The following is a 72,089-nucleotide window of genomic DNA, read 5'->3' as shown; positions in this document are numbered from 1 at the left end:
AGGTGAGTACATTGGAGTGTGATTAATTATTTGCATGATTGAGTAGGTGTGTGAGTATGTATATGGATGATTGGCGGTGTCTGAGTGTCTAAATAGGTGTATAAATGCATATGATAGTCCTGTACTGAGTGACTGTAAGTATGAGTGACTCTACAGGTGAGTGAGTGGAGGTGTGTGTAGACCTAACAGTCAATGAGTGGGTAGTTTTGGCAAGACTCAGCTAATATCTAGCCCTACCCATACTGCGGGTCATACCCTTGATGGCATTTTCACCAACAATAGCCATATTAATGTTACCTCGATCCAAGCAGTCCCCTGGTCCGACCACAGTGCCATCTTTTTTAACCTGCCTCAGAATAACCTGCTTAATCACCGAAGAGGCCTCTCACTTCCTGAAAAAACACGTCCCTGGAAAAAACTTGAACCTATCAGTCTGGCTGACTCACTTACAAAAAACCCTCCTACACTTGGATCAGGCAACACTAACAGGGGAGCGTTTAAATTTCAAAATTGGATCAGTCAGGCAGTCAATCAACTGGTGCCTGTTGAAATAAAAAAAGCTAGAAGGCGATCTGTAACTGCGCTGTGGTATTCCGCAGAGGTGAAGCACATAAAAATGAAATGTCGACGACTTGAGCGGTTGTGGCGTTCGGATTATAGTGCCCTAAACAAATCAGTATACGCAAAAGCCCTACGGAAGTACAAGTCAGCAATAGTTCAGGCCAAATCAGTATATTTCACAAATAAAATTCAGGCAGCCTCTAATACCACCAGAGAGTTATTCAAAACTGTCACTCATTTGACTAAGAGCCCCCGTGATACTGTTTTTAGCCCTGATCAGAACCTCGTGACCAATATTGCAACCTTTTTTCAGCGAAAGGTTCAGAATGTGTGCGACGATCTGAGCTCATCTGCACTAATTTTGCCCAATAACAACTATGACACTGCCCCCCTGACTGGGACTAGCTATCCCTGTTTCCCGCTATTAGAGGAGACACAGGTGGCAGACCTAATTGTACAGATGAAGTCAGGGTCCCCATTAGATCCCTGTCCGCCACGCATTCTACACTTGATTCCACAGACGGTAGCGGCTGTTTTGAACCCTCTGCTAAATAATATCATCTCGTCTGGTGACTTTCCTAGCTGCTGGAAAAAAGCTTGCATTCGACCGATCCTCAAGAAGGACTCATTAGATCCAACGGTACTCAAGCACTATCGACCCATATCCTGCCTACCCCTGCCAGCTAAAATTCTCGAAAAAGCCATAAACCAAGAAATGATGAGGTATGTTGACCAAAACAAACTCCTGGACCCCTCTCAACATGGTTTTCGCCCCTTTCATTCAACAGAGTCCACCCTGATCATGGCCACTGAAAACATTCGAAGGCAAATGGACGAGGGTGGTAGAACGGCCCTGATCTTATTAGATCTTACAGCGGCGTTCGATACCGTGAACCATTCGATCCTATTAAACAGTTTAAAAACTCTAGGCTTTACTGGTACAGCACTTACTTTGTTAACATCCTTTTTGGAGTCTCGAATCCAACAAGTACACTGGGAAGGTCTTCAATCTGACGAATTTTCCCTCCCAGGCGGGGTCTCTCAGGGCTCGGCATTGTCGCCGACCCTCTTTAACTTATATGTAACCCCCTTAGCTGCCTTAATTCAATCTCATGGCCTACAATTAGTGTCTTATGCCGACGACACTCAAATTATAGTGTCAGTATCCCAGACCATTGAAGCCACGGCAGAACGTTTCAAAAACTGCCTTCTGGATGTAAAAAACTGGATGAGTTGTAACTTCTTAAAACTAAATGCGGACAAAACCGAGATAATCGAATTTGGTCAGAAACCGTCTGTCTGGAGCAACCTTTGGTGGCCTCCGGAGGTAGGCGCCTGTCCCAGCCCTGTTGACAAGGTCAGAAATCTTGGCTTCCTGGTGGATAAAGATCTCTCCTGTAAAGCGCAGATTAACCAGGTCACTTCCACCTGTTTTTACACCATCAAGGTTCTTAGAAAAATCCTACCCTATATCCCTCCAACTTTAAAAAAAAACTGTAATGGGCGCCCTGATAATGTCCCGAGTGGACTATTGCAACTCACTCTACTTGGGCACAGGTGAAAAACAAATTAACAAACTTCAGGCAATTCAAAATGCCGCAGCTAGGGTTCTGCTTAATCTACCCTACCGTCACCCAACGTCCAAAGCCATCAAGGAACTTCACTGGCTCCCAGTTAGAGCCAGAATACAGTGTATGGCCCTCTGCCTGGTCCATAAATCCTTGTATGGCACGGGACCAGATGATTTGTCTAAACTTCTCCCTCGCTATGTGCCATCGCGTACATTAAGGTCAGCCAATGATGATCTGATATGCCACCCAAGAATAAGAAGAATGCGGTGGGGCGGCAGGTCCTTTTCATACCAAGCCTCTAGATTATGGAATTCTCTGCCCTCTCATTTACGCTCACAAAAATCCAAACAATGTTTTAGAAAGGCATTAAAGACCTGGCTTTTCTCCTCACACTAATATCTACTTCCACCGCTCCCAGTGTCACTTTAGCGCCAAGACGCCTCGGCATTCGAGCGCTTTACAAATATTTCAGTATTCAGCATTCAGTATGTAGTTATTGGTATTGGAGTATCTATGGTTTTGAGAATGGCCGTCTCAAATTTTGAGTCGGTGTATCAAAGGTTATATTAGTGTGTGAGAAGATGCACTAATTTATTACATGGATGACGTCATCAGTGATGTCATCAGTGATGTCATTTGAGATGTCATCAGTGATGTCATCAGTGATGTCATCAGGGATGTCACTGACCATGTCATGAGTGATGTGATGTAATATGTGACGTCATCAGCAGTTCAGCTAACTATAACACCCCTGTATATATATATATATATATATATATATTCACTTAAAAACCATAGGTTTCACTCATGTTATAGTTAGGTGGATATTTCACTCGTAAATAACCAATGTAATTCCCCCGTTATAGTTAGTTCAGATAACTATAACTCGCGAGCTCGCAATGCACTGCTCATGACGTCACATATTACATCACTCATGACATGGTCAGTGACATCACTCATGACATCACTGATGACATCATCCTTGTGATAGAGTGGCGGTCGCATGAGTTATAGTTATCTGAACTAACTATAACGGGGGAATTACATTGGTTATTTACGAATGAAATATCCACCTAACTATAACATGTGTGAAACCTATGGTTTTTTAAGTGAATTTGCAAGGTTTTTTAAATGCTAATTCCTAACTATAACGTGTATGAAACCTATGTTTTTTTCAGTGAATTTGTACGTTTTTTTAAATGCTAAGTTATGTATGTATTATTATTTTTTTTATATATTTATTTTACAATAAACTACGTATTAAAATTTTTTATTTTTTTTTGGTTTTACACCGTACGCGCACGGTGCGCGCAACCCCATGATTTAAAAAAAAAAAAAAAAAAAAAAAAAATGTCTGCCTTCGGGGTTCTTCAGGGACCCCCTAACAAAGGCTAGGGGGTCAGGAACTCTCTACCCTACCCCTTTTCACGTTCGCCACCTTCCTTTTTCACTCATGCACTGAAAACAAACAAAATGGCGGCCGACACTTCCTGATTTCGACCGATTCGAACGTTGACTAACATGTAACCACCAATCAGAATTACGCTTCCGCACGTTAGGGTGCTCGCACGGTGCTCGCACGGTGCACGCACGGTGCGCGCACGGTACGCGCTTATAGATATATATATGCTTTTAAATGCTATTTTCCCAGGAACTACTGAACAGATTGACACCAGACCTGCCAAAGGCACTTCCCTGACTACCTCTCTGCCAAATTTCAAGTAATTCTGTTCAGCCGTTCGGGCTGTACCTTCGTCTAAAGGTCCTATGGGAAAATACTTGGGGAAAACGCGTTTTGGGACCCCCCTTTTTTCTCGGCCCCCACTTGACGAATCGCCCCGAGACTTTCAGGGTAGGAGCTGAGCGGAGCGCCCCATTAGTTTTAAAAATTTCGCGAGGATTCGTCAACCGGTGCCAAAGTTATTCAAAATAGAATTTTCAGATTTCCTATAGAAACACGGTCCTAACTATAACTATCTACTGGCGACCGCCAGTAGATAATATATATATATATATATATATATATATATATATGTATATATATATATATATATATATATATATATATAATATATATAAATATTACTTCCTGGCAGAAAAGCGCTTATTGATTTGCCAATATCTTTGGTGCCGTTTGACAAATCTTTGCGAAATATTCCACACTAATGGGGCGCTGTGGTCAGCTCCGGTCTTGAAAGTTTCGGGGTGATTTGTCAAGCGGGGCCTGAGAAAACGGGGAGTCCGAAAACACATTTTCCCCATGTTAATTTCCATAGGAACTTTTGTTGCAGCTACAGCCGAACTGCTGAACGGAATTACTTCAAATTTGGCAGAGAGGTAGCTATTGTTCCAGAGTTCACTCTTTGCTTTAAATGGTGTAAATCCGTTGGGTAGTTACTGAGAAATTAAAAAATAAAAAATATTGAGATCTGAGCACCGAGGAAGATTTGCGAATCCTCCCTAGCACAAGCTTTATTCTGATTGGCTGCCAACACTCCCAACCAGAAAGTGTTGGCAGCCATCTTGTGACTCGGTAAAATGAAGTCACAAGACAGTTAAAAAAAAGATAAAAAAACAAGAAAAGTGGTCAGGGTAGAAACAGCCTGAACCATTAGTTCTGGGTGTGTGAATCCGGCTGATAAAAAAAAAAAAAAAGAAGTGCAGGCTGCCGCGCTTCGTTTTCTATAAGCCCACGGGTGGACCAGGTCCCGGGGGCAATGTACAATAAATTAGCAGGGGCCAGCAGGGGCCCCCACACCCCTGTGGACAGCCACCTCCTCGGAGCTTATTTATTAAAAAAAATGCAAATGCAGGAGAGGGGCTTCTCCCCCCATGCTGCCCCAGGGACCACCACCTCCCCAGCTTTCATTTAATAGGGGTGGGAAGGCCTCGCGGGCCCCCCAAGCCCCAGGGACTGCCACCTCCCCGGGGCTCCAAAGATATTAAAGAAGTGTGGGGGTGCTCATGCTCCTCCACACATTGCCCCATTGACCACCACCTCCCCGGGGTGCGAATTATTTCAATATGGGGGTCCGTTGCGGACCCTTGGGGACCACCACCTCCCAGGGACTTAAATCATTTGGGAGGGGGGCTGTGCAGCCCCCCTCCTGGAGCCCTCAATGGGTCTGGGGACCGCCACCCCCAGGGCTGACTCCTGCAATGGCCCGGGGTGCCAACCCCCGGGAGATTGCTGTTTGCTATGGCAGGGGAGGAGCATGACTCCTGCCCTGCCATAACAAACACTGCTTTGCTTCTTGGAAGCAAGAGCAGGAAACCTGCTTTCACTTCCAAGAACCAAAGCAGAATTGGTTGCATGTTACCAGCTACCCTTGCCCAAAGGCAATGCCGGCAGCCGCAGGAGGCCGGGAAGCCGGCAGGGACCGTGGGGGCAGTGGGGCTCCCCTAACAGTCCCCAATGCTGAGGCCAGGCCCTGAGGTATGGGGGTCCCCTGGGCCAAAAGTGGCCCAGGGTAGAGGGGCCACGCGGCCTCCCTCCCCTACTAAAAAAATAAAAAATAAATAAAAAAGAGGCCTGGCCCCTGGGGATGGGCTCCCCGGGGCCAATAGTGGCCCAGGGGAGGGGGCCATACTGCCCCCACCCCGGGAAAAGTATATATATATATATATGTTTTTTTTAATGTGGATCGGCCCCAGGCTATAGGGTCCCCGGGGCCAATAGTGGCATAGCGAAGGGAGGCCACGCACCCCCTTCCCTTTTTCTTTTCTTTTTTAAATAAAAAGAAAATAAATATTCAGGCCCTGGTAAATGGGGTCCCCCATGGCCCAAAAAATACTAAAAGAAGGAGGCCATACAGCATCCATTTTAAAAATATATTAAAAAAGGAAAAGCCTCCCTGCACCACTCTGCAAACACGCCTCCTGGCACGTTCTAAGTTGGGGGATTAAGTCCCCTTAAATCCTGAGGGTCCTGGGGGCCAACTAGCCCACCAGGTACACCCAGTAAGCCCCACACCATGGGATTCCTGAGAGGTGGTCAATGGCCATGTCCCTTTTTACATATCTCTGCAAATGCGCCTCTTGGCACACTGCTGGTGGGGCGATGAGGTCATCTTGTGTCCTGAGGACCTCAGGACTAAAGTGGACTTCATGGAAGCCCCACATCTCAGCAATCCAGCTGTGTGGGGCTTACTGAAGATAACAGGAGGGCTAGTTAGCCTCCAGGGACCCCCAAGTGTGCACAAGGAAGCACTTTTGCAGGGTGGTGGAGAAAGGGAGCGTGGCCTATGTCCACCTCTCAGTAATCCCACTATCTGGGGCTTACTGGAAGTATCAGGTAGGCTAGTTCGCCCCAAGGACCTCCAGCAGAAAAGGGAACTTTAATCCTCATTGAAGAGCGTGCCAGGAAGCACATATGCCTGGTGGTTAAAGGGGGTGCGGCCTGCTATAGGTACCTCACCAATAATGCTGTGTGGGAGTTACTGGAGGTAGTAGGAGGGGTAGTTGGCCCCCAAGGTAGTCCTTGGGGGCCAACTTCCCTTCCTGTTACCTCCAGTAAGTCCCACATAATGGGATTGCTAAGAGGTCTTCAGAGGCCACGCCCTTCCTTTCTCCACCACTCTGCAAATGCACCTCCTGACACACTACTGGTTGAAGTATGAAGTCCACTTTACTCCTGAGTGACTTTGGGGGCCAAGAAGCCCTCCTGTAAGTCCTATGCAGTGGAATTCCTAAACGCTTGTGCACCGATCGCGGCTCCCAGGCTCTGAATGTAATTGGCGACATTGATATCAGGGGCTATAGAGGGAATATCAGGACAGCTCAGATGGGTACAGTCTTCATTATTTAGCACTATGCCAGCAGGGGTTGGGTGGGTATCAAGTTCTATTGTCTTCTTATCCCTTTTATCATTATTACCTTCAGGCAAACAAAGGGAGTTGCTCAGTGTTTTGGCTAAATCTGGTGAATCCGTGGTAGTTCCTCCACCAGATTGTGGCATACATACTGTCTTTAAATTTGCCAGGCTGGTCTCTTGACATAGTTTTAACGTAGGTGATTGGGGGTTAGTGGATCTAGGGAGGGGGCCTCCGGGGTCTCTAACAGAAGGGTCTTGGTGCTTACGGCAGGTGGTTGTCCCTTGGCGCACAGAAACATTTTAGCAAGTGGTGGCTGAGCACCAGCTGAGTCTCTAGATACCCCTGCCCCCCCCAGTCGCCCCAGCATTTTTCTGTTACCACTAACCTCAAGTCTGGGCCTGGAAGTGTTCTCAGAGGCCGTGTCTTTAAAGTCATTATTGATGGCAGCCTTCGGTTTGGTTCCCTTCTTGGGCCCCCTGTTACTCATTGTCAAGGAGCTTCGGTAGAGCTGTCGCTGCCGCCGGCGATTTTCCTCGTGTCCAGATCAGTGCACAAGCACCTTGGACTCCGGAAACTGGGCCCGGGAACTTTTACTCGGTTTCCGACGGCACAGAAACTACCTCTGATGAAAAAGGGACTGACTCTAGTGAAGATGGCAGCGAGGAGTCAATCAAGGACACCGGCACGGTCCAACGACCCAAGAGAACTAAAAACAAAGGGAAGAGACGCAGTCAACTCAAATGGGATTACTCTAACTCACAGATGTCTTATCCTTTGGATGAAGATGACTCCCAACCAGCAATTTGGGAAAAGACAAAGAACTTACCAATGGTCGCTACAGAGCCCTCACTAGCGTCAATCCTAGCCTCAATTAAAGAATTCCAGGAAGAGGTTCAGGCAGACAACCGAGCAGCCAAAGGGGCCGCTAAAAAATTACAAGGAGGTCTGAGGCGACTGAATAAGACATGCACCCACATAAGCGACCGCGTCTCCATGGTCGAGGGACGCACTGAGTACCTAGAATCAGAGGCCACTGTTACTAAAAAACAAAGTGAGAGCAATGCCGCCTGTCTAATAGATATCATGGCAAAAATGGAGGAGCAGGAAAATCGCCAACGCAGAAACAACCTACGCTTACTAGGCATTCCGGAAGGGAAAGAAGGTGAAGACCCTAGGCGGTTCATTGTAAAACTCCTTCAAGAATCCTTCCCGAACATCCAGGCTGGGACTGGGACCATGAGGTGCAGAGGGCACATCGCTACCCCTTTAACATAAGAAGACAGCGCGGTGGTAACAGGGCAGCAGATGAACAACCAAGAGTATTCCTGGTATACTTTGGGAATTTCCTGCTGAGGGAACTGGTTTATGACCAGGCTCGCCCAAACTCCAAGAAGGGGGCCAACGGAATAACTTTCTTCGCAAAACCCGACTTTTGCCATCAGACCGTGGAGCGCAGATGGCGCTTAAGACAATTAATTTCCCCATTTCAGCAGCTAGGAGCAGAAGTCTATCTCATGAACCCCGCTAGGCTTAAAGTGATTTTTAATGGGGGATTTAAAATATTTCTGTCTGAAATAAAGGCTGGGGTATACTTAGAGGAAATTAAGTCCAAGAAGGGTCCAAGATAGAGAGATAGAGATAACACCATCAGTACAAGCATAGACACATGCACATACACGGATAATGGTTAACGCAACGGGAGGATGGGTGGGTTAAATAATTTCTTAATTTCTTAATTTCTTAGAGCTAGCTTAGCTGCAAGCGAAGCACAAATTCTATTAATATAGTAATGCTCTATACTAAACCTTCAAGAGCAGACTAGTCGAGCACACAATTAAATTCGTACGGCGTGATCAGCGGTGGAGCCTCACTAATGACCACCATCATTCAGGTTCTTCCTGATCGCTCCAAAGGAGGGGGGGTGGGGGGGGTAGGGTAAGGGTCACTTTTAGATTAGCACAATGGAATCAAGGACACCGTTTCTCACACAATTTTTTACTCACTTATTTACTAAACACAACTAAAGAACCTACAAAGGAAGAACATCTAATTCATCAAGAAACCTCTGGTCTAGTTTATCTCAAACACCCAAATGGCTAAAATAAGTACTCTCAGGCTTATTTCCACAAATATCTGTGGGCTAAACGACGCCGTAAAAAGACAGAAAGTTACGCAAGGCATACGTTCTTTAGGGGGTGATATCATCTGTCTCCAGGAGACACATATAGAGGGATCGCAAAAACACCTATTAAATTCACTAGGGCTTAAAATTATAGGGGCTACTACACAAGGAGCTAGAATAAAGGGGGTGGGAATTATGGCTGACAGGAGACTTCCTTTAAAAAACCCACGTGTCAAATCTGATCCACTAGGTAGATGGGTAATCACCGAGTGCCATCTCTTCTCTAATCCCCCTTTTACTCTATGCTCTATCTATGGTGTAACTCTGATGACCCAGGGGTCATCAACTGGATCTCTGGAGAATTAGTTCACTGGCCCACTCCAATAATTATTTGTGGTGACCTCAACATTAATTTGCCCTGCGACTGTAAAACCGACACTAGGTGGAAATATAAAGGCATAAAACCGCTAGTGTATCAAGCAATCATTAGCCTAGCCCAAACCCATGGGCTAAGCGATGTTTGGTCTAAACTTAATTCCAACCAACCTGGATATACCTATTTTTCTGCACCCCACCGGTCATTTGCTAGACTAGACTATTTATTTATTTCTTCATCCCTACTAGGCAAATATACCATAGTCACAGCGCCGCGTTTTATGTCAGACCACAACTCACTTATTTTGGACATCAAAGGGCTAGAGAACTGGAAAGAAACCCCAAGATGGAGCTTTGAGAAAGCCCTCTTACAAGACACAGGCTATAGAACTCACATGCAAACCTGGATTCAGGAATTTCTGGAGATAAACACTGGAACGGCCTCAACCATGGTAGTCTGGGATACATTAAAAGCGGGTATTCGGGGAGAAACCTTAAGGTTCTCGATCAGGAAAAATAAGAAAGATAAATTGAAAATACTCAATCTCTAGGAAAAGCTCAAAGAATCAGAAATTAAACTAGTCCAAATGGTCCACACTGGTCAGGATGTCGAGAACCTACAAAATGAAGTTATATTAATCAACGCCGAAATAGGGGCAGTATTTGTTGAAAAAACCGCAGCTAAATGGGTAGCGATGCGAGAAACAAATTACGAATGTAGCGATTGCATTGGTCATCACCTTGCTGTCAAAACTAGACAACAGACCACAGAAAGCGAAATACTCTTGATTCAAGTATCAGCAGGAGTTGAAACTACCGATCCTAGTGAAATACAAAAAGGCCTTCAAGATTTTTACTCCAAGCTTTATTCAGAGGAGAATAACACGCCATTCGATTTAGAAGATCCTGAAACTACCAAATATTTAAAAGAGATAGAGTTAAAACAGCTTAGCCAGGAGTATCGTGAACAACTGGAAATTGTCCCGAACTGGGATGATATCTTGGAAGCTCTAACCAGCCTTCCAGACGGGAAAGCCACGGGAATGGATGGCATTCCCGTGGAGTTCTATAAAATATTTGCATCCCAAATTAAGCCTATCTTTCTTGCTGTGATAACCACCATATTTAAAGGGGCATCTCCTCCGGCCTCCTGGTCAAATGCCAAAATTTCTATTTTTCTTAAAAAAGACAAATCACCTCTAGAAATGGGCTCTTACAGGCAAATTACACTTATAAACTGCGATTCTAAGGAATATTCCAAAATACTTGCTACAAGAATATCTACTGTAGTTGAATCCCTGGTGTCAGAATGGCAACACGGATTCATCCCCAAGAAAGGCACCACTGAACACATGAGACGGGCCATTCGACGCAGCGCAGGTGACAGGAGACCCGATGTCTCTGATTTTACTAGATGCTGAAAAAGCATTTGATCGGGTCTCCTGGCGGTTCCTGTGGTGTGTCATGAAGAGGATGGGATTCGGGCCAAAACTCACGTAGGCTGTACAAGCTCTATACCAAAACCCGACGGCCTGTGCGTTGGTAAATGGGAGATTGACCGAGCAATTAAACATCTCTCGGGGAACCAGGCAAGGCTGCCCCTGCTCCCCCCTACTCTTTGCCCTTTATATAGACCCCCTAATCAAGAGGATTGAAAAGAACCCAACAATTCTGGCAATAAGTATGCAGGGCATCGACACTAAAATCATGGCTTATGCTGATGACTTGGCCATAACCACTTCTGAACCTAAGAGTGCTATTTTGGCATTGGAATTGGAGGCACGAAAATTCGGGAACATTTCGGGATATGCGCTGAACAAAAATAAAACCCAGATAATTATAAACAGGAAAATCAATTGGATTGATTCCCGGATCGTGACACAGGACAAATATTTGGGGGTCATTATCACGGCCAACATAGATGAAATTGTAACTGAGAATATATCCCCCTTGATTACCGAAACCAGAAAAGCCCTGAAAAAAATAGACAATTTACACCTGACTCTTGTAGCAGATGTAATGTAATCAAAATGACCAATTTCCCGAAATTGGAATTTAGCAAGGCCAAGCTCCAAAAACTTCAACAAATTTTTACGCAATTTATTTGGGCTTACTCACAACCCAGACGAGCACTAAAACAATTGTCTCTTCCCAGGGAACGAGGTGGCTGGGCATTTCCTAATATAGCACTTTACTATTGGGCCTCAGTTCTACAATACAGTACTGAATTGTTGAAGGAACATTCCATCCCTCTCCCAACCGGCCTTTCACCATTTCGGCTTCTATTGGGAGAAGAGACTCGCGGCTGTTTATTTAGACAAATATCCTTTGGATACTATAACCGCGTTAAGTTCAAGACATTCATGAACTCTTTTAAGGTCTTTCGCAATATCCGCAAAACCTATGGGCTAGGAACATTTAACTATTACACTCCTATTACAGAGAACCCCAATCTTCCTGCCATTTTTGGCAGGTCTTTCCTACTGAATTGGTATACAGCTGGCATCACTAAGTTAGGAGACCTAATTTCCAACAAAGGAGTTAAGCCATTTTCAGAGCTACAAAGCAAACAGGGACTGAAAAATCATGACACCTTCAAATACCTTGCTATTCACGACTTTCTTGCCCGAAAAGTTGGGGGACCTGCAGGATTTTTGGAGAATGAGCTCATTAATACACTGCGGGCCCCAACGACCCCTCGAATAGGTCTCATTTACTCTGCTCTAAACAGCCAAACCCCAGATGACTTGCTTAAAATAGCAGACAAGTGGCTCATTATACTCGAGGCCCCGCACAGCATGTTTTACAACTCACTGGCACTCTCCCAAAGCGACTTATTGTCAGCAAAACTACAGGCTCAACACTTCAAGACCATTTTTTTCTATATATTACACCCAGTAAAATTGCAAAATGGGGAACAGGCAGGGGGACAATGTGCTCCCGGTGCTTGGAGTTTGGTGCCGATGCAGTACATATGTTTGCCGTCTGCCCCAAACTTACTCCAGTTCTTCTCAGAATTCAGGATTTTCTGGGAAGGGTCATTACACAGGCTATAGCTTTGACTCCTATAACCATACTACTGGGAACCCAGGAAGAGATCAATAGGGAAAAAGGTGGGGCGCTCATCTACGTTGCTATGACAATATGGAGGATCTGTGTGGCATCAGCATGGATTGAGACTGACCCACCTTCTTTCCCCCAATGGCTAGCTAGGCTAGTTGCAACTTACCACCTTGAAAAGGCCATATACACTAAAAAAGGGCGCAAAGGGCAAAAAAAGGGACTAGACATCTGGGGACCTCTCACCACCTGGTTGGAACAATCAGATCAGTCAGGTTCACAAGTTTAATCGGACTGCATTTTCTTCCCTTTTTATATTTCTCTTTTTGTTTCTTCTTTCCATTTTGCTCAAAGTTTCCTTGACGATTTTTGAACTTATTATTCTTAAGTTGTACATCTTTTCTTTGTGTCCTTGAAACTTGTCATTTGACAGTAAGAGGGGGTGGGTGGTGGAGGGGGTGGGAGTTGGTATAATTCAAATCTATGTATCATCTGCATTGAAAAATTAAAAAGAAATAAAAAAAAAAAAAAGGAATTCCTAAACGCTTGTTGGAGGCTCAGCCCCCTTTCTCAACCAATCTGCAAACATGATTACCAGTTGAAGCAGCATTTGCAATGTAATAGGTTTCACATTTGCGAGAGTTAGAGCTGTTGGCCTTGTAAATGTAAAAGTGTTTTATTAATGTTTCTAGGAGTGGATGTAGATTGTGTATAGTGGATTTATGTGGTATGTTGTGCAGTGAAATTATGTGGATAGAAAGTATGTGGTATTAAGTGTGTAGGAATTATATAGGTTGGGATTATGTGTTATGGAGAGTAATTGTGTGGTAAAATAGTTTGTGTTGCAGAGTTATAACCTCAGGTTTAGTCTTCCTCGTTTCCATAGAAGCTAAACAATAAACTCAATGAGACAAAAAAAAAGAAGGAGCCACTGAGGAGCACTTCTGGACCAGGTCAGAGGTATGAGCAGGGCCACTAGAATTATGTGACTGTTTGGCTGCACTGACTTTTGCACAATTATACATTTTCCGTATTTGCCACATAATCCATCATCTGCTGTATAATCTGAAAAAATCGAAAAAAAACTTTTTCTAGCTCAAACTTTACCAAAAATGCAGAGACAAGTGTTACAGCTTGGTGGATGGCCCTTTGCAAATCTAGAATAGTCACCTGCTAAATATTGCTAAATGTGGGTAATAAATTGGTACTAATGGTATGTAAACCACTCTTGCTTCTTACTGCGCCTCTCTTGCCTCTTTCTGTTGCTTCACTTTTGCACCTTTCTTTCTTTTTCTGTAATTCCTTTGCCTCATTCTGCTCATCTCTTGCACTTTGTCTACCTCTCTTGCCTCTCGTTGCAACTCAGTTACCTTTTTCTGTACCTCACTTGCTTCTCTATGTACCCCTCTTGCCTCTTTCTGTACCCTTCTTCCCTCTTCCTGCACCTCTTTTGCCCTCTGTACCCGTTCCCTCTTTCTGCACCTCTCCTGCCTGTTTCTGCACCTCTCTTGCCTCTTTCTGCACTTCTATTGCCTCTTTCTGCACCTCTATTACTTCTTTCTGCACTTCTGTTGCCTCTTTCTGCACCTTTCTTGCAAATTTCTGCACCCCTCTTGCCTTTTTCTGTACAGTTCTTCCCACTTTCTGCACCTCTCTTGCCTATGTCTGGACCCTTGTTCCCCCTTTCTGCACCTCTTTTCCCTGTTTCTGCAATTTTCTTGCCTCTTTCTGCAGTTCTCTTGCCTCCTTCTACACCTCTGTTGCTTCTTTCTGCACTTCTTTTGCCCATTTCTGCACCTCCCTTTCTTCTTTCTGGACCCCTGTTGTCTCTTTCTGCAGTCCTCTTACCTCATTCTGCAACTCTCTTGCTTTTTTCTGCATCCTTCTTCCCTTTCTTGCATCCCTCTTGCCTCTTTCTGCAGTTCTCTTGTCATTTTCTGCACCTCTCTTGCCTCTTTCTGCATCTCAAGTGCCTCTTTCTGTACTTCTCTTGCTTCTTTTTACACCTATTTCTTCTTTCAGCAATTCTCATGCCTCTTTCTGTACCCTTCTTCCCTCTTCCTGCACCTTCTTTGCCCTCTGTACCCGTTCCCCCTTTCTGCACCTCTCCTGCCTGTTTCTACACCTCTATTGCCTCTTTCTGCACTTCTCTTGCCTCTTTCTGCACCTCTGTTGCTTATTTCTGCACTTCTCTTGCCTCTTTCTGCACCTTTCTTGCATATTTCTGCACCCCTCTTGCCTTTTTCTGTACCGTTGTTCCCACTCTCTGCACCTCTCTTGCCTATGTCTGCACCCTTGTTCCCCCTTTATGCACCTCTTTTCCCTGTTTCTGTAATTTTCTTGCCTCTTGCTGCAGTTTTCTTGCCTCCTTCTACACCTCTGTTGCTTCTTTCTGCACTTCGTTTGCCTATTTCTGCACCTCTCTTTCTTCTTTTTGGACCCCTGTTGGCTCTTTCTGCAGGCTTCTTACCTCTTTCTGCACCTCTCTTGCCTCTTTCTGCATCTCATTTGCCTCTTTATGCACTTCTCTTGCTTCTTTTTACACCTCTGTTTCTTCTTTTGGCAATTATCATGCCTCTTTCTGCACTTCTCTTGCTTGTTTCTGTACCTCTCTTGCGTCTTTCTGTGCCCCTGTTGCCTCTTTCTGCACCTAACTTGCTTCTTTCTGCATGCCTCTTGCCTCCTTCTACACCCCTCTTTCCTTTTCCTGCACCTCTCTTGCCTCTTTCTTTACCTCTGTTGATTCTTTCTGCACTTCTCTTGCCTCTTTCTGTACCCTTCGCACCGCTTTCAGCATCTCTATTGCTTCTTTCTGCACTTCTCTTCCTTTTTTCTGCACTTCTCCTGCCTCTTTCTGTATCCCTCTTGCCTCTTTGTGTACCTCTCCTACCTCTTTCTGCACCCCTCTTGCCTCTTGTTACACCTCTGGTGGTTCGTTCTGCACTGCTCTTGCTTCCTTCTGTACCTCTTTTGCAATGTTTCTGCATCCTCTTGCCTTTTTCTGCACCCCTCTTCCCTATTTCTCCACCTCTCTTGTGTCTTTCTGCACTTCTTTTGCTTCTTCTGCACTGCTCTTGCTTCTTTCTGCACCTCTCTTGCAAATGTATGTATCCTTCCTATGTCTTTATGCACCCCTGTTTCCTCTTTCTGCACCTTTCTTGCCTGTTTCTGCACCTCTCTTGCCTCTTGCGGCACCTCTGTTGCGTCTTTCTACACTTCTCTTGCCTCTTTCTGCACCCCTCTTACCTCTTTCAGAACTTCTGTTGCTTCTTTCTGCACTCCTCTTGCCTCTTTCTGTACCCCTTTTGGTTCTTTGTGCACCTCTCCTGCATCTTTCTGCACCTCACTTGCCTTTTTCTACACCTCTTTTGCTTCATTCTGCATTTTTCTTGCTTCTATCTGCTACTCTCTTGCACATTTCTTCACCCCTCTTGTGTCTTTCTGCACCTCTGTTGGTTATTTCATTACCTCTCTTACCTCTGTGTGCACCCCTGTTCCCACTTTTGCTTGTTTCTGCAACTCTCTTGCCTCTTTCTGTATCGCTCTTCCCTCTTTCTGCACCTCTGTTGCTTCTTTCTGTACTTCTCTTGCTTCTTTCTGCAGCTCTCTTGCTTCTTTCTGCACCTCTCATGCCTCTTTCTGCACCCTTCTTCCTTCTTTCCGTACCTCTCTTGCCTCTCTCTGCACCTCTCATGCCTATTTATGCACACACAGGGCTACTTGTAAACTGACATCAGGCTCAGCAGTGCACACATGCAAGTGCAGAAAAGGGCTGATGGACTCTAAACTGCCATGCCCTCTTATATGCTAGTGACTTAGAGGTAGTTAATTCCCCTCCCCTATTATGTACTAAGGCCTTACAGGTGAGGTCCTGACAATAGCGCAGGAGTACCCAACCCATAGTGTACCCTATTGCATGTAGGTGTTTTCACTGTATTCTAAGTGTCTCTTAGCATATCACTGGCTCTGGGCCTGGTTAGGCAGAACCCAGGGTCAGTCAGAGTCAGTTACTACCAGTATCAGACAGCAAAAAGTTGGGGCATGCCCAGGGCACTGGATGGCTTTGCAACAAGGCCTCTTTCTGTACCTCTGTTGGTTCTTTCTGCATATCTCTTGCTTCTTTCTGCACCTTTCTTCCCCTTTCTGCACATGCCCTACCTCGGTAGGCATAGTTAGAAATTAACATTTAAAAAACCTTTGTAATTCACTGAAAAAACCATAGGTTTCAGGGATGTTATAGTTAGAATCACTGATGACATCATCCACGTGATAATCTGATGCACCTCCTCACACCCTGACATAACCTTTGATTCACCCTAAAATACAGACTACCATCCTCGAAACAATAGACACACCAATACCAGTTACTACATACCCACTCACTGATTCCTAGACCTACACGCTCATCCACTCATTCATCCCATTCATTCACTCATACATGATGTCCCTCATCTATACAGCACTATCATATGCACTCATACACCTATTCAGACACTCACACATTTCACATATGCAGTTACTCACACATGTACCACTGAGACATCAATTCACTCACCAACACACCCATACACACACTCACCCACACATACAGCCTTTCACAGATGCACTCTTGATCCCATACACCCAGCGAATCACCTACTCACACACCTATGCACAGAGTCACACACACCCCACACACCCATACAGACACTCAGGCACCCATACAGATACTCAGACAACCAATCAATAACCCATATGCACATTATGTAGCTACTCACAACCCATGCAGCCACTTACACACCAACTGACAGACTAGTACAGACATTCACACAGTTTAGTCACTAACCCATGCATTCAGTAAGACACGATTAATCACTCACTTATACAGTCAGTCATACACCTACTAAATCATCCATTCAGATACTTATACACCCACATATATAAAACATATTTAAACTTTACAGAAACACACAGTCACTGGATGATGTCATCAGGGATGTCATTTGAGATGTCATTAGTGATGTCATCAGTGATGTCACTGACCATGTCATGAATGATGTAATATGGGATGTCATCAGCAGTGCATTGCGGGGGCACGAGTTATAGTTAGCTTAACTAACTATAACGGCCGAATTTCTCTGGTTTTCTACGAGTAAAATGTGCAACTAACTATAACGCTTCTGAAACCTATGGTTTTTCAGTGAATTTCTAAGGTTTTCTAAATGCTTATTTTTAACTATATTGACACTAAAACCTATGGTTTTTTCAGTGAATTTCTAAGGTGTTTTAAATGCTAATTTCTAACTATAAAGTACCTAAAACCTATTGTCTTTTTTTGTGAACTTCTAAGATTTTTTAAATGCTCATTTCTAACTATAACATAGCAGTCGTGTTTGCAGAGTGGTGGAGAAAGGTGAGCCTGTGCTTCGAACACCACTTAACAATTCGAAAGTGTGGGATTTACTGGAGGTAACAGGAGGGGTAGTTAGCCCCCAACATCAACCTTGGGGCCAACAACCCCTCCTATTTCCTCTAGTAAGTTCCCCACAGCAGGATTGCTAACTTCTCATACAAGACAACGCCCCCTTTTTCCATCACTCTGCAGGCGCACCTCCTGGTGCCTTCTGGGTTGGGGGATTAAGTCCCCTTGAATCCTGAATGTCCCTGGGGGCCAACTAGCCCATGAGGTACCTCCAGTAAGTGCTACAGAGCTGGATTGCAGAGAGGTGATCAGAGGCCACGCCCCTTTTTACACCACTCTGCAAACACGCCTCTTGGCGCACTGCTGCTCAGAGGATGAGGTCCACTTGTGTCCTGAGGTCCGCAGGACATAAGAGGACCTCATCGCCCCACCTGGAATGCGCCACGAGGTGCGTTTGCAGAGTGGTGTAAAAGGGGGCATGGCCTCCGACCACCTCTCTGCAATCAAGCTTTGTGGTGCTTACTGGAGGTACCTGGTGGGCTAGTTGCCCCCAGGGACCCTCAGTATTCAAGGGGACTTAATTCCCCAACGTATAACGCACTAGAGGGCGCGTTTGCATTGTCATGCAGGGATGGGGCGGGGCCTCCGGCGAGTTGCCGGTTACTGTTTTCATTTTCAATTATTTTATGGGAGGAGGACAGCCTGGCCCCGCTTCCCAGTGACACTTTTGGCCCCGGGGTCCCCATCCCCCGGGGCCTGGCAGCTTTGTTTATTTAAATAAATTTTTTGGGAGGGGTGCCTAGTGGCCCCCCTCCAGAGGCCAATTATGGCCCCAGGAACCTATCCCCTGGGACCTGGCAGCCCTATGTTTTTTGGGGGGAGGGGGCCACATGGCCCCCCTCCTCAGGCCAATTATGACCCGGGGACTCCATCCCCTGGGCCGGCCTTTCAGTTTTAAATGTTTTTTCTTAATTACAGGGGAGGGGGATCGTGTAGCCCCCCTCCCAGGCCACTTCTGGCCCCAGGGACCCCATCCTCCGTGACCTGGCCTCACAGTTGGGTACCATGGGGGGAGCCCCTATGCCCCCACGGTCCAAGCCGGATCCCCATCTCCTTCGGGAGCCGGGATTGCCTTTGCACAAGGGAAGCTGCTGACATGCAACTCCCCTTGTGCAAAAGCAATCTGCTTTGGTTTTTGGATGCGAGGAGCAGATTTCCTGCTCTCGTATCCAGAAACCAAAGCAGTGTTTGCTATGGCAGGGCAGGAGCCGAGCTCCCGCCCTGCCATAGCAAACAGCAATGTCCCGGGGATGGGCACCCCGGGACATTGCAGGAGCCAGCCCTGGGGCCACAGAGGGCTCCAGGAGGGGGACTGCGAGGCCCCCTTCCGTCATTTGTAAAGCCCCGGGGAGGTGGAGGTCCTTGGGGCTTGGGGTGGGTAACGGACCCTTACATTTGAATATTTAGTGCCCCGGGGAGGTGGTGGTCCCCAGGGCAGCATGGGGGGCTCGAGCTCCCCCACACTAACTATTAGTTATTGCACAGGGGAGGTGGCAGTCCCCGGGGCTTGGGGGTCCACGAGGGCCACCACCCAATTTTGTCAAAGCCCAGGGGAGGTGACGGTCCCCAGGGCTTGGCGGGCGGCCCGTGAGCCCTCCGCCCCTATTTAATTAAAACCCCGGGGAGGTGGTGGTCCCCAGGGCTGTGGGGAGGCCGCGTGCCCCCCACGCATAAATTATGAACCCCGGGGAGGTGGCGGTCCCCAGGACTGTGGGGTCCCTAATTTAGAATTGCCCCGGAACCTGGCCCAACCGGGGGATTTTTAACAAACGAAGCACAGTAGCTCGCACTGTAATTTCAGCCGGATTCGCGCCTTCCTACACATAAACAAACAATGGCATTTTGCGTTTTCGTTGTGTGCTGCACATGGCAGCACACATGGAAAGAGCAAAAACCAGGAGAAGTAATGCATTTCTCCTTGTTTCGCCATCTTAAGACTGTTTTTTTCCTGGTCTTAATTTTGGCCCTGCCTCCTATGTATGCCACACTTGCACATAGGGTGTTGAGAAGGACAAGGAAACCCTAGAGTTCAGACGGGACCAAGAGTAGAGATATTTTATAACAACAATGGTCCCATACTAGAGAAATAGATATGTTATCGCAATTTTTACAGTCAAAAACTGGAATTATCTAGAAAATAAGGTAGATGGATAAATACAATTTTAATAATAATGAGAAAAGGCAAAAAAGTAATATACACGAAGGTAAGTGAGCAAACCGTGAGTGGGTAAGAAGGAAATCAGCCGATTTCCTTACCACAGGCAAGTGACTTAAAAAGGTGACTTTACAATGTAGGCAAGAGATGACATTATATAAAGTCACCGTAGGTTACAAGTCTCATACTCAATTTACAGGATACAGAGTATAAATATTAAAGTTTAGAGACAGAGGTCGACGACTTTTTCAATCCCCATTGGAATAGTAGGATCTCTTCAGGACAAGACGATGAAGCGAATGTCTGGGAGGGTTGTTGGGAGCCGGGCCGGGGGAGTGGCGCCAACAGCCAAGGCAGCGAAGTATTAAGCCCAGTCAAGGAGTGCAGGGCGAGTCGTGGGGGCACGTTCAATGCACAGATAGCTCACCGGTGGGCCATTGCCATGGAGCCGGTGGCGAGCACTGCTGAAAAGATGCGCGGTAGCGTAGGGCGGTCCACGGGAAGAACGAGGTGATGGGTCCCGACCAGGATAAAGGGAAGGTTTGCGTCCTCTGGAAGTCATGTCCTGAATTGAAGGAGGCAACGGTACAACTGGAGACGCTGGATCGCGGTATAGAAATGCAGCCGTCTGTCCAAGCGCAATTTCAATTAGCACATAGGGGACAGTGTCAAAATGAATGTGTTTTGTGGTCGAACGCCCACCGCAACACCCACTGCCCACCCCTTTCACGGTAACCATAGCATGAAAGGGGGGCTTCTGTACAAGGCAGCGTTAAGCCACTTTAAGGGGCTTAAAGCTTGCACATAAGGCGCAGCCCCTATCACCACCACAACGTCAATATAGGTGACGTTGTGGTGACGATAAGGGATTGTATATATGCCCCATTGTTTTTTTTGCTTTTTTTAATAATTATGTTTCATTTATTTGGTAATTTATTTAATCTTTTGTAATTGATTTGCTAATATTTTTTAAGTTTGAATCACATATATATTTGTATATATTTATAGATAGATAGATAGATAGATAGATAGATAGATAGATAGATAGATAGATAGATAGATAGATAGATAGATAGATAGATAGATAGACAGACAGACAGACAGACAGACAGACAGACAGACAGACAGACAGACAGACAGACAGACAGACAGACAGACAGACAGACAGACAGACAGACAGACAGACAGACAGACAGACAGACAGACAGACAGACAGACAGACAGACAGACAGACAGATAGATAGATAGATAGATAGATAGATAGATAGATAGATAGATAGATAGATAGATAGATAGATAGATAGATAGATAGATAGATAGATAGATAGATAGATAGATAGATAGATAGATAGATAGATAGATAGATAGATATTTGTATATATTTATAGATAGATGGATGGTAGATAGATAGATAGATAGATAGATAGATAGATAGATAGATAGATAGATAGATAGATAGATAATTAGGTAGATAATTAGGTAGATGGATAGATAGATATGTTTGCAAATATTTTCATATATTAATATATAAGCTTTTCATAGTAGTAAAAGTAAAAAATGTAAAGCAAATCATGGAAATTATTTTTTTTTATAATTGTGACACTAATGTTCCATTTACGATACGGCCAATGAAAAGCTACGACCTTCCATTGGAGCCTTTAGGGCTGCATCATAATGGGCCTGTCAGTTTACTTTCCGAACACTTAATGGGCCAGTCGGAATGTAAACAGGGCTGTCATTCCGGCTGGCTTCCGACTGGCTCGAAGAGCCCGTCCGCCAGTCAGGAACCGATCTGTAATCTCATGGGCACCATTAAGGGGCTTATTGTGATGTCAGGCAGAATCACTTCCGCCTAACACCAGCTTGGTCATGGGACACATCGACGCTCTGCCGGTGGTCCTTACTGCCTTATTAGGATGCAACAAATCTATTTGGTTGCATTCCTATATTTCTCATTGGCCGCATGCTTTACGGCCATAACCCGTCTGTAAATGCATGCAACCATAGTGAAAAGGGAGGTGTGGTTAATCCCTGCACCCTGTGGCAGCCACCTCAAGATGCGTGCTACAAGGTACAAGGATCAAAAGGGGGGCACCATAGGTACCCCCTCAGCCTCTAATCGGAGGCCGTGCACCAAAGGACATACACTTTCTGACATGGTGTCCATATCGGACAGACCAGCATGGAAACGATGTCAGAAACTGTCATCGTACACCCAAGGGCAGAAAGACCCACCCTTGAGATTGCAGGCTGGATTCCAACTGGCAGACGGCCTCTCCATGCCCGTTAGGAGCCAGCTGGAAGGACTGGACAATTTACTTTCTGACTGCCTATATCTTAATTAGGCGGTTGGGAAGTGACATGCAGACTGAAACATGCACTTTTAATACCAGCAGCAGACTTCCATGGAGAGCAGTAGCTTTACTACAGTGATCTAATGAGCAACTAGAGTGCTAACATTCAGAATTTATGGCAAATGTGTGACATATTTGAATACCTTCTTGATGGAATCAAAGTACAAAACTGAAAGCATTTCCTACTGAGGAGACTGCAGTAAATGAGGAAATTATGAAACTTCATAACAAATAAATCTCCCAATATGGCCACCAGATACAAAAGAGCCCAAATGCACAACAAATATCACCCAGATGTAGCCCACATGTAGCCCAATGACAGAAGTGTGCACAACACTTATTTTTTGTGTATTTGCAGTTTTATATAGTGCAGACTTGTCAGGTATTGGAGTGCTTTACATGAGCATTGGTTACATCACACAAGATCAAATTCATTTTGGTTGTAGACATGGGTAGATTTAGTGACTTGACCAGAATCACAGAATGTTGAGCTGAAGCAGAAACTCCAACCTGGTTCCCCAGTTGCAAAGTCTGGAGCTCTTGAAGTAACACCACATCCTCTCCCCTAGGTGCAACCTTTAATCAAGTGGTCAACTGGATGAAAAAACATAAAGATTACAAATAATTTAAAAGTTCTTTGTCGCTACTTGAAAACTCAGAAAATATGTCCTCATTTTAGTTTTTTAGAGCACCAACCATAATTTTGATGCAAATAAGACCCTCTCATATATGTAATTTCTAAAGGAAATGCTCTAGGTATTATAGTTTTGATTAAATCTAGATGACGACAGGCGTTCCACACTTTTGTAATAAATATAGAATGTTAGCAATCTAGTTGTTCATTGGGATACTGTTGAGAGGCAGAGGCCAGGGGCACAGACTCTGAAAATTAAAGGCAGGTAGGAGAGTGCAGAGGCAACAATTTGACCACACTGGGCACGCAGGAAGGGCAGTGGCAGCACAACAGACTATGGAGGGCAGTGGAAAGGGGGGCAGGGGCAACAAACCAACAATACAGGACTGGCAAGAGAGGCTGTGGCAATATAATAGACCATTGTGGGCAGAAGGAAGAGGCAGTGTTAGTACAACCATACATGTCAACAGACCCGTTTCAGCCAGGAAACGTCCAATGTTTTGAAGCTCAAATGGGCTTTATTTGATCTGTCTCCTGTCTACAATCTCCTCTTTTTCAATGTAACTCAAAGGGGGAAATCAATACCCCAGTTTTTTTTTCAAAATCTCCCTCTTACCAAGTTCAAAATGTTCGCAAGTATGGTACATTGGATCATGGTAGGCAGGAGGAATTGGGGTAGGGACATGGACTCGGATAACAGAGGACAGGAGGGACATGGAGAAGTGCATTAAACTGACCCTACAGGGCAGGTATCAGGGTTTGCAGCAGCACAATGCACCACAAAGGGCATGCGGGACAGGAGTGCAGCACAACAATCGATAGAAAGCAATAGGGAGGGGACAGGACCATGCACATGGACAACAGAGAACAGAGGGGAAAGAGGCAATGGTAGCTAGCTGACCATAATGGACAGACAGGAGAGAAAGCTGCAGCATATCAGACCATAAAGGGCAGGAGGGACGGATCAGGAGAATTACAATGGAACAGACAAGCCAGGAGGGAGGGAATAGGGGTCTGAACATGGAAACAGAGGGCTGGGGGCAAGGGGGCAGGGCAGGAGCAGCAAGATGACCATGGAGGTCAGGAAGGATGGGCACTAGAAACAAGACACACCATGGAGAGCAACAATGAGACTATGATGGCATACACACATACCATGAAGGGAAGGTGGGAGGGGGTCAGGGGCAGCTAGCTGACCACACAGGGAAAGTGGGAGGGGCCATGGCAGCACAGAAGAACATGCATGGCAAGTGGGAGGGTTAGTGGCAGCACAATGGCTATGATGGGCAAGAAGGAGGGTGCAGGGGCATGCACAAAGGACCATGGAGGATAGAAGGGAGGGTCAGGACCTGGGCACAGACAAGAGAGTTCAGGGGAAGGGGCCTCACAACAGACCGCACGGGGCAGGCAGGAGGAGCAGTTGCAGCACAACAGACCAGGGAGGGCAGAAGGGTGAGGCAGTAAAATGGACCATGGAGGACAGGAGGAAAGGGATAGGGGCATTGCATGTGGACAGGCAGGGTGGAGGTGGCAGGGACAGGTTACAGTCATCTGACAATGCTAGGCAGGTGGGAGGGGAGTGGCAGCTTAACAGAACACTCAGAGTAGATAGGAGTGGCAGGTCCATGGAACATGGTGGGCAAAAAGGATGGAGCAGGGGCATGCACAAAGACATCGCAGGGCAGGGGAAAGGAGAATAGGGGCAGCAAGCTAAGCATAGAGGCTTATCAGGAGGTCAATGATGGGCCATAGAATTGGGGCAATGGAGGGCAGGAGGAGTGGACTGGTACATCATGCTAAATGGAGGACAGTGGCAGCACATCAGACCATGCATGGCAGGAGGGAGGAGGCTAGTCCATTGATTCAGACAACAGAGGATAGGGAGGAGGTGGATGGGGCAGCAAGCTAACTGTTCAGAGAAGGTGGGTTAGGAACTTTATTGTTTTTAAAATGTGTGTCTGTGCGAACTACTTGAAATATGAACAAGTATGCAGCATAATCTCACTTTTATTCAGGAAGAAGAGGACTTTTGTGACTGTGACTCCGGGCTCACTTGGCAGAAACACCCCCTGACCCTCCACCCCCATCGCAAAATGTAATGCCCATGAAAAGGGTAGGTGGATGCAGTGTTATATAGAACATAGTCCTGAGAGCACGATTGAAAATGAAAACTAGATATAGTATATGGTATAAACTATGCACCAAAAAGTGTGATATAAGATTAACTGGGGCGTGAAATATAATATGTAATACATTGTGCACAATGACAGATTCATTGGAGAGCGCGAGATAGCACAGGCACTAGCGCGTGCTATGCAATATGCGCCTTGGAGTGTAATATGCACAGGGCAGTGTTGTGTAACCTAACTAGTCTCTAAAGTTATAATATAAAATACGTGCTGGGGAGTGTAACGTTGCATATGCACTATGACAAAGATATGGATCCCAGATTGTAATATGTATGGCATAGTGCTGTGCATTATAACATAGGCATCGAGGAAGGCACGTTAGATGGGGCAATATAACCTGTGCGAAGGCAAGTGTGGCATGACATATTCACGGGGTGGTGTTACAGTGCACATGGGCTAGAGAGTGTCATAGCATACGCACTTGCTGGTGGAATACAACACAGAGGTGTGTGGCACTCGGCGGGTACTGGTAGGTGTATCACAGCATTGGGCTAAGCCAGAAGCACACTGTGACTCTCAAGTGAGGTTTGTCTCCTTTCCAGAGAGTAAAATAAAAAGTATTACACATCCGGCGGTGGATGTGTGTTTTATTAACCGTGAGGGGGGTTTCTTGCATAGTTTGGTCGAATTTTTGTCGAATCCCCTTTGAATGGCTTGGTGTGCGTGTGTATTAATTGTGCCTGTCAATAGCTACCCATGTTTGTATAAATAAACGACAAGGGTGTCTACTTGGAGAGTACCCACCGGCGGGGGCGCCGGGATCAGGCACGGTAGGGCGTCAGACACGTCAGAGCTTCACTAGCGGTGTAAATACATTCCACTTGGATTCATTGTATGTATAGTCGCCTTTTAATGAATATCACGCAAATCGTCATGGTGATAGGTACATACGGTTTGTCCAGCATGTCCTAGGTGTTTCTATAAATATATTAAAAAAAAAAAGAACAAAGGCCGGCTCCGGGGGATGGGGTCCCTGGGGCCATAATTGGCCTGAGGAGGGGGGCAACGCAGCCCCCCTCCTAAAGACTTTTTTTTTAAAAAAGCCGATTAAGGCCTTGGGAGGGCCAAATTTATTTATTTCAACAAAATAAATTAGGGTGCAGGCCCTGGGGTATGGGGTCCCCAGGGCCTATAAATTAGAAAAAGAAGGGGGGCCACACAGCCCTCCTTCTTAAAAAATAAAAGACCGGCATCGTGCCGGAGGCCACGCCCCCTCCTTGCAGCACTCTGCAAACGCGCCCCCTGGCCAGTTGTAAGTTGGGGAATTAATTCCCCTTCAATAATGGAGGGCAGGAGGAGTGGACTGGTACATCATGCTAAATGGAGGGCAGTGGCAGCACATCAGACCATGCATGGTAGGAGGGAGGAGGCTAGTCCATTGATTCAGACAACAGAGGATAGTGAGGAGGTGGATGGGGCAGCAAGCTAACTGTTCAGAGAAGGTGGGTGTTAGGAACTTTATTGTTTTTAAAATGTGTGTCTGTGCGAACTACTTAAAATATGAACAAGTATGCAGCATAATCCCACTTTTATTCAGGAAGAAGAGGACTTTTGTGACTGTGACTCCGGGCTCACTTGCTGAAACACCCCCTGACCCTCCACCCCCATCGCAAAATGTAATGCCCATGAAAAGGGTAGGTGGACGCAGTGTTATATAGAACATAGTCCTGAAAGCACGATTGAAAATGAAAACTAGATATAGTATATGGTATAAACTATGCACCAAAAAGTGTGAAATAAGATGAACCGGGCGTGAAATCTAATATGTAATACATTGTGCGCAATGACAGATTCATTGGAGAGCGCGAGATAGCACAGGCACTAGCGCGTGCTATGCGATATGCACCTTGGAGTGTAATATGCACAGGGCAGTGTTGTGTAGCCTAACTAGTCTCTAAAGTTGTAATATGAAATAAGTGCTGGGGAGTGTAATGTTGCATATGCACTATGACAATGATATGGATCCCAGATTGTAATATGTATGGCATAGTGCTGTGCGTTATAACATAGGCATCGAGGAAGGCACTTTAGATGGGGCAATATAACCCGTGCGAAGGCAAGTGTGGCATGACATATTCACGGGGTGGTGTTACAGTGCACATGGGCTAGAGAGTGTCATAGCATACGCACTAGCTGGTGGAATACAACACAGAGGTGTGTGGCACTCGGCGGGCACTGGTGGGTCTAACACAGCATTGGGCTCAGCCAGGAGCACGCTGTGACTCTCAAGTGAGGTTTGTCTCCTTTCCAGAGAGTAAAATAAAAAGTATTACACATCCGGCGGTGGATGTGTGTTTTATTAACCGTGAGGGGGGTTTCTTGCATAGTTTGGTCGAATTTTTGTCGAATCCCTTTTGAATGGCTTGGTGTGCGTGTGTATTAATTGTGCCCGTCAATAGCTACCCATGTTTGTATAAATAAACGACAAGGGTGTCTACTTGAAGAGTACCCATCGGCGGGGGCGCCGGGATCAGGCACGGTAGGGCGTCAGACACGTCAAAGCTTCACTAGCGGTGTAAATACATTCCACGTGGATTCATTGTATGCATAGTCGCCTTTTAATGAATATCACGCAAATCGTCATGGTGATAGGTACATACGGTTTGTCCAGCATGTCCTAGGTGTTTCTATAAATATATTTTAAAAAAACAAAAACAAAGGCCGGTCCCGGGGGATGGGGTCCCCGGGGCCATAAGTGGCCTGAGGAGGGGGGCAACGCAGCCCTCTCCTAAATATTTTTTTTTTTAAATAGGCCGGTTAAGGCCTTGGGAGGGCCAAATTAATTTTTTTCAACAATACAAATTAGGGTGCAGGCCCTGGGGGATGGGGTCCCCAGGGCCTATATATTAGAAAAAGAAGGGGGGGCCACACAGCCCTCCTTCTTAAAAAAATAAAATAAATAAAAGACCGGCATTGCGCCGGAGGCCACGCCCCCTCCTTGCAGCACTCTGCAAACGCGCCCCCTGGCCAGTTGTAAGTTGGGGAATTAATTCCCCTTCAATTCTGAGGGTCCCTGAGGGCCAACTAGCCCAACAGGTATCTCCAGTATGCGCCAGGGAGCTGCGTTGCAGACAGGTGTTCTGAAGACACGCCCCTTTTTACACCTCTATGCAACGCAGCTCTGTGGCGCTTACTGGAGGTACCTAGTGGGCTAGTTTGACCCTAGGGACCCTTAGGATTCAACGGGACTTAATTTCTCAACTTAGAACGGCCACAGGGCCCGTTTACACAGTGGTGAGTTTTAAGTTGGGGAAATAATTCCCTTTCAATCCTGAGGGACCCTGGGGGCCAACTAGCCCAACAGGTGGTTCCAGTAAGCGCCACTGCTCTGCGTTGCAGAGGGGTGGTGCAGGCCGTTCCACTTTTTACACCTCTCTGCAATGGCGCTTACTGGACGTACCTAGTCAGCTATTTAACCCCTAGGGACCCTCAGGATTCAAGGGGACTTAATCTCCCAACTTACAAAACGGCCACAGAGCGTGTTTACACAGTGGGAAAGGGAGGGGACGGGGCCTGAGGTGACGTGTGCAAACATGCCCTATGGTGCATTTTACATTGGGGAAATAATTTCCCTTCAATCCTGATGGCCCCTGGGGGCTAACTAGCCCACCAGGTGCTTCCAGTAAGCGCCACTGAGCTGCGTTGCAGAGAGGTGGTCCAGGCCGTGCCACTTTTTACACCTCTCTGCAATGCAGCCCTTTGGCACTTACTGGAGGTACCTAGTGGGCTAGTTGGACCCTAGGGACCCTCAGGATTCAAATTAACTTAATCTCCCAACTAAAAACAGCCACAGGGCGTGTTTACACAGTGGTGAAGGGAGGGGGCGGGCCTGAGTTAACGTGTGCAAACAAGCCCTGTGGCGCGCTTTAAGTTGGGGAAATAATTCCCCTTCAATCCTGAGGGACCCAGGGGGCCAACTAGCCCACCAGGTGCTTCCAGGAAACGCCACTGTGCTGCGTTGCAGAGAGGTGGTCTAGGCCGTGCCACTTTTTTCATCTCTCTGCAACGCAGCTCTGTGGTGCTTACTGGAGGTATCTACTGGTCTAGTTGGACCCTAGGGACCCTCAGCATTCAAGGGGACTTAATCTCCCAACTTAAGATGGCCACAAGACCTGTTTACACAGTGGGGAAGGGAGTGGACGGGGCCTGAGGTGATGTGTGCAAACACGCCCTGTGGCGCATTTTTAAGAGGTAGTTTTAATCCCCTGCCCTATTATATACTAGGGGCTTACAGAGGAGGTCATGCTAATCACAGGGGGACCCCAACGCATAGTGTTCCCTAGTGTATGTAGGTGTTTTCACTGTATTCTGAGTGTCTTTTAACATAGCACTGGCTCTAGGACTGGTTAGTCACACTCAATTACCACCAGTATCCGTCTGAAAAAGTTGAGGGTACAGAATAGTTTTGCAACAAGGCTTCTTTCTGCTCTTATGTTTGTTCTTTCTGCACGTTATCCTTCTTCCTGCACTTTTCTTCGTCTTTGAGGACTTCTGTTGCTTCTTTCTGCATTTCTTTTTTTTCTTTCTGTGCGTTTTTTCTTCTTTCTTCACATATCCTATCTCTGTAGGCATAGTTAGAAATTAGCATTTAAAAAACCTTTGAAATTCACTGAAAAAACCATAGGTTTCAGGCACGTTATAGTTAGGAATTAGCATTTAAAAAACCTTAGAAATTCACTGAAAAAAACGTAGGTTTCAGGGGTGTTATAGTTAGCTGGACTTTTCACTCGTACAAAACCATTGAAATTCCCCCATTATAGTTAGTTCACCTAACTATAACTCGCGCGCCCGCAATGCACTGCTGATGACGTCACATATTACATCACTCATGACATGGTCAGTGACATCACTCATGATATCACTGATGACATCTCAAATGACATCACTGATGACATCATCCTAGTGATAGAGTGGCAGACCTCCTCTCCCCCTTATATAACCTTTGATACACACATTCAAAAATAGAAACTAAAATTTTCAAAACAATAGACATACCAATACCAGTTACAACAACCTATTCAGTAATTCTAAGATCCACATACACATCCACTCATTCACCAACAGTCCTATACAGTCACTCATACATGTACTCACTCATCATATGTACTCATACACCTATACATCCTGTTACACAACGCCACTCATCCATAGAGTTACTCACACACATAGTCACTCATGCTAATAAAAAATCAAACATCCATTTACTTGCATATACAGTTATACACACACCACCACACTTACTTCTACAGAAACTTACACATACTTAGTCTTTTAAACAATCACTTATGGAAACACATACTTATTCATACAGGAACTCTTTCAATCTCTCACTCTCGCATATACTCACTTATATACACCAATAGTCACATATACTAGTTTAAAACATATGTAGTTACTCATAAAGACACTATTGAGACAGTCATTCACTCACTAACACACCCATGCACACACTCATCCACCCATACAGTCCTGCACACATGCTGTCTTCAACACATACAAACAGTGAGTCACTCATTCATGCACCTATGCACTACGTAATACCCCACACCGAACCATACAGACACTCAGAAACTCATACTGATACTCAAAAAAACAACTAATAACCTATATAGACACTCATGTAGCTACTCACCAACCCATGCAGCCACTTATACACAAAGTGAGAGACTGATACAGATATTTACATATTTAGACATTACTCACTAAGCCACGTATTCACTAAGATACACTTAATCAGTCAGTTATACAATCAATTTTTCAAAAACAAATCATCCATTTAGACACTTATATACCCATTTATTCTTCCATCGACCTTGAGATATACATGTATAAAACATATGTAATTTTCAGAATAACACACATTCACTGGATGATGTCATCAGTGATGTCATCAGTGATGTCATTTGAGATGTCATCAGTGATGTCATGAGTGATGTCACTGACCATGTCATGAGTGATGTAATATGTGACGTCATCAGCAGTGCATTGCGGGCGCGCGAGTTATAGTTAGCTGAACTAACTATAACGGGGGAATTTCAATGGTTTTGTACGAGTGAAAAGTCCAGCTAACTATAACACCCCTGAAACCTATGGTTTTTACAGTAAATTTCTAAGGTTTTTTAAATGCTAATTCCTAACTATAACGTGCCTGAAACCTATGGTTTTTTCAGTGAATATATATAGAAGATTGCGGTCGCGTGAGTTATAGTTGCCTGTACTAACTATAACGGGGGAATTTCATTGGTTTTTTATCAGTTAAAATTTCCGCTAACTATAACATGTGTGAAACCTATGGTTTTTTCAGTGAATTTGCAAGGTTTTTTAAATGCTAATTCCTAACTATAACGTGTGTGAAACCTATGGTTTTTTCAGTGAATTTGTATGGTTTTTTAAATGCTAAGTTACTTTACGCCATTCGTGGCGTGCGCGCCCACTTAACGCAGTTCGTTACGTGCGCGCACCGCGTGCCCACGTTACGCTAGATGGGCCATGTACGCACGATGCGCTTCGCGTACCGTGCTCACATGGAGGACATATGATGCACTTCGTTTTGAAAGTTAATATTTTAATTTTTCGCATAGCTTATAAGCCATGCACAAATGGTGCCCTTCGGGCACAATTTGCACACGGGGTGGGGAGAGTGTGGATAATTTTTTTTTTTTTTGATTTTTTTACCGTACGCGTACGGTAAGCGTAATCGGCGAAATTAGCGAAAAAATAAAAATTCCGTTTTTGGCCTTGGGGGATCTTTGGGGACTCCCTCATCATGGCTAGGTGTTTTGGAGCTGTCCAAACAGCCCCTTTACATGTTTTTGTGCTTTGTATTTTAATCATCACTCTCAGTGCGAGAGAGAAAATGGCGGGTGCCGCTTCCTGGTTTCGGCCGATTCGAATGTTTACTAAGATCTAAGAGCCAATCAGAATCGCGCTCGCGCACGCCACCGTACGCGTACGGTAAGCGTACCGTAAGCGCACCGTAAGCTGGCTCAGATATATATATTGATTTAAAGGCTATTTTCTCAGAATCTACTGAACAGATTTACACCAAACCTACAAAAGGCACTTCCTTGACCTGAGGACTACCTCTCTGCCAAATTTCTAGTAATTCTGTTCAGCCGTTCGGGCTGTAGCTGTGTCTAAAGGTCCTATGGAAAAATGCATGGGAAAAACGCGTTTTGGGACCCCCCTTTTATCTCAGCCCCCGCTTGACGAATCCCCCCGAAACTTTCAGGGTAGGAGCGGAGCGTAGCGCCCCACCTATTTTGAAAACTTCGCGAGGATTCGTCGACCGGCGCCAAAGTTATTCAAAATAGAATGTTGCAGATTTCCTATGGAAACGTGGTCCTAACTATAACTACCTACTGGCGACCGCCAGTAGGTAATATATATATATATATATATTCACTGAAAAAACCATAGGTTTCACACATGTTATAGTTAGCGGAAATTTTACTGATAAAAAACCAGTGAAATTGCCCCGTTATAGTTAGTGCTGGCAACTATAACTCACGCGACCGCAATCCTCTGCTGATGCTAATACTGTATTTAGACACTTATTTGCCCATTTCTTCTTCCATACATTTTTAGCTATACATATATTACAAATATTTTTTTTTCATAAAGACACATATGTCATCAGCAGAAGATTGCGGTCGCGTGAGTTATAGTTGCCAGCACTAACTATAACGGGGCAATTTCACTGGTTTTTTATCAGTAAAATTTCCGCTAACTATAACATGTGTGAAACCTATGGTTTTTTCAGTGAATTTGCAAGGTTTTTTAAATGCTAATTCCTAACTATAACGTGTGTGAAACCTATGGTTTTTTCAGTGAATTTGTACGGTTTTTTAAATGCTAAGTTACTTTACGCCATTCGAGGCGTGCGCGCCCACTTAACGCAGTTCGTTCCGTGCACGGTTTTTATCAACTTCAATAAGCCCTGTACATTTGGTGGCCTTCGGCCACCAAAAGCACAGGGGGTGGGGTCAATGTGGATAGTGTTTTTTTTATTTCGATTTTATAATTTCATGTTGTCAAAATTGAGTTTTTTTAACTATTAATAAGCCCTGTACATTTGGTGGCCTACGGCCATCAAAAGCACAAGGGGGTGGGGTAAGTGTGGATAGTGTTTTTTTTATTTTTTTTTTCTTACCGTACGCTTACGGTAAGCGTACGGTAAGCGTACTCGGCGAAATTGCCGAAAAAAAAATAAAACCGTTTTTGCTCTTGGGGGATGTTTGGGGACTCCCTCAACATGACTATGTGGGAGGGAGTTGTCAAAACAGCCCCGTAACATGTTTTTGGCCATCATGTTTGATAAACAACACTCAGTGCGAGAGACAAAATGGCGGACGCCGCTTCCTGGTTTCGGCCGATTCGAATGTTTACTAAGATCTAAGAGCCAATCAGAATCGCGCTCGCGCACGCCACCGTACGCTTACGGTAAGCGTACGGTAAGCGTACCGTAAGCGGGCTCAGATATATATATTGATTTAAAGGCTATTTTCTCAGAATCTACTGAACAGATTTACACCAAACCTACAAAAGGCACTTCCTTGACCTAGGGACTACCTCTCTGCCAAATTTCTAGTAATTCTGTTCAGCCGTTCGGGCTGTAGCTCGTTCTAAAGGTCCTATGGAAAAATGCATGGGAAAAACGCGTTTTGGGACCCCCCTTTTATCTCAGCCCCCGCTTGACAAATCCCCCCGAGACTTTCAGGGTAGGAGCGGAGCGTAGCGCCCCACCTATTTTGAGAAATTCGCGAGGATTCATCGACCGGCGCCAAAGTTATTCAAAATAGAATGTTGAGGTTTTCCTATGGAAAAGGGGTCCTAACTATAACTACCTACTGGCGACCGCCAGTAGGTAATATATATATATATATATTAAAAAACAATATTTTTGTAAGTTTTTAAATTATATTATTGTTAAACAGCATTTATTTTTGTACCTACCAATATAATTATAGGAACACAATATTGTGGTACAATATTTTTAAAATGTGTGCCAAATAATATTGTTTACCTTGATATTGTGTCAGTGATGCAGGCCTGTTTTGAAGATAGGGGATGCACACCCACTGATCCATAAGTTCATCAATGTTAATCATCATCATTTATTCATAGTCGCGTGCTCATTGGTATGGTGCCCTGCCCTGATGGCACCTGAATACTATGTTGCTATAATTGAAGGGATGGATCTCCGCCCCAATTCCAACCACACAGTGTAATGCAATTTGCACTATTCTTCCTTTGTACACTTCTTTATTCATAGTTGTTCCTTCCTTTCATCATGGTTTCTTGTGGTTCCTCATTTTAAGTTACACACGTAAGGTAAAATGTATTCTCATGTTCGAGTTGGTCCCAGACCTTAATACAAGAACAAGTACAGATGCAAAAAGTTAATTCGAAGCAGTATTTTAATAACCCAATGCATTTCGGGCACATCAAGCCCTTCGTCAGGAGTAACTGAAAATAACAATAGAACTTCGTTATTTTTAACCAACATTACAACGTCTGAGCAACAACTATAAAAACGTAACACAGTAAATGCACTTTAAGTCCTTACTAAACATCGTCTTTGTACATTTGTTTAAATCTCATCTTTATACATTTATTTAAATCACCCCAATAGAATTCATACCATGTGTTATCGTTTAAACCATAAACACTATCTGATTCCACCTAAGTTCCCTCTGTTATCTCTCCCTTAACACAAACGGTAAATGCCACTACCATGCGCCTGAATCCTAAATTAAACTTCATTTCTTGACGATCTATGTTTTTCTCATTTTCATGTTCCCCACCAAACTCAAACAAATAAACCCCCTCCTTACTCAGCTCTTGTTCTGCCCACTTCTCCCTTTACCACATCTCAACCATCTATCCATTCCCCCACATAACGCGACTTCATCACACATCCTCTCATTCTCACATTCGCCAAGTGGTTTTTGCCAGGAGCAACCCGGATCTGACGGGGGAACGCGGACACTGCACTGCTGTTTCGTGACCCGGCTGGTGGCAACAACAGAGGCAGAGCGCTGGGGACCTGAGGAAGACCAATGTACCATCATTTCGGATCAAATTTGGGGAAACAGCACCCACCTCTATGAGGCATGAACAGTACCAACACTAAGTAATCTGGGCCCCATTGAAGTCAGTTACCAACCCATGGACTTCTGGGAGTTGCAGTCCCTTATATCGGACTACAAAGGAGAGACTATGTTTTCTCAATTGGGGCCAGCTGTACTCCAACTAATGGGAGGAGAGAAGGAGGTATAAAGAAAGGTGAAGCCCAATTCCGATTTTAAACGCATCTGAAGAAGACGAAGTGTCGAAATGCATTATGCTGTTTTCACTTGTAGTAAACGATCTTCCTCTGAATCCCCGTTGTGTCCTTTTGGTTTCTTGAAAAGAAGTTGCCTTTTGTTTTATATATATATATATATATATATATATATATATATATATATATATATATATATATATATATATATATATATATTCACTGAAAAAACCATAGGTTTCACACACGTTATAGTTAGGAATTAGCATTTAAAAAACCTTGCAAATTCACTGAAAAAACCATAGGTTTCACACATGTTATAGTTAGTGGAAATTTTACTGATAAAAAACCAATGAAATTCCCCCGTTATAGTTAGTGCAGGCAACTATAACTCACGCGACCGCAATCCTCTGCTGATGCTAATACTGTATTTAGACACTTATTTGCCCATGTCTTCTTCCATACATTTTTAGCTATACATATATTACAAATATTTTTTTTTCATAAAGACACATATGTCATCAGCAGAAGATTGCGGTCGCGTGAGTTATAGTTGCCTGCACTAACTATAACGGGGGAATTTCATTGGTTTTTTATCAGTAAAATTTCCACTAACTATAACATGTGTGAAACCTATGGTTTTTTCAGTGAATTTGCAAGGTTTTTTAAATGCTAATTCCTAACTATAACGTGTGTGAAACCTATGGTTTTTTCAGTGAATTAGTACGGTTTTTTAAATGCTAAGTTTTTTTCCCTTATAGTAAGCCCTGTACATTTGGTGGCCTACGGCCACCAAAAGCACAGGGGGTGGGGTAAGTGTGGATAGTGTTTTTTTCCCGTATAATAATAAGCCCTGTACATTTGGTGGCCTACGGCCACCAAAAGCACAGGGGGTGGGGTAAGTGTGGATAGTGGTTTTTTCCCTTACAATAAGACCTGTACATTTGGTGGCCTTCGGCCACCAAAAGCACAGGGGGTGGGGTAAGTGTGGATAGTGTTTTTTTCTCTTACAATAAGCCCTGTACATTTGGTGGCCTACGGCCTCCAAAAGCACAGGGGGTGGGGTAAGTGTGGATAGTGTTTTTTTCCCTTACGATAAGCCCTGGACATTTGGTGGCCTACGGCCACCAAAAGCACAGGGGGTGGGGTAAGTGTGGATAGTGTTTTTTTCCATTATATTGAGCCCTGTACATTTGGTGGCCTACGGCCACCAAAAGCACAGGGGGTGGGGTAATTGTGGATAGTGTTTTTTTCCCTTATAATAAGCCCTGAACATTTGGTGGCCTTGGGCCACCAAAAGCACAGGGGGTGGGGTAAGTGTGGATAGTGTTTTTTTGCCTTGAAATAAGCCCTGTACATTTGGTGGCCTTCTGCCACCAAAAGCACAGGGGGGGGGGGAAGTGAGGATAGTGTTTTTTTTATTTTTATTTTTTTACCGTACGCTTACGGTAAGCGTACGGTAAGCGTACCCCGCAAAATTGCCGAAAAAAAAATAAAACCGTTTTTGCTCTTGGGGGATGTTTGGGGACTCCCTCAACATGACTATGTGGGAGGGAGTTGTCAAAACAGCCCCGTAACATGTTTTTTGCCTTCATGTTTGATAAACAACACTCAGTGCGAGAGACAAAATGGCGGACGCCGCTTCCTGGTTTCGGCCGATTCGAATGTTTACTAAGATCTAAGAGCCAATCAGAATCGCGCTCGCGCACGCCACCGTACGCTTACGGTAAGCGTACGGTAAGCGGGCTCAGATATATATATTGATTTAAAGGCTATTTTCTCAGAATCTACTGAACAGATTTACACCAAACCTACAAAAGGCACTTCCTTGACCTAGGGACTACCTCTCTGCCAAATTTCTAGTAATTCTGTTCAGCCGTTCGGGCTGTAGCTCGTTCTAAAGGTCCTATGGAAAAATGCATGGGAAAAATGCGTTTTGGGACCCCCCTTTTATCTCAGCCCCCGCTTGACGGATCCCCCCGAGACTTCCAGGGTAGGAGCGGAGCGTAGCGCCCCACCTATTTTGAGAAATTCGCGAAGATTCGTCGACCGGCGCCAAAGTTATTCAAAATAGAATGTTGAGGTTTTCCTATGGAAACGTGGTCCTAACTATAACTACCTACTGGCGACCGCCAGTAGGTAATATATATATATATATATATATATATATATATATATATATATATATATATATATATATATTCACTGAAAAAACCATAGATTTCACACATGTTATAGTTAGCTGGACATTTTACTGATAAAAAACCAATGAAATTCCCCCGTTATAGTTACTGTAGGCAACTATAACTCAAGCGACCGTAATCCTCTGCTGATGCTAATACTGTATTTAGACACTTATTTGCCCATGTCTTCTTTCAATAAATTTTATCTCTACATATATTACAAATTTTTGTTTTTCATAAAGACACATATGTCATCAGCAGAGGATTACGGTCGCGTGAGTTATAGTTGCCTACAGTAACTATAACGGGGGAATTTCATTGGTTTTTGATCAGTAAAATGTCCAGCTAACTATAACATGTGTGAAACCTATGTTTTTTTCAGTGAATTTGCAAGGTTTTTTAAATGCTAATTCCTAACTATAACGTGTGTGAAACCTATGGTTTTTTCAGTGAATTTGTACGGTTTTTTAAATGCTAAGTTACTTTACGCCGTTTGTGGCATGCGCGCCCACTTAACGCAGTTCGTTCCGTGCGCGCACGGTGAGCACGTGGTACGCTTCGCGCACCGCGTGCCCACGTTACGCTACATGGGCCATGAATGCACGATGCGCTTCGCGCACTGTGCGCACATGGAGGACATATGATGAGCATCGCTGTGATAGGTAAAATATATGTTAGGTTTGCCTCAAAACGGCCATGTAAAAAAAATTGCCCTGCGGGCACCTTTTGCACGCGGGGTGGGGAAAATGTGGATATTTATTTTTTATTTTTTTTTAAAAGGCGAACAATACAGAGTGACTGTGCAGAAAAGGCAGATTCCCTCAAATATATTAAACAAGCAGGTCTCTGAATCATTCCAACTCCACTTCAGAAATTGGAATGCAATGTATTTCCAAGTTATTTCAATGAATAGATTCTAAAAATCAGAAAAGCACTTAGTAGCTGATTACAATGATGGTGAGACCGCCACCGACAGCCTGTCGGTGGCGGTCTCACCGCCATTGTCTGTATGTTTTCAGCCCGCCATATTATAATGGCGGACGGTATGATGGTGGTTGGAAAGCCCGACCACCAAGCATCCGACGGGCTCCTTGAGCCCGCCGGTGCAGTGGAGGGCTTTGCATTCCCTACAATGGTGGCGGTGCCTGCCAGGCACCACCGTAAGAATTAAAATGTCCCTTTCCGCCCGTCTGTTCATGGCGGTTAACTCTCCATGACCAGGAAGGCAGAAAGGGACTTTGGGGGCCCTTATCATGCCCCCCTCCCACCCTGGCCCTAAGCTGTGGGCACTGGGGAGCACATATGGTGCCCCCTACAGATCCCTGCACCATGTGGCAGGCACTGCATGGTGCCTGCCACGTAGTGCAGGGATATGGACGGTGTTCCTTTTTAGGTCCCGCCTAGTGATGCAGCGCATGCGCTGCTCGCCTTGGCGAGACCTATTGTCGGTTTCTCTGCTGAAGGGGGACAGGAGATGTGCACCTGTACGGACAGGAGATGTGCACTCCGTACGCGTGCACATCTCCTGTCCCTGTGTAGATAGATAGATAGATAGATAGATAGATAGATAGATAGATAGATAGATAGATAGATAGATAGATAGATAGATAGATAGATAGATAGATAGATAGATAGATAGATAGATAGATAGATAGATAGATAGAAAGACAGACAGACAGACAGACAGACAGACAGACAGACAGACAGACAGACAGACAGACAGACAGACAGACAGACAGACAGACAGACAGACAGACAGACAGACAGACAGACAGACAGACAGACAGACAGACAGACAGACAGACAGATAGATAGATAGATAGATAGATAGATAGATAGATAGATAGATAGATAGATAGATAGATAGATAGATAGATAGATAGATAGATAGATAGATAGATAGATAGATAGATAGATAGATAGATAGATAGATGGATAGATAAGTTGGCAAATATTTTCATATATTAATATATTAGCTTTTCATAGTAGTAAAAGTAAAAAATGTAAAGCAAATCATGGAAAATATATTTTTTTATAATTGTGACACTAATGTTCCAATTACGATGCGGCCAATGAAAAGCTACGCCCTTCCATTGGAGCCTTTAGGGCCGCATCATAATGGGCCTGTCAGATTACTTTCCAACCACTTAATGGGCCAGTCGGAAAGTAAACCGGGCTGTCATTCTGGCTGGCTTCCAACTGGCTCGGAAAGCCCGTCTGCCAGTCAGAAACGGTCTGTAATCTCATGTGCACCATTAAGGAGCTTATTGTGATGTCAGGCAGAATCACTTCCGCACAACACCAGCTTGGTCATGGGACACATCAACACTATGTACGGACAGGAGATGTGCACTCCGTACGCGTGCTCATCTCCTGTCCCTGTGTAGGGCTGGTGTTTGAACACAGCGGGCGCATGGCGCGCTTTCACTTTCCCTCCCTCCCTCCCCCGTCCTCCTAGTTAGTTTCAGTGTTGTGCCCATACGGACAAGAGATGTGCACTCTGTATGCGAGCATATCTCCTGTACCCGCGTACACTTTTATCTGCCTCATCCCAAAGTGCCTCAGTCACATATTTGAAAGGGGTTTCTTCGACTTTTCATGCATGGATCAGCGAAACGCAGGGCATTTCTAGTCCTTCGACTCCCTGGCTTACTAGCTAACTTGAGTATGTCTGCCATGGGGGAGGACTCATTTTATTCATGTGTCCTTTTGCTTTATAAATTCTCTAAACTGTAGCCCCTTACACTGATAGAGATCAGGGTATCTATAATATTCCCACTACCACGGATAGAGTAATCACACAGTTACACGCACATACATTCATCATACGCTAGGGCCCATTTACTAACATACGCTCAAATACTCTACCAGCAATAAACCTGTGGAAGGAAAACTCCTGAACACCCTGCATCTATATCGAGGTCGATAAAATCTGGTTATTGCGACTGTCCTTAAACATAATCTATACAGTAATAATCAAAAATAACACTCAATAAGAAATTGACAAGAAAGAATATCCAACACCATGTTTAAAATTATATTGCTTTATCTAAAATTAGTCAAAAGAAATCAATCAGAGTAAGTCATTTTTCTCATAGTTACCTATTCTAGCTAAATGTCAGAACGGGTCAGGACAAGTCTCTCGGTAAAAGTTTCTCAAGACGAAGTCCTTTCAGCATCGATCCTCAGCAACGCAGATTCAGTACGCGGCAAAGGCAAATGGCAAGTGGCAAAAACCCTCTCTAGGCTAACATTTCTTATAGTGTCTAAAACAAAGGAAAGATACATTGGAAAGCATAAAAAAGTTGTAATGTCCGCTGGACCTGCTGAGCAGAGCGAGAAGGAAAGGATGTAGCATAGCTACATTTGAAAATCTCCGCTCAGGAAAAGTTCACAAAATAAAGACTACGGAACAGGAACCAAGGAACAAAAATGTATCTTGTTAGTTCTACTTCTCCTCAGCAATCGAGCCACAGTTCACAGTCTTTCTCTAAGGCTCCTTTGTTTCCCAAGGCTGCCAAGGACGTTTCATTTCACTTGGAGATCTCCCAAAACTGCTGCTGTCCTCATGGAAAGTTTTCAAACAAGCAAGCAATGACTATGATCAGTTAACTTCAGGACCATTTCCAGCAGGGGTCTCCCTCGTCACAGTTTTTCATATTATAAATCACAGCCAGGCTTACAAATCGGCCATCTTTTCTAGGCCACCATAGGCCACAATAGACCATCTTAATTAAAGAGACAAAAACAATCGTTACTACAGCATAGTGATTAAACAGTGTTAACCCCACTAATACCCTTATGTGTATGTATTTATCTAGCTCTTGCAACATAGAAAAGCATTAATTCGAAAAGCGTTTTGTGCTCAAAAATAAACAGCACACAGCAATGTTTAAACACGAAAACACGCACATTATTTTAAAACAGCACATTTATGCGTACCCACGTGTAACCCTTTCTTATGTTAAGACAAACGGATTGATTAATATAAACACACTTGCACAAGACAAATAATTAATTATTAATGATTAATAAATTAATTCAACGAATAGACATGCCAGAGCTTCAAAAGCCAACGAATTTTCAAACTGAAAACTCTGCTCCAGCAATCCCCCCTTTGGTGATTTTATCACCAAATAAACCCCAAAAAAAAATTTGTGAAAATTTAGTCCCATTTTAGGAGAAACCGGAAATGTCTTTTTCTCCTTACACAACATTACACACCAGTCACTCTTTCATCATCCTTCTTTGTCTCTAAGTAAACACTCTCCCTCAATTCTTCTAATTCAATCTCTTGTGGTTCTCTTTTGAAAATTTTATTTCTCTTTTCAGGTTCTCTTTTAACTTTCTTTTTCCCTCCCCTGTTTTTACAACACACACACACTAATCTCAGTATCAATAAAGCAACAATTATACAAGTTAAAGGAAACAATATTCTACCTATAATAGTACTACCTATTTTTGCAATAAAATCCTTAACAGCTATCATCTTATTAGCTATTCTAGTCCATAACCCTTCAGCTTCAAGTGGTACTAATTCTTCATGCAAATCAGTAATATTTTTGATATAGACCTTCAGATCTTTACTTTCGTCTGGAATGTAAGTGCAACAATGTTGAACTTTCAGCATTCCACAGACTCCACCCTCCTTGGCCAATAGAATATCAAGGGCAAGTCGATTTTGCATAGACATGGCACGTACGGCACTTAATTCCGTATTCACCAAAAGAAACCCTCCTGCGGTATTTGTCGATAAGCGATCAACCACTGTGGACAGTTTCCGAATTCCATAAGCATTTAAAGAAATTCCCACTGCTGGAATCAAAACCCCAAAAATATCACCCACAATTTCAGACCAAGTTTCTCTCTTAAAACGTGTTAGTGAATTAATATTCTCTACATCTTCTATTTTATCTATATGAAAGATCTTAGGAAAAACCAGGCCCACATAACACGTGCCATACCAATGGTCAGGCAACTTGTAATAAGCCTTGTTCCCACAAACATAGTACACTCCTGGAAAAATTGTATCTTCTCCACCTCTGAAACCCCAACCTGTTGCAATGAAGTATGTATCATGGCACTCACTAGTCCCAACAAAATATGTATCATATTGGGATTTCCTTCTTGTAATACAAAGTTTACCCTTCTGCGGTGCATCTAGAGCTAAAGTTGGACTAGCCCCATTTTTCAACTCTCTTCCCATCTCAATGTCCCAAATTGTCTCACTCACTTTATATTTTCCCGTTTTCTCCTGCATGTTCAATCTCCTTTCCTCTACCATATCCAGAAAAGCTTTCTCCTCTTCTTTCAGACTGCAAGTTAAATTATTCTTAAAAATGTAATCTAATGTTAATCCTTTTTCTTCAATAAAAATCTCACCAAAAGTGTTAGCTTCTTTAGCTGGATTCAGCTCTTTGTTCATTGGCAAATGCCCAAAAATACTATCTCTGTTAGACATCTTATAATTTACTTTCCCCAACAAATAAAAAACACTACTTAAAATACTACAAGAAATACCATATGTAGCTGGTAAATGGTGATAAGTAACACCCTCTGAAACGGATGCAGGTAATTGCATACAAACGTAGCAATCCCTCACTTCCATTGTTTTCACATATTCATATAACAATTTTGAAAAAACATTACTAGAAAAATTATTAATTGACCTATCTTTGTGTATGTAAGTATTACTATTTCTAATCGGAACTACTTTTTGCGAATTCTTCTCTACATTTGTCACATTCTCTGTATGCATCTCAAATTCAACTTTAAAAGTCACTAATAAAACTAAAATACCCCATAGAAGCATTAATAATCCAGTACAGCAGCAGCACATCCTACACCACCTTTTAAAGAAGGCACATCTATTTTGATTATCCTCTATGTTAGCCATTTTACTACCTTGACTTAACCTCTGCTACTCCACTACTGAAATTTGAATTTTAAAAATTCTTCAACAACTCTTTTCAAATTCTTTTCTTTCCAGTTTCTTCAAATGATTTTTCCGTTCACTTAATCCAAGTGAATCCTTCTTTTTTTCAGTTTGGATACTTGTCATTCTTCACTTCAATTTCTTCAACATCAAAATCCTCAGTATCTGACTCTTCTCCAATGTCAGTCAAGAGTACTTTCAGGATTTCACCAGTATCTTCTTCAACCACTTCTCGTACGGTCTCCTCTGGATTTCCTTGACTTTCCACCTCTTCACTTTCAGGCAGCGTCACATACATCCATTCCGGCGACCTATACTTTTGGTTAGGTTTTCTTACTCTTTTGATCTCTTCTGGTTCTTTTGATTCTTTTGATTCTTCTCCTTCAGCCTTTGAACTTTGACTCGATATCTCATACACTTGTTCAGCTTTTGATGAATTTGCTCTTATTATTCTGTATCTCAGCCTCTTAACTCTGTTGTTAGGCCAACGATCTCCTTTCACAACCTTTTTCGGCTTTATTTCTTTATTACTCCTTTCTCCAATCCAAGTTCTCTTTCTCAGAACTCGACCCTCTGTTTGTTCATTCTCATCATCCAATTCTGTTTCAAGTGCCTTCTGTTTTCGTTTTCTAGCAGTTTTCTTTTCCTCCACAGATTCTTTCACCACTATTTGAGACTTCCCTACTTCTGTCCCTCCTCGAGTCTCCGACACGCAATCTTCTTGCTGTCTACTTGTCCCTTCACCTAGCTCGTCATGAATGTTCCCTACACCTCCTCGGGGGTCTTCCGCAATCTGTCCCTCTCTATCTTCTTCTGACCCTGCTTCTTCAAGTATAATCTCAAGTGGTTCTTCAATCTCCTCCTCTTCTGATTCAGGAGTAGTCTCTGTGAAATTTTTCTTTTCTTTTCTTTTTCCTTCACTGCTTTTTGAAACTTCAGGCTTTCTCACAGAATCTGATCTTTTCTCTGATACTCGCAGTGGTTCACTTGAAGCTTTTTCTGCTTCTTTTCTCACTGATTCTGTATCTTCATCATCACTGGAATCTGACTCTTCAAAATACTCTTTACCAGTCCCTTCTTTTGGGTTTGGAACTCTCAGAGTATGACTTGCATGTACCCAGTGTTTCACTCCAGCACACTTTACTGCAGTTGTGGTAGTTAGAATGACTTGTCTTGGCCTTCCCCACCTTGGAATAAAGCAATTTCTTCTTCTGTGTACCTTAATCCTCACCCAGTCTCCTGGACTCAGATCATGGGCTTGCTTCTTCTCAAGTGTGGTAGCTTCTTCTCCAACCTGGTGAAACACAGAATGAACTGCGCCAGCCAGGCCTTTACAGTAATCCAAAATCATGTCATCAGTTATTGTCACCAACTTATTGACAGGCACGAATGCATGGCGCGAGTATGACTTGCATGTACCCAGTGTTTCACTCCAGCACACTTTACTGCAGTTGTGGTAGTTAGAATGACTTGTCTTGGCCTTCCCCACCTTGGAATCAAGCAATTTCTTCTTCTGTGTACCTTAATCCTCACCCAGTCTCCTGGACTCAGATCATGGGCTTGCTTCTTCTCAAGTGTGGTAGCTTCTTCTCCAACCTGGTGAAACACAGAATGAACTGCGTCAGCCAGGCCTTTACAGTAATCCAAAATCATGTCATCAGTTATTGTCACCAACTTATTGACAGGCACGAATGCATGGCGCATTGCACGTCCCATGATTATTTCATGCGGACTCAAACCAGTAGTTCTATCTGGAGTAGATCTAATAGTCATCAGAACTAGAGGTAAAACATCTGGCCATTTCATGCCAGTGGCTAAGCACATTTTTCCAATCCTATTCTTGATTGTGCCATTAATCTGCTCAACCACACCAGAAGCCTCTGGTCGGTATGCACAATGTAGCTTCTGCTGTATTTTCAATGCTTCACAAATTAAACCCATGAGTTCATTTTGAAAGTGTCCACCTCTATCAGACTCAACCGTTACTGGAAATCCGTACCTAGGAATCAACTCCCTTAACAGTAACTTTGCCACTGTTATTCCATCATTTCTTCTAGTCGGGTAAGCTTCCACCCACCTTGAAAACAAACAGACTACCACTAGAACATACCTCAGTCTGTTTACTTGGGGCATTTCAATGAAATCAATCTGCATTCTTGTAAAAGGACCTCCTTCTCTGCCAATTGTTCCCAGACTCACCACTGTCTTTTTCCCAGTGTTAAATTGCTGACAAACTAAACACCTTTGACAGATGCTTTCTGCAATTGTCCTGAACTTTGCATTGTACCAGGTTTGTTTAAATGACCTAACCATCGCATCCCTTCCCAAATGTCCTTGGCCATGATACATTCTTGCCATTGACGACAAGATAGAGTTAGGCATTACTGGTCTGCCATCTCTGTAGACCCAAACATGGTCTGTTTCTCTTGGTGCACATCCTGCCTTAATCCAATCTTTTTTCTCTTCCTCTCCTGCCTCATCCTGCAACTGTTTCACTTCATCCCATGTCTCTAAGACATTAGTAAACATCACAGAGAGAAAAGACATTTCACCCTCTCGGTCCCGATTGATGGACTGATATGTTTTGGCACAGTATTGCGCAACATCGTTAGCATAACGGTTTCCGACCGTTATAAAATCTTCTCCTTGTCCATGGGCAGCACATTTTACAACTGCTAACTCCTTAGGCAGCTGTATCGCCTCAAGCAATTTACCAATCATTTCAGCATTCTTTATCGGAGTTCCACTCGACGTCAAGAAACCTCTTTGTAGCCAAAGCTGGCCAAAATCATGCACCACTCCAAATCCATACTGACTATCAGTCATCACAGTTGTCCTCAAATCTTTCCCAATTTCGCAAGCTTTTGTCAATGCCACCAATTCAGCAACTTGCGCAGATTTCACTCCTTTCAATGGCGATGCTTCCATGACCTCTGAAACTTTGCACACCGCATATGCTGCACATAGCACACCATTATCATTTCTCAGGCATGATCCATCCACAAACAACACATGATCACTCTCATGTAAGGGAAGATCCCTTATGTCTGGTCTCGGTTTTGTACAGTACTCAAGCACATCCAAACAATCATGATCATCTTCCATCTTCACACCTACGTTTTCAATATCCGGCAAGAGTGTCGCTGGATTCACATTCACACATCTCTCAAGAGTCACATTTGATGCTCCCAGAATCACCTTTTCATATTTAGTCAATCGACTATGTGACATATACTGAGTTCTGCTTCTTGTCAAAAGAATTGCCACATTGTGAGGTACGAATACCCTTACAGGATATCCCATTATGATTCCCTCACTCTGTTCCAGGCTTCTGCATGTTGCAGCCACAGATTTCAGACAACCTGGTAAACCCACAGCTACAGGGTCAAGTGTCGATGAGAAGTACGCAATAGGCCTTCTCAGTAATCCATGTTTCTGAATTAACACTGACAGTGCACATACATTTCTCTCACTGCAGTACAATTCAAACTCTTTCTCATAGACAGGCATACCCAAAACTGGAGCTTCATACATTTTACTTTTGAGCTCTTCAAATGCTGCCAATTGTTCTGCATCTAGATCCAATGGATCTGTCATTTCACTTTTTGTCAGTTTAATCAGTGGCTTTGCTATCAGCGAAAAATTAATTATCCACTGACGACAATATCCCACCATACCCAGGAACATTCTTACTTCTCTCTGGGTTTTTGGAGCTTTCATTTCTCTGATTATTCTGATCCTGTCATCAGTCACTTTTCTCAGACCTTTTTCAATATTGTGTCCAAGATAATGCACCTCCTTCTTGCAAAATTGTAATTTAGCTGGAGAAACCTTTAACCCTCCATCTGCCAGATGATTAAGTAAAGCTATGGTATCTACTTCACAAGCTTCACGTGTCTTTGATGACACAAGTAGGTCATCAATATATTGTACTAGCACTGAACTCTCGGGCATGATCAGACTTTCCAACGATCTCTTCAATAACTGATTGAATATCGAAGGACTCTCCGTATACCCCTGTGGGATACGACACCATGCTAAAATACGCTGGCCAAACCTAAATGCAAAAATCGGCTGGCTATCATGATGTAATGGAATTGAAAAGAACGCATGACACAAATCAATCACTGTATACCACTCAGCATCATGTGGAATTTGATACAAGATCACTGACGGATTTGGCACAATAGGACAACATGCCACCACAATTTGATTAACTTTTCTCAGATCCTGCACGATCCTAAATTTCCCATTAGGCTTTTTTAGTCCCATTATCGGTGAATTACACGGACTACTCAGTAGTTCTCTCAGGACTCCTTGCTGAATCATTTTCTCAATTATAGGAGTTATCCCTTCAATTATTTCTGGTGTCATTTTGTACTGAGGAATGTTAGGATATGTAATTCCCTCTTTTACCGCAATTTTCACTGGATCTACATTATTCATCAATCCCACATCCTCTCCAGTAAAATCCCAAACTGCCCTTTTCACTGTGTCTCTCAACTCTCGAGGCAAATCCTCCGGATTAAACACAGCAAATGCACCAATTAACTCACTTTCTCTATTTTCTAGAGTCACTCGGTACAAAACATCCTCATCTGGTGTCTCAAAAGCTATTCCATCTGGTGTACAAAAAATTGTGCAGTTCATCTTGCACAACAAGTCCCTACCTAACAGATTCACTGGACTCGTGTCACAGACAATAAATCTGTGCATGTCTGAAAATTTACCTATCTGTACTCTTACTGGTTCAGTAAGACGTGTTCTGATTTGTGTATTGGCTACACCAACTACTTGGATTGCTTCATCCGAGAGAGGAAGATTTCTCACATCTGTTGACCTGACAGTTGATCTTGTCGCACCTGTGTCTACCAAAAAAGTAACACTCTCCTCATTTATTTTTCCATCCACAAATGGTCCTGCCTGGTCTATTTCTAGAGTTGCACCAAGTATGCACTCTTCCTCCTCTCTTCGGCACCGTCAATAATCACCCTCAGACTCACTCCCTTCACTCTTTAACAAGTACTGTTGTACCTTGTTAGAACGTCTTGGTTTATTTACCTGTTCATCATTGTAGAATCCTGAATCCTGATTATACTTTTGTAACCCTCTATTCTGCGGCAAGGGCGGTTTTGGCTCTTGACTCTGCTGTCTCACAACTTTCTGTTGTTGCTGCTGTTGATTATTTCCTTCGTTCTGCACCTGTTGATTTAAGGATTTATTTTCATTACTCGCTAATGGTGGATTAGGACATTCCGACCTCCAATGCCCCAATTGGCCACAGTTGTGACAAGGAAACTTTTTTTTCGCCTCCTCCAGACTTCCCTTTCCTTTTCCTGCATATCTAGGTCTATTCCCTGCATTATTTCCTGGATTATTCGCTTGTTCCACTAACTGTGCTTCCTGTCTTTCCGCAACTTTCACTTGTGCCCACATTGCTTTCTCTTTCAGCTTTCTTTGTTTTGCTTCAATTTCATCACTGAAGTATTTTGCATGTCTCAGAATCTCATCTACTTTCTTACTCTGCCAATCCACTGTATGCTCACGAATTCTCTCACCAATTTCAGGTCTAAGGCCATATACAAATCTGTATACAAAATGACTCAAATCTTTGTCACCCAGGTGTTCATCTCCACTGAATTGTTTAAATGCCAGTATCAGCCTCTCGTAAAAAGCATGAACTGATTCTTTTGCTTCCTGTTGTGTTAGATCTATTTTAACCCAGTCTGTCTCTTTTGCAGGAATTTTACTCTTCAGGTATACCATCACCTGATCATACTTTCTCATTACTTCTGGATCTGGTGCCCCTGTTCTTGGATCTCTTGGATATTCCTCAGTAGGCCAACTCACAACTATTTTACACTCAGTCCACAAGTCTGCTGGAACAATTATATCAAACAGACTATTCAGGTCAACCCACAGCACTTTTTACAATTTCACAAACCTGTCTACCTGCCTATACCACTCGACGGGCTTTTCTCTCAATCGAGGGAAATCATTCGTAAATGATAAAATATCCTGTCTGGTCCATGGAACATGTACATATCCTCCTCCAGGTATTTCTCTCATAGGATAATTATCCACTGGTTTCTCCTTTTCTCTCACTGGAAATGCTGAATAAGTTGTTCTATCTTCAGATTCCTCTCTTTTCTTATACCACCTATCCTTCCACTTTTCTACATCACCCCATCTTCGCAATAATGCTACCATTTCCTTGATCTGTCCTGTTCTACCATTAGCATTCAAATTTTCAATATCCTTCTCTGTAAAATCCATCCTGTAGGTTTTTTGTAAAGCTTTCACTTTATCAATGTCAACTCCCTGCTCATTCGCTATCGCTCTTAGCCTATCATGTGTATTCCTTGCTCTCCAGGTGATATTCTTGCACATAAACATTAACTCACCATCATGATGACTCTTCAGAATTTCTGTTGGAACTGTTCCTGTAACAAGCTCTTCTAATTCTATACGTAGCCTAGCCACATCAATTACTTGTGAATCTTTATCCTTTTTCTGAAGAACCTTCATCCAATCATTCAAATCTTCAACTGTTATTTCAGCAGTTTTTCTCACTGGAACCACTCTTTTCTGCGGTTCTAAAATTGGCATCCCTGAACAACTAGGTTCACTAGCATCCAGTATTTCACTGCATGTGTCATGTCTGGTTTGTCTTAGGTCACTTCTTTCTATTCTTTTACTCGAATCTCCTGAAGGACCAACTGAATTTGTCAAATTATTCCCAACATATGGAACCACCAGTCCATTTTCACCTGTCCTCTTTTTGTCAAACACAGGAATAACCGGACCTATAGTTACAGGCACCGTAACAGCTTCCAGATTCTTCGTTAACTCCCTAATTTTCTCAGTCAGCTCTGTTGTGGTTCTAGCTAATTGTCTGGCATTTTCATCACTACCTCGATTCTCTCTCTCCCTGAAAGAATTACTACCTCTTGATTCAGGTGTCACTTTTTCTTTCTCAATAATACAAACTCTATCTCTTATCGGAGAAACAACTGGTGTACTCTCATCTGGTTCTGGTCTATATGGAGGTGGTCTCTTGTAAATCATGTCATTCAAGACCTCATCCTCATACTCTCCATATCTTCTCATTTCTGACTCAGGAACCCTTTCTGCTCCTCCTTCAACTGTTCTCATCGGATATAATCCCTCTGACATACTAGCATCTCGCCATCTTTTCATTCGATCATGATGAGTCTCAAGATCATGTCTCCTCCCAAACATGTACCTATAGTACCCTCCAGATCTCTGTTTTTCTCGCTCATGAACTTCCTCTTCCCATTCCACTAAAGCCTCAAACTGTGTAGGTCTTGGTTTCGGGTCTAGACATAACATCTTTTCCCGTAAATTTCTCAACACGGCCAAATTAAATTAACCATGTTCTGGAAATGCTAGAACACCATCTTCTTTAGTATACCTAACCCAATTCTCCAACCATATACAGGTATGAAACCCATATTTCGCAGCCATGAAGGATGCAGGCGTTTTCGCTGGAGGTAGCAACTCACCCTCTCTCGTCTTAACCTCTTTATCCTTGCTAAACCACTGTTTAATTTTTCCAAAGAATGTTTTCTTCTTTTTCTCTTCTTGGTAATACATTTTAGCGTTTACCAAAAACTCTCTACTCTTTTCGTATTATAAATATACAATACGAGCTTTCAACAAATAACAGCGCGACTCACACTAACGCACCAATCCTGGAGCGTCTACGTCACTAAATAGTTCTTCCAATCCTTGCGCGACTCACACCAACACACCAATCCTAGTGCGAACCCTATTCTGATCCACTATCCAATCAGAGCGCGGTCTTTCTGACGTCAACAGTCGCTGCAGTCGCTTGTCTCCTGTCTTCTATCACTCGTCTACCCCTCCTCTCAGTAGACTTTGTGTCAAAATTTCTACAAAATCTATTAGTTACAACATAAAAACATCTCCATTGTCTGCTTCGCTAACCACAGAATAGTAAAAGAGAGTCTGTTTCTCAAGAGTCAACAAACTTTCATACATCCCTTAACTGTTTCCTCTAGGACTTGTCCAAAGAGTCTTACAATCAATAAATGTATATGCATCCACGCACATTCATACAAGAAAAATATAGTACATGCACACAGAATCCTGCTTCCCGAGAACAGCGCACAATCTGTCCCACTACAGAATTATAACATACATCAACTAAGCAGCTTTCCCTGCCCAGTTCCTCAAACAAGCTCAGAGAATACCTATTACTCCTCCCGCAATAAGCTTTAACGGTAATCCTTACGGATCCCTGGGACTTAAGACCAGAGTTTCACAGATAACCTTCACTACCATACACACTCCTTATATACCAGAAATATATTCTAATAGTAACATACAACAATGTCACTGATTCCGAACCCAGACAATGTGACGCGCAACTTCAATTGTCACACATTATTCCTTACAATTCCGTCTTTCCCGAGAGCAGCATATACTTCCCTCTGCCCTTCTACGGAACTGCTACCAGCTTCCAAATTCCAGAAGCACTACATATAACTCAACATTACGACTCCAACATATAGTATTAGTACATATACCAACATCAACCAATAATCAATAATCAATAAGCTAATGTACAAGCAATCTTATCAGATCAAGACAATCATCAATAACCATCCTACTTCTGCTACCAGGAAATTGATAGAGATCAGGGTATCTATAATATTCCCACTACCACGGATAGAGTAATCACACAGTTACACGCACATACATTCATCATACGCTAGGGCCCATTTCACTAACATACGCTCAAATACTCTACCAGCAATAAACCTGTGGAAGGAAAACTCCTGAACACCCTGCATCTATATCGAGGTCGATAAAATCTGGTTATTGCGACTGTCCTTAAACATAATCTATACAGCAATAATCAAAAATAACACTCAATAAGAAATTGACAAGAAAGAATATCCAACACCATGTTTAAATTTATATTGCTTTATCTAAAATTAGTCAAAAGAAATCAATCAGAGTAAGTCATTTTTCTCATAGTTACCTATTCTAGCTAAATGTCAGAACGGGTCAGGACAAGTCTCTCGGTAAAAGTCTCTCAAGACGAAGTCCTTTCAGCATCGATCCTCAGCAACGCAGATTCAGTACGCGGCAAAGGCAAATGGCAAGTGGCAAAAACCCTCTCTAGGCTAACATTTCTTATAGTGTCTAAAACAAAGGAAAGATACATTGGAAAGCATAAAAAAGTTGTAATGTCCGCCGGACCTGCTGAGCAGAGCGAGAAGGAAAGGATGTAGCATCGCTACATTTGAAAATCTCCGCTCAGGAAAAGTTCACAAAATAAAGACTACGGAACAGGAACCAAGAAACAAAAATGTATCTTGTTAGTTCTACTTCTCCTCAGCAATCGAGCCACAGTTCACAGTCTTTCTCTAAGGCTCCTTTGTTTCCCAAGGCTGCCAAGGACGTTTCATTTCACTTGGAGATCTCCCAAAACTGCTGCTGTCCTCATGGAAAGTTTTCAAACAAGCAAGCAAGGACTATGGTCAGTTAACTTCAGGACCATTTCCAGCAGGGGTCTCCCTCGTCACAGTTTTTCATATTATAAATCACAGCGAGGCTTACAAATCGGCCATCTTTTCTAGGCCACCATAGGCCACAATAGACCATCTTAATTAAAGAGACAAAAACAATCGTTACTACAGCATAGTGATTAAACAGTGTTAACCCCACTAATACCCTTATGTGTATGTATTTATCTAGCTCTTGCAACATAGAAAAGCATTAATTCGAAAAGGGTTTTGTGCTCAAAAATAAACAGCACACAGCAATGTTTAAACACGAAAACACGCACATTATTTTAAAACAGCACATTTATGCGTACCCACGTGTAACCCTTTCTTATGTTAAGACAAACGGATTGATTAATATAAACACACTTGCACAAGACAAATAATTAATTATTAATGATTAATAAATTAATACAACGAATAGACATGCCAGAGCTTCAAAAGCCAACGAATTTTCAAACTGAAAACTCTGCTCCAGCAACACCACTTCTTGATAACACCATTTTGTTCAGTTTACCAACGTAGTCTTTTGTGACTGAGGGCTGGGGTTATAATGCAGATTTTTAATCATTGATTGTTTTTATGTCTAATCTATGAAGTGCAGAAATGAAAGCAGGACTCTTGGTCCAGTGGATTTATTAATCTGTGTATGACCCAATGGTGCCAGGTTCCGGTCCCTGCGGGTCCGCTCGGCCCATCATCTCCCTGAGGTTGATACCCCGAGTACCACTGGCCTTGATAGCAGTAAGCACCCTGTTTGTCAGTAGCGACAAGAGACCGCTTGGGGGGTCCACTTCACCTCACAGACTGCGCCTTTGGTAGTGTCTGCACGGCACGTTTTTCTCGCGCAAGTGCATATTTAGTCAGATGGAGCTGCAGTGTCAATCTCAGAATTCCATTCGTCTTGTTCATAATTTAGAGCATTCCCTCACCAGATAACGTTGCAAAGCTCGCCGAAGAGCTGCTTCCAAATGCATTTGCAGTGCTTGAGATCGGCACTGCAGCCAGATTGTAATTGTCAGAATTCCTGTGTATGTGACACTGGAGGCCAAATATTTACAGCGCTTGTATTCTCTAAATACTCACCTTGTCTGCTCCCCCGGCGCTTCCTGCGGGGACCGTGCTCCACTCTCGCACTGGCGTCCTTCCTTATGCCGGCTCCAACTCACCGTGGATGCCTTGCTTCCCGTGCGCATTACTGTAACTAGTGCGGCAGACTTCTTCCCCACGTTCCCATTAAGAAATATCTGTGGCTGGAAGGGAATAGTACACGGGATGGATGAGACCGCTAGCAAAATAACTTAAATCCCAAACTCTTCTTTGGGTTACTATGTGCTGTGTGGTTAGTTTCTCAATTTTTGGTATAACTGTGTTTTTGTATGGTGTTGCTTAGCCCAGCCTGCAGATGAATGCGTGGGTTTGACGGTGCCCTTGTTTCCCACCCCGTGCCGAGCACATGTTAAGAGCGCTAACATATCAACAGTAATCACCCAGCCTGCTGATGCAGCATCCCAAACATGCTTTGTTCAGGTGTCATTCGTGTTTTTCATTATGCAAGCCGGTTTTCAGCTAAAGTCACTGCTCACCAGTATTCTATAGTCAATGGCAATGAAAGTGGCCATAAACCAGGTGACAGGACACCTGCAGGGCCTGTGCGCACAATCAAGAGGACATCAAGGTGTGTCAATATTCTACATACCACCAAATGACATTGTTTTCTAGATGCGCATCCATGTTAGAATTAAGAAGGGACCCCTTTTACAATGTTATGCGGGTTTCTCTACTATTGAATTTCAGGTATCACTGCCTTTTTCTTCACCTGCTAGGTTGAAGCAAATCGGTTTGCACTTCTGGTGAATGACGCACTGAAATGAAGCCCCTTTGACCCTTGTCACCAGCTGCCGCAGCTACGGCTCGCTCAGGAGATGCCTCCCGCCTCTAGGGCCGCCCCAGCTGTTAGCTAGCATAGGACCCAGGCTTTTGCAATGAAATAGGTCTAGCATTTACGTAAGTTTTAGCTATTGGCATTGTAAATGACAATTGCTTTTATTTATGATTTGGTTTTAAAATGTCAATAAAAGGCATTGTCATTTACAATGCCGATAGCTTAAACTCTCATAAATGCGAGACCTATTGCATTGCAAATGCTTGTTTGCATTGTGGTGGGTACTGCAGCCAGCAGCACCCACAGCAATGCAAAATATAGGCATCCCGTCTGCGACAGGGTGGCAAGCAGACGAAAGTCCGTCCGCCATCCTAAACGGGTCCTAAGTGCTCAAATGTAAGAATATGACGAGAAAACCTACACTTAAATGGAAAGAAAATCATTTTCTTGCATTATCTTTCCCTCCTGCCACCCCGGATGACCTCAGTATGGTGAGTAACTAAAACAAACCATGTAATTTCCATGTAACTCTGTTCTACCTCATCCGTCAGAGGAACAATCTAGGCTTCTTACCCCCATCAGACCTGAGTTTATCTTTCTCATAATTACTCAGGTAATTGAATGATTATCTGAAGACCATCAGGTTTTCCTCGTGCCTAAAAAGCCTGCCACTGTCCCAAAACACCGGAATCTCCACCTCCGGGCCGGGATCCGGGAATCTTCGGCCCGAGTGCGAATATAAAGTTAGTATGAGTAAGTATTCTGTGAATATCAAAATGAGTAAGTGCCTTCTGTGAATACCAAAATGGTAATAAGTTTAGGATTTTGTAGTAAGTTAGTTCTGTGAATCGGGCTCAGAGAGAAAACGGACTTTAGACTATTTCTGCTCTTTTCATGGTGAGATGAATACCTTTCGTCATTGTCCATAGATCTGCATTTCGTGGGTAAACTCTTCATGACTCAACATGTTTTCTACGTAATGCATTTGCTGTGCACTATCACGACCCATTTTCTCAATTTTGATTAGTTCAAAGAATATTGTGCTATGGACTGGAGAAAAATCTGCTTCTCTTTGTGTTTTACACGTCCAGCAATTATGGTTCTAATAGTTTTGCCCTACTTTACACTGTACAAAATTTCTCTGATTTGCTCCCAGTGTCCAATTAACAAAGTAATCACATTTTTAGGTTTGGTTTTATGAACATTGCTGTAGCATTTATATGCTAATTCATTTTGGAGACACGAATAAGGGAGAATGGCTTTTGCATTAGGAACCGCTGGCTTTCCAATGTCTGGCTTTGAGAACTGTTAAACTGCTCGCGTGGTTCAGCACGACGACAGCTTGGCCTACGCTTGATATGATTTTTCCAGTGGCTCCAGATGTTTTTATTGGTAGACCTTTAGGACACTGTGGGTTCATAGTAATCACACGACGGAGTGTCTGACCAGGGGTCGCAAGCCTCTTCTCTAAGGCTCATCCTAGGTAAACAATTTACTACAAAGAATGCTTCCGGCTCGCGCTGAAAACATGAATTCAGCATATAGAAAGATTACAGAGGATCGGATGAAATGAAAACTACTGACAACGACCCCATCACACTGCATGCATATAATGCACACAGCTCTGCAATCCTGAACTCTAAGTCACCCACGCATCCACCCAGGTTTTCATGATCTCGCCACCCAGTGCTCCCTTAAGAAGCATTATCCTATTTGTGGGCTGGTCTCAGGGGTGGAGCTGCCATTGGTGCAGCAGGTGCAGTAGCACCAGACCCGCAGCCTTGAGTAGGCCTGGCTAAAATTCCGTTCCGCTCACGGAAATTGCGATAATTTGACATTTTCGCGTTCCGCGGAGAGCGCGAAAATGTCAAAATTTCCGCAATCCGCATTTTACCGGAACTATTTTGCTTGCTCGCGCTGTAAAATAATACATTCTCCCGTGCGCGCGATCGCCTTACCTGAATCCCCGCGTTCGCCGACAAGTTTTCCCGATCCGGTCGCGTTCTCCACGAGATGTTGAATTGTTGGTAGCTGTTAGACCTGGCATCTTTGGCGTGGTTACCCCTGACTTTTTGCGTCTACCTCCTGTATTTTTGATGCTATGCTGGATTTAGTTTTTGCTGGTTTAGATGCTTTGGGCACTTTGCCACTGCTGATCAGTGTCAAAGTGCAAGTGCTCCCTTGGTAAATTGTTGTATTGATTGGTTATCCATGATTGGTATATTTGTTTCACCTGTTAGCCCCTAGTAAAGTGCACTGCGTGTGCCAGGGCTGGTGATTCAAATGCTACTAGTGGGCTGCAGCACTGATTGTGCCACCCACAGGAGTAGCGCTAAAATGATATCTTAGGCCTGCTTGCAGTGCCTATGTGCAGTCCAGGACTGCCATGTCGACCTGGCCAGTGCACCCACTGACCAGGCCTTATCCTTCCCTTTCTGTACATGTCAGGCATCCCTATGGTGGCCCTAGGTACCCCCTGGGCTGGGTGCAGTGTATCTGAAAGGTAGGGCATGTACTGAGGTGTGTAACATGCCCTGGTAGTGAATTACAGCCATTTTCGTTTTTCACTGCTGAGAGGCTATCTTGCCCATAGGATAGAATGGGGAAGGCTGTTTACATGCCTATCTTCCCATAGGGGCAAGATAGAAAATCCAAGTTTGGTATCTCTGTGTTCAGAATTTAATTATACATCTTTTTAGCAAGATGGTTTTTAAATTCACTGTGTGAGAATAGCACTTTTTAGAAAGTAGCTATTCTCCTGTTTAACCTTCCTGTGTGCCTGTGTGCTGGTTGGCTGAAGGGTGTCATGTGATGGGCCAGGTGGCTCCAGGAGCCTGGATGAGTCAGCAGCAGGGTGAATAGGGAGATCTGCTTTAGATGGGTGGGAGGAGTAGTCCCTGGGTCTGAATAGGGCTGTCCCTGCCAAACACAAAGCTGGCTCCACCCCCTGCTGGCCAGGCTGAGGACTCTGCCTCTGCTGGCACAAAGAAGGCTCCACCTCCTGCTGAGCGTCTAACGACCCTGCCCCTCACTCTGAAAGGAACCAGGTGCTTCAGAGCAGAGCACACCCAGGAACCGGTTTGAGCAGGGGAATCCCCCCACTGAAACACAAGAGACAAAGACTTGGAGGGGTATAAGAAGAGGACCCCAGACACCTACATTTTAGATCACTTTGGAACTAAGAAGAAACCTCTGCCAAGGAGAAAGCTGGAAGAAACTGAAGAGGAGAAAACTGCCTGCTTGCTGTTTTGCTTTGCTGCCAAGGAGAGGGGAAGGACTTTGCTGTGTCCCCTTCTTTTGATTCTGATCTCCAAGGGCCTGAGAAGAGCTGGCTCCCTGTTAAGAAGTCCCAGGAACAAAAGGACTTCACCACCAGCTCCCCTGGAACTCTGCTGAGAGAGTTCTGACCTGCCTTGGAGTGCTTGCCCAGTCTTGGGGCCTCAGGAGGTCGTTTTTGCTGTGTTTGGGAGCTGGGAAGCAGAAGCGTGAACAAGAGTGACTGGTACCCAACGCATCATCCGATTGCGTGTCGCAAGACGAGAGTGCGGAGAAAATTTCATCGCGGCACCATCGCAACACGCAGAGTCTCCGCATCGCCGAGTGCGTCGAGCATCGTCCCGAAGCGTGAAGCTTCCTGCCATTGCGAGGGTTGTCGCAGAACCAGTTTGCGGGCCGCACCACTGCCGGTGCGTGAAAAGTCTCCAATCGCTGCGTGCGTCGACGCAGAGTCCCGTTCCGTGGCGCATCGAGAGTTGCGGCGCCGGAAGGCAACGCTGCGCCACGCATCGCACCACATCGAAGAGTGTCGCATCGAACCTGTGCGTGAAGCTTCCCCCCAAGAAACCTACGCAACGAAAGCCAAAGGTACCGCATCCTCCCCCTACAGATCGGAGCCGGCGCATCCACCTCTGCTGCGTGAAGCAGGGCTGCTGCAAAGCCTCCCCAGGATCTCAGGAGTATCGCATCGCCTTTGCCATCTTCCTTGTTATAGCTTTTGGGAACCTTATCGCAACTACAGGTACTGTTGGGCACCAGAGTGTCGCATTTTGTGCATTGAGAGTCGCATTGTGCAGGACACTGATTTTGACATCCTGGAGTACTTTCTGCAAACTCTTGAACTATTCTTAAAGTAACCTTTTTAATTGTATGTTGGTTTGTCTGTAGTATTTGGTCTTGTGAAGTTTTTAGTAAAGATACCTTATTTTTCTAAAACTGGTGTGGAGTAAATCTGTGGTGTTTTCACTGTGTTACTGTGAGTGTTGGTACAAATACTTTACACATTGCCTTTGATAGCCTAGACTGCTCAGGCCAAGCTACCTAGAGGGTGAGCAGGGGTTATCTTAACAGTGTATCCCCCTTTCCCTGACTAGAAGCAAGGGTCCCTACTTGGACAGTGGTACCTACCCTGCCAACTAGAGACCCCCAGATCTAACATTGGTGGTCAGCGGTGAGGATTGAACTTGTATTTGTACTTGACCCACAGTAATTGGTGTACATCACTAGGAGAGCAGACCATTACACAGCCACATACTTCTGATTGTTGATTTTTTGGTTCTATTTTTGAGGTAACTCTTGAATTATCATGGCTCCAAGTGAGAAAGCAGCCAGTGTAGAAGGAGGGCTAGAGTTCACCATTGGAGATCTGTGTTCATACAAGGTGGAGGAGCTCAAGCAGTTCTGCAAAGATTTTGGTTGTCCCATAAAAAGCAACGCCAGAAAGGAAGAGCTACAGAAGATTCTGAAAACATGGTGGGAGGCTAAAGAGGCTGAGGAAGCAGATGATAATAATGAAGGGAATGGGTTTGGGGCAGATGATTTGCCATTGGGCAACCCCACCAGCAGGGCGGGGAGCCACCATTCCAGCAGGGATCTCTCCCCAACAGAGGAGTTACAAGAGAATCAAAGAATCAGAGAACATGAGCTGGAAGTAATGAAAATGAGAATGAAAATGGAAATGGCAAAGGAGGAGAAAAAGAATGCCCTTGAGGAAAGAAAATTGCTTTTGGCTCATGAGTTGAGCATGAAGGAGCTGGACATCAAAGCCAGAGAGGTGGAGACCGGCTCAAATGGTGGCAGCGCACAGCCAGTGCAAGGGGGTAAAGTATATATCCCCAAAGATTTAGTACAGAATTATAACAGGAGTGAGGATATCTATGCCTGGTTCACATCGTATAAAATTGCATTGAGGATGAATGGTGTGCCTGAACAGCATTGGGGGGCGGGCCTGTGGAAACATTTTGAGGCTTCTGGGAGGAGTGCTCTAGAGCCCTTAGAATTAGCAGGTACCATGACCTACCCCAATATGAAGGAGGCCCTATGTCTCAGGTATGGACTTACCCCAGAGCAGTATAGACTGCAGTTTAGGAATTCCAAGAAGAAAGAGTCTGAGACTTGGATGGAGTGTGTGAATCTGTACTCGCGGGCACTGGAAGGTTGGATGAAGGGCAGCAAGGTGACTGATTATAAGGGGTTGTTACATTTAATTAGTTGGGAGCACTTGAGTAGTCTATGTGTTCCAGAGCTGCGCCAGCATCTTTTAGATAGCAAGTTGACGGACCCCATTGAGCTTGCTAAGGAGGCGGACCGCTGGACCAGTACCAGGGTCCACAGAGGAATTGTGGGTACCATTGCCAAAGGTGGGCAGGGTCCCCAGCAGAAGAGTGGGGGGGACAAGGGCAACCAAAAGGAGTTCTCACAAGGGCCCCAAAATAGTTCCCAGGGTAACCAGTCCCAGCCCCCCAAGTCAAAACCCAAACCGACCTGGCCCCCTAAGGGCAGGTCGGATAACAAGGGTCCCATTAAGTGTTATCACTGTCAGGAATTGGGTCACAAGTCTCCTGTGTGTCCCAAGAAATCCCAGGCACCCACTGGTGCTCCAACACCGGGTATAGCTAGTGTAGCTTTTGGGGGGGATTTAATTTCTAGTGATTTGGAGGGTTTAGCAGTTATGTCCCTTGTCTCTTTAGGAGACACAGAGATGGTCCAGGAAACCCCTGTCCCTGATAACACTAAGAAGTACAGGCAGTGGGTGACCATCAATGGGAGGAGGGTGGAGGCTCTCAGGGACACTGGAGCCAGTGTGACTACGGTCAGGTGTCAGTGGGTCCCTGAGGAGCTGATCATTCCAGACGTACTTCACCCAGTAGTGTCAGCTGACAACTCTGTGCGCCTTTGCAAGGTAGCACATGTTCCCTTTGAGTGGGGGGGGGGTCTCAGGTCCTCTCAGAGTTGTTGTGAGTCCATCCTTGCCAGTAGACTGTCTGCTAGGTAATGACCTGGAGAGTTCCCCGTGGAAGGAGGTGGAACGCCAGGCTCATTTGGAGATGTTGGGTTTGCCTGAGTAGGTCTGTGTGACCACTCGGTCCATGGCAGCCAGACAGGGTTGTGAAGCAGACCTGGAGCCTGAAACAGTGGCCCAGGTCCCTGCCAGAAAGAGGAAGGGCAAGGGGCGTGGTGCGTCCACCCCCACTGTTCCCACGGTCCAGGAAGGAGCAGAACCTGCGGGGGATGCCCTGGAGCCTACAGGGGAACAGGTCGCTGAGCTGGGAGACATACCTGAGCTGACCCATTGGCAGCAAGAGTGTGGTCCCTCCAGAGAGGAGTTCTGCCATGCGCAGAAGACATGCCCTTCTCTTGAAGGTCTGCGGCACCAGGCTGCAGACCAGGCAGCAGGTGCTGATCCGAAGAACTTTTTTCTCTACTGGGAGAATGACTTGTTGTACAGTGAGCCTAGGTTTGCTGAGCCCAGTGGATCACGTACCCTGGTGGTACCCGCAGGATTCAGAGACTTCCTACTGGGTCTGGCTCACGACGTGCCGCTTGCAGGACATCTCGGGCAGGACAAGACCCGACAAAGGCTTGCCACCCACTTTTACTGGCCCGGGATGAAGACGGACGTCGTTTCCTTTTGTAAATCATGCCAGACTTGCCAGGCAAGTGGCAAAGCTGGAGGAAAATGCAAAGGCCCTCTCCAGCCCTTTCCGGTAGTGAGCACCCCTTTCGAGCGGGTGGGGATAGATATTGTGGGGCCACTGGACCCCAGGACCGCCTTAGGCAACAGGTTCATCCTGGTCCTGGTGGATCATGCCACCCGGTACCCGGAAGCTATCCCTCTCAGGACAACCACAGCCCCGGTGGTGGGCCGTGCGTTGATGGGGATCTTTTCCCGTGTGGGTTTCCCCAAAGAGGTGGTATCTGACCGGGGTACCAACTTCATCTCCAGGTATATGAAGTCTCTGTGGGAGGAGTGTGGGGTAACTTATAAGTTCACCACTCCTTACCACCCTCAAGGAAATGGGTTGGTTGAAAGGTTCAACCGGACCCTGAAAGGCATGATCATGGGGCTGACGGAGCCCATGAGACGGAAGTGGGACGTCTTTCTGCCATGCCTATTATTTGCCTACAGGGAGGTACCACAAAAGTCTCTGGGGTTCAGTCCCTTTGAGCTTTTGTACGGGCACCCTGTTAGAGGACCTCTCAGTTTGGTGAAGGAGGGCTGGGAGAAATCCCCTGGGAAAACCCCCCAGGATGTGTTCAGCTATGTGCTGGCCATCCGCAACCAGACACAGCGCTTCCGGGCCCTCGCTCAGGCGAACCTGGAAGCCAGCCAGGATGAGATGAAGAGGTGGTATGACCAGCATACCACTCTGATGGAATTTCAACCTGGGCAGATGGTGTGGGTGATGGCACCAGTGGAGCCTTGTGCGCTCCAAGACAAGTGGACTGGGCCATATGAGGTGGTGGAGCGCAAGAGTGAGGTGACCTACCTGGTCAACTTGCGATCTCCCAGGAACCCCATGAGGGTCCTACACGTGAACCGCCTCAAACCCCATTTTGAGAGGTCTGAAATAACAATGCTACTTGCTACAGATGCAGGGATGGAGGAGGATAGCGATCCTCTTCCTGACCTCCTGGAAGCTAAGGAGCAAGACGGGTCAGTGGATGGAGTGGTCCTCTCGCCCACCCTGACCCCAGAACAGCAGAGGGACTGTCGCCATGTGCTGGGTCAGTTTGCATCTCTGTTCTCCCTGACCCCCGGTATCACCAACTGGTGTGTCCATGACGTGGACACGGGAGATAGCATGCCTGTGAAACAGAAGTTTTACCGGGTGGCTGACAAGGTCAGGGCCAGCATCAAGAAGGAGGTTTCTAAGATGTTGGAGCTAGGGGTGATTGAGCCCTCCAGCAGCCCCTGGGCTAGCCCAGTGGTACTTGTACCGAAAGCTGCTGCGCCAGGTGCCACTCCAGAACTTAGGTTTTGTGTGGACTACCGCGGGCTCAATGCTGTCACGAAGACTGACGCACACCTCATCCCCAGAGCTGATGAGCTCGTGGATCGGTTGGGAGCTGCCAACTACCTCAGTATGTTTGATTTAACTTCTGGGTACTGGCAGATTGCCTTAACTGATGGGGCCAAGGAGAGGTCTGCGTTTTCAACGACAGAGGGGCACTTCCAGTTCCGTGTCATGCCCTTTGGGTTGAAGAACGCCCCTGCCACATTCCAGAGACTGGTCAACCAGGTATTGTCCGGGCTGGAGCAATTCAGCGCCGCATATCTGGACGACATTGCTGTGTTCAGCTCCACTTGGGAAGAACACTTGCAACACCTCTGCGCAGTGTTGAAGGCTCTGCATAGTGCAGGCCTCACTATCAAGGCCAGTAAGTGCCAGATAGGGCAGGGTTCGGTGGTGTATTTGGGACACCAAGTAGGAAGCGGCCAGGTGGCGCCCCTACAAGCCAAGATAGATACCATCCGGGCTTGGGAACCCCCCAAAACCCAGACAGCGGTGAGAGCCTTCTTAGGACTCACCGGGTACTATCGCCGTTTTGTCAAGGGGTATGGCACCATTGTTGCTCCCTTGACAGAACTAACTTCCAAGAAGTTACCGAAGAAAGTGATTTGGACCAGTGCCTGCCAAGAAGCTTTTGATGCCCTGAAGGAGGCCATGTGTACAGCACCTGTACTCAAGGCGCCTGACTTCTCCAAGGAATTCATAGTGCAGACAGACGCTTCTGAGCATGGAGTGGGAGCGGTGCTCTCACAACTAAATGACGAGGACTTGGACCAACCTGTAGCTTTCATTAGTAGGAGGCTACTTCCCAGGGAACAGAGGTGGAGTGCGATTGGAAGGGAAGCTTTTGCTGTGGTCTGGGCGCTGAAGAAGCTGAGACCCTACTTGTTTGGGACTCACTTCCGGGTTCAGACGGACCACAGGCCCCTCAGATGGTTGATGCAGATGAGGGGTGAGAATCCTAAACTGTTGAGGTGGTCCATTTCCCTACAGGGGATGGACTTTACGGTGGAACACCGCCCCGGTACAGAACACGCCAACGCTGATGGTCTGTCCAGGTTTTTCCGCCTTAGCGATGAGAACTCCCAAGAGGGTGGGTAGTTCTCCCCACTTTCAGCTGGAGGGGACACGTGTTAGACCTGGCATCTTTGGCGTGGTTACCCCTGACTTTTTGCCTCTACCTCCTGTATTTTTGATGCTATGCTGGATTTAGTTTTTGCTGGTTTAGATGCTTTGGGCACTTTGCCACTGCTGATCAGTGTCAAAGTGCAAGTGCTCCCTTGGTAAATTGTTGTATTGATTGGTTATCCATGATTGGTATATTTGTTTCACCTGTTAGCCCCTAGTAAAGTGCACTGCGTGTGCCAGGGCTGGTGATTCAAATGCTACTAGTGGGCTGCAGCACTGATTGTGCCACCCACAGGAGTAGCGCTAAAATGATATCTTAGGCCTGCTTGCAGTGCCTATGTGCAGTCCAGGACTGCCATGTCGACCTGGCCAGTGCACCCACTGACCAGGCCTTATCCTTCCCTTTCTGTACATGTCAGGCATCCCTATGGTGGCCCTAGGTACCCCGCTGGGCTGGGTGCAGTGTATCTGAAAGGTAGGGCATGTACTGAGGTGTGTAACATGCCCTGGTAGTGAATTACAGCCATTTTCGTTTTTCACTGCTGAGAGGCTATCTTGCCCATAGGATAGAATGGGGAAGGCTGTTTACATGCCTATCTTCCCATAGGGGCAAGATAGAAAATCCAAGTTTGGTATCTCTGTGTTCAGAATTTAATTATACATCTTTTTAGCAAGATGGTTTTTAAATTCACTGTGTGAGAATAGCACTTTTTAGAAAGTAGCTATTCTCCTGTTTAACCTTCCTGTGTGCCTGTGTGCTGGTTGGCTGAAGGGTGTCATGTGATGGACCAGGTGGCTCCAGGAGCCTGGATGAGTCAGCAGCAGGGTGAATAGGGAGATCTGCTTTAGATGGGTGGGAGGAGTAGTCCCTGGGTCTGAATAGGGCTGTCCCTGCCAAACACAAAGCTGGCTCCACCCCCTGCTGGCCAGGCTGAGGACTCTGCCTCTGCTGGCACAAAGAAGGCTCCACCTCCTGCTGTGCGTCTAACGACCCTGCCCCTCACTCTGAAAGGAACCAGGTGCTTCAGAGCAGAGCACACCCAGGAACCGGTTTGAGCAGGGGAATCCCCCCACTGAAACACAAGAGACAAAGACTTGGAGGGGTATAAGAAGAGGACCCCAGACACCTACATTTTAGATTACATTTGGAACTAAGAAGAAACCTCTGCCAAGGAGAAAGCTGGAAGAAACTGAAGAGGAGAAAACTGCCTGCTTGCTGTTTTGCTTTGCTGCCAAGGAGAGGGGAAGGACTTTGCTGTGTCCCCTTCTTTTGATTCTGATCTCCAAGGGCCTGAGAAGAGCTGGCTCCCTGTTAAGAAGTCCCAGGAACAAAAGGACTTCACCACCAGCTCCCCTGGAACTCTGCTGAGAGAGTTCTGACCTGCCTTGGAGTGCTTGCCCAGTCTTGGGGCCTCAGGAGGTCGTTTTTGCCGAGTTTGGGAGCTGGGAAGCAGAAGCGTGAACAAGAGTGACTGGTACCCAACGCATCATCCGATTGCGTGTCGCAAGACGAGAGTGCGGGGAAAATTTCATCGCGGCACCATCGCAACACGCAGAGTCTCCGCATCGCCGAGTGCGTCGAGCATCGTCCCGAAGCGTGAAGCTTCCTGCCATTGCGAGGGTTGTCGCAGAACCAGTTTGCGGGCCGCACCACTGCCGGTGCGTGAAAAGTCTCCAATCGCTGCGTGCGTCGACGCAGAGTCCCGTTCCGTGGCGCATCGAGAGTTGCGGCGCCGGAAGGCAACGCTGCGCCACGCATCGCACCACATCGAAGAGTGTCGCATCGAACCTGTGCGTGAAGCTTCCCCCCAAGAAACCTACGCAACGAAAGCCAAAGGTACCGCATCCTCCCCCTACAGATCGGAGCCGGCGCATCCACCTCTGCTGCGTGAAGCAGGGCTGCTGCAAAGCCTCCCCAGGATCTCAGGAGTATCGCATCGCCTTTGCCATCTTCCTTGTTATAGCTTTTGGGAACCTTATCGCAACTACAGGTACTGTTGGGCACCAGAGTGTCGCATTTTGTGCATTGAGAGTCGCATTGTGCAGGACACTGATTTTGACATCCTGGAGTACTTTCTGCAAACTCTTGAACTATTCTTAAAGTAACCTTTTTAATTGTATGTTGGTTTGTCTGTAGTATTTGGTCTTGTGAAGTTTTTAGTAAAGATACCTTATTTTTCTAAAACTGGTGTGGAGTAAATCTGTGGTGTTTTCACTGTGTTACTGTGAGTGTTGGTGCAAATACTTTACACATTGCCTTTGATAGCCTAGACTGCTCAGGCCAAGCTACCTAGAGGGTGAGCAGGGGTTATCTTAACAGTGTATCCCCCTTTCCCTGACTAGAAGCAAGGGTCCCTACTTGGACAGTGGTACCTACCCTGCCAACTAGAGACCCCCAGATCTAACAGTAGCCATTTGCGCTGTCTCGCGACAGTTCACACCCGCAGTAACGTCCTTCGTCGCGCGATCACGTCTTTCTTCTCGCGATCATGCACCGCGAGACAAGTGAAAACAAGATGGCCGTGCCCGCGAGCAACCGCATGGGTAAGTTGGCGAGCCGCGACCACGCAGAAAATACCGCAAACGGGTGGGAAAAAAACGTCCGCATCTTCGCGATATTTCAGCGTGTTTGTGGAGATTTTTAACATTTTCGCGATCATTTGCGAAAGTGAATTTCGCAAATTCCGCCCACCCCTAGCCTTGAGGGGCCCACTCAACCCTGATGATGGCTATATGTTATAATTCAAACATCCTTGGGAGGGGCCCATTTCTTTCCTTGCAGTAGGGCCTATGACACACTGGCTATGCTACTGGCTAGTCTATGTGCATGAGTGCCTGTATCACAATTTGTATTTCATGAGTGCTTTTTCGGCTGTACGTATGGGAGCGTTGTCGGTGCTTTATATGACCGCTCTTGATCCACTTCGATTGAGGTAATAATAATTTGCAGATAACTTCATCGTGACGATTAAAAACCACACAGCAATTCCTCACCCCAGTCGCCCCGGAGCCTTACCGGCCATTTGAGCACAACGCAGTTAATCTTTTAAACCGCCTCGCAAACTGATCAGTGATTGAGCGGCAGCTTAATGTTTGGCATCTATTTGTGGCGCTGGCTTGCTTCGCCTCTCGAGTCACTGCTAAAGTATCTCGGATGCCGCTATGCTGGATCAAAGCTACGAGTTGCGCAGTTTATGATTGGTATGTAACATCACCCCCCGCCGCCATCTCTGTGGAGGAGAAACAGTGCAATGGCATTCCCTACCGCGTGGCACGTGAAATGAGTAGGTGTGAAATGCCATGTGTCTTACAATGTTGTGCATTTCTCACGTTACCGTCGGTCATGAGGCAGAGTTACTCTGGGTTAAGGCCTTTGTGTCTACTCCGTTTACAAGACGTCCACGAAGCAGGGACACGCAGAAAAAAAAATGTATAGAACGACATATTATTCTAGGAATCGTTAGCAAGGATGGCAGACTCCTAATATAGAATGAGGCTCCATATTTATCCGTTTAGGTCACAATGTAAAAAAAAAAAAACACTTTAAAAGCAAGGTTTATTACTAGCAATCCCACCAAAGCTGACAGGCGCGGGCTGTACATTTCTGGCCGGCCTCTTTGGTTGCTTGGAAGGGTTAATACAATATACCGCTGACCAGAGCTTTCTGGAAACATGTCTTTCTGAAGTTACTTTGAATTATTAATGGCGCAGACAGCATGTTGTTCGGAGCTCCGTGGGAGGGATCACGTTGCGAGGTCGGCTTTATTGTCCTGGGTTTGCTGGAACCAAGGACAATACACAGCGCTCTAAAACGGCAGGTCCGGTTACATAGGAACGGTCTCGTGACCGGCGCACTGACCCGGTTATGACACAAATTAACTTTCCCTCTTCCTTCTTTGGTCTTTAATAATTTAGGCTCATTTTTTTTTTTAATCTGGCATCAATATGTTTCTGAAAGGTATGATAAAAAAATCTGTCCGCAGAATGGGTTTAATCCTGTATTGTAGTTAATGAGGCTGGGGTGGTTTTTTTTTTGCACTGATACGTCTAGCACATGCACCGCTAAATACGCCTTAAGAGGTTTGTGAATGACAATTCAAAAACATGTTGTTTACCAGTGTTTTTTTGAAAGTAGAACAATCACCTCCGTTCAACCGTGTGTAATTTTTGAAGCTTTCAGAAAACAATGCTGGAAACAATTGATGTGAAGGCTGCAAGAATTCTGCTTGCTTCTTGTTTTGAACACGTTTGATATTCATGAGGTTTTTTTTATGGCCTTATTTTTTGTTTCCTAGGATGCATTATGCATATTCAAGGACGAGTGCATTGTTTAATAAACGTAAAAATCCATTATACTCCAAGATCTCATGAAAATGTTTGTTACGACACCGAAGTGAAACTCGACTGGAACCTTGTGTCTGTTCAGTCAGTGTTATGCATTATGAAGGTGACTGCAGTTATTGTTTCACTGTCCCTATTCACCCTTTGAAAGTATACTTGATTATTATGGCATATGTATTCTACCTTGCATTTTATGTCTGACGGCTCAGCACAATTGTCGACAAGGCCTTATGTGATCAACAGAAAATGAGCCTTAAGAATCAGTACTGAGGGAGGGACTTAGACTCGCACATTATGTAGATCCTCTCCTCTGCAAGCTTTGGCCTGGGCAGATGGTATACACTTGAACTAAAAAGGAATGTTTGTAATTTTTGCTTTTGCTCCATACAATAGGCCTGAGCTAGTTATGGTGAACAACCAATGGTTAAGACCCTAAGCCTGAATGATTCACTGGGAAAAGGTATGTCAAATGCCTCAGGACTGATCTATTTATTATGAAAAGTTATGGCAAAGTGAGTAGGCCTGCCTTATTTATTATGAAACGCACACGTTGAAGCCAATAAGGCAATACGGTTGGGTTTGTATTATACTGTATTAAAGCTTGTTGACAGGTGTTTTGTTACATGGAAATTCACAGATTGCTTTCATAGGCAAGGGTTTTGGTGATAGTTGACCCTTTCTGACAACTGTGTGGGTAGAAGATACGACCGGTGCAAATCCTTGATTTTTTTTTTAACAAACTTTATTGCCTTTCCCATGTTGCACAGTATATCCGCTGACCGCGGCACAAATAAACACAAAGCACAATCATTTTAATGCATCAGATTGCATACCCTGCATGGTCTTATAGTTACGAGTCCTGTATTTATCAATCGCATTCTTGGCTAGTGCCACTTCTGCATACAATCTTAAACGTTCCCATCTCCCTCCTCCCCTTTCCCAACATATAACCGATCCCTCCCCCCTCCCCCTGCTGCTCCCCACTTCATCTATTGATGGGCGCCTCCCCTGTACTTGAGGTGTGTGTGATGGTGTTTTGCCCTAGCCTCCTTGTTGTATCCCAGTCCTCTCCTGTGTAGTTCTAGTATATGTCCCTATCTCTCGGGATCTGTGGTGCTATCCCGTCCAAACCTGGCCCCTGGGATTTTCTATTGGAGGTGGTCTCTCAGGAGTAGAAGCCTCAGATGCTCCATCCGGTGCAAATCCTTGATAACCATCTTAAGAAATATTGTGGCATATGTGCAAGCCCCTATAGCCACCACAACGTCACCTTTTCCGATGTTGTGGTGGCGATAGGGGCTTAGCCTTATTTGCAAGGCAGCGTTAAGACACTTAACGTGGCTTAACGCTTCCTTGTAAATAAGGTGCCCTTTCGCGCTATGGTTAGATTGAAAGGAGTGGGCAGTGGTTTTTGAGGTGGGCGTTCCACTGTAACACCCATTGATTTTGAGGCTGCCCCCTGTGTACAAGGGGCATTCAATGCCCCTGGTTCAGGTGTTTTGGGCTGCACCTGTGGCTGCTAATGATACCCTATGTACAAGGGCAGCCTACATAGGAGGCAGCGCTAAAATTAAGACCAGGGACAGCCTGGTCTTAAGTTGGCGAAACAAGGAGAAATGCATTATTTCTCCCCTTCCTGTACATGAACAATCTTATACAAAAATGACATTTTGTGATTTTCATGTGTGCTGCATGAAGCAGCACACATAAAAGTGACAAAATGGCATTTTAGGATTGTTTATGTGCAGGAAGGGACACTTTCCTACACATAGACAATCCTCCCCAAAAACATAAGAATTAGGCGTTAAGCCATGACGGTTAACACCTCACTCCGCCACTTCCAAGTACATATGCCCCATTGTAACTTGTATTGATAGCTCATTTTGAAGATTTTTGAGTTTCATGACTGTATGACTTATGGTTATCATGCGGGAAAGCTAATTCTCAATACAGTTGGTCTGAGATGGTTATGGTGAAAGGCTAATAATACATTTCTGGCTGGTTCATTCGAAACAATTATGTCAAACATGGTCGGTCTCATATGTTTCCAAGGAAAATTATGAAAAAAGATAGTAGGACTGACTATTGTGAAAAACAAATGTGGAATCCAATATTTTGTTTTATGGGAGGATTATTGTTGTACTGTGTTAAAGCTTGCAGGTAAGACTTGAGTCACCTGGAGAATCACAGATTGCTGTGGTGTACAAGGATTTTGGTGTTGGCTATCCCCTCGTATAAAATTTAGGCTCAAAGATGTGCACTGGGATAATAAATGTTAGGCCTGCCTAAAATGAGGTTCACAATGTTTTGCCAACTGTAATTTTGTATTTATTTGAACATTTTTACATAGCATTTAACTATGTGTTGTTTAAAAGTACTGCTAGCTCTTCTTGGTACTTGTAATACAATCGAAGAAGGTAAAAGCACATACATATACATACACGCATAGAAGTACCTTGGGTCAGCCTTCTTGGGCCATTGGTCTATTCAAGTGTCATTCATTTTGTGCTTCCACACACCACAGGCTCTACCATTTGGCAATCAATGAACCCACTTCAGTCAGTGGGTCTGTTGCCCTATGAGAGATGCAATTTCACCCGATCACGTGCACATTCTCCTGAAAATTGAACTTGCTTTTGTGTCATCACGGCCCAGTCCTTTAGTTTTCCATTTTATCCTTAAATATCCCCCTTTATTTTTTTTCTTCTAGTATTTAATTATTTGTGTTTTTGTATAGCATCGAAATGCTCACCAGTTACTGCTTCTAAGTGGCCACTTCTTCTCATGTGCCAATTTTCTAATATCACCAGAAGGGTACCATATTTAGAAGCAAAATGTCATCCATCTTTTATCAATACAAAAATGATACACCATAAACAGCATTATGCCAATGCGACCCTCTACTGCTATGTTTAAATTCTTTAGTGCATGCAAATGTATGCAAATGCCTTGAACATTTAGGCTACTGCATTTTATCTATTTTTCTACTTTTATTTTTAATTTATCTTGCATTTGCTTGATTCCTTTGTATCTAGCCAATGTATGAATAAATGGATGTATGAGTGGACAGATGAGTGACAGGGGGTGTGAATGATTTGTATTGAGTGTCTCAAAAGGGAATAAAGAAGCAAGCCCTTCACTTATGGTTCAGATCTATTGGTATTGCCAATGCTTGGTTATATTTTACT

The sequence above is a fragment of the Triturus cristatus genome, chromosome 8, assembly GCF_964204655.1.
Source record: "Triturus cristatus chromosome 8, aTriCri1.1, whole genome shotgun sequence".
In the NCBI taxonomy this organism is placed as follows: Eukaryota; Metazoa; Chordata; class Amphibia; order Caudata; family Salamandridae; genus Triturus; species Triturus cristatus.
Note: the sequence above shows the minus strand (reverse complement) of the source record.